Genomic DNA, 72,089 nt, shown 5'->3' on the forward strand with positions numbered 1-72,089 from the left:
TCTTCATATGACAAGCCATTCAATCCTGGAATCAGTTCGGTGTTTTCTGAACCGTCTCCAGTTTCAGCACATCCTTTCTGAGAGGCACAAAACTGCTCACAATACTCCAAGTGAGGACTCATCAGTGCTTTTTTATAAAGTCTCAAAATTACATCCTTTCTTTTATGTTCTAGTCCTCATGAAATGAATGCTAACATCACATTTGCTTCCTTCCTTAGGAAATTCTGCACAAGGACTCCCAAGTCCCTTAGCGCCTCAGATTTTTTGTATTTTCTCTCCATTTAGAAAATAGTCAGCCCTTTCATTTCTTCTACCAAAATGCATGACCATGTACTTCCTGACAATATTTTCCATCTGTCATTTCTTTGCCTATTCTCCTAATCTGTCTAAGCCCTTCTGTAGCCTCTCTACTTGTCACAACTACCTGCTGCTCCAACTCTCTTCATACCCTCTGCAAACTTTGCAACAAAGCCATCAATTCCATCATCCAAATCATTGACATGTAACATAAAAAGAATTGGTCCCAACACAGACCCCTGTCGAACATCACTGGTCACTGGTAGCCAACTAGAAAAGGCTCCCTTTGTTTCCATACTTTGCCTCCTGCCAATCAGCCACTGCCTATCTTATGTTAGAATCTTTCCAGTAATACCATGGGCTCATAGGTGTTAAGCAGCCTCATGTGCGCCACCTTGTTAAAGGCCTACTGAAAATCCAAGTACACAGCATCAACTGATTGTCCCTTGGCTATCAAGTTTGTTATTATATGGAATGTGATACAAGGTATCTTCCAAAGAGCACTTCATTGTCAGAGTGAAGCCTATATATATATTTTTGCAGCTGTGGAAATTTATATGCATGCAGTTATTTGCCATCATACTCTTCTGGCAATCATGTGCACTTGCCAATCAGTAAATAAAAGGAGAATTTGATACCAACAGAATTATGAAACAAGTGATTTTATTTCTCCCACAAACTGATTTGCTTTGTGTTTCTAAATTCAGTACTCTGAATCTCGTTCTGCAATGTTGAAATTGTTCCACCTTTGCAGCCTGGTAGGATTTTGCATTACTGACACAGAAAAATATGGTGAATTGCCTTCTTGCCCATAGTACTCAGAAGTAGTCCAATAAGGGACTAGAACCAAAGGATTCAATTATTTTCCTATATGATTGTGATCTAGTGTTGAAAATTAAAAACACAAGAGATTCTGCAGATGTTGGACGATCCCCTCTTACCCCATCTCTTCTTCTCACCAGTCTATCACCTCCACCTTGTGCTCTTCCTCCTTCCCTTTCTCAATGGTCCACTCTCCTCTCCTATCAGATACCTTCTTCTTCAGCTTTTTACCATTTCCACCTATCACCTTTCAGTTTTTCACTTCCTTCCCCTCCCCCACCCACTACCTTCCCTCTCACTTGTTTTCATCTATCACCTTCCTGCTTGTACTCCTCCATTACTCCCCCCCCCCCTTAATTTGTCTTCTTTCCCCTACCTCTTCTGTCCTGGTTGATGCACTATCAATTATTCCAAAAGACTGGAAGTAGAGTGAATACTGAAAGGCTTTTATTAACAGTAAACTGGATCCATGTCCATGCTGAATATCTGTCCTGGGCTGAGCTGAGGGAGGAGCAGTGGTACAATCGCCTTTATTCAGGGGTCTGTGGGAGGAGACACAGGAGCAGTCAGCAGAGGGGCGTGTCCAGACAGGTAACCCAGTTACAAACTATATACATGGTTTACCACACTGATGAAGGGGCTTGGCCCAAAACATTGGATATTTATCCCACTCTGTGAATGCTTCCTGATCTGCTGAGCTCCTCCAACATTTTGTGTGGATTACTGTTGAAAGACAAATTATGTTAATGAGTAGTTTTAGTTATGAATGATTTGCTGAAGTGTTTTGTGATTGATATACTGTATGTTCAATGATAGCAAAGCCGGGATTGATCACATAGCACAAAAATAAAATATTGCAGACATAGAAAATATGAAACTGAATTTAAAGACAGAGTGCTGGAACCTCATGGCAGGTATGAAACATCTGCAAAGAAAAAATACATAGGTCATATTTTAAGTTAATGTCCTTCAATGAGAGTGTAGGTAATGGGAGGCAAAATGATAATAATATTATCATCTATTTATGTGGCAACTCTCAATGCACTAATTCACAGAAGGATTCAGGGTGAAGTTAATTTGAGCCATGTGACAATATAATTATCTTGATTGTGTATAGCTGTGGGTGATTGTTCATCTACCACTTGGCTATGTACATTCAACTAGCACACACACACACACAATTGTTAGGGTGCAGCTGGTAGACTAAATTCAGTGTAAGGCTTACCATTAGGTAGGAGATCCAAAGAGTCTTAGAGATTTAAAGATAACTAGTTAGATATAAAATATTTGGAAGGGTTTCACAGATATTAGGACCTTGACAGTTGACTACAGTGCTGTCAGTGACAGAATGATTAAATCTGGGGTCCAAAATTAGAGGATGATTGATATTTCAGCAGTTCATTGGGTATTATGATGCCAAGGAGGAAGGAAAGGAGATTATCAGATAAATTAAAAATAAGATTGAGAGTTTTAATATTGAGTCATTTTGGTGCAATAGCAAAGTGAATACAATAGAGATTTTCCCATTTCCTAAATACCTCAATGACTACACTTAATAAGACATACTTCATCATCTCTGAAGGAGCCTGATGTGTCCTGAAACTGAGAAGGTGATATGGTAATACAAACGTTTCCAGTGTTGAGTTGGAGCATTGTTTAGCTGCTAATTACAAACTATTCAAAAGCTGTTCATTTGACCAACAGGAAAATGTTGAATTGATTAAAACCTGATTCATACCATATGAGATAATCACAATGCATTTGGAGGATCTTAACCTCAGAAATCAAGATACAAATCTAACAATAATGTAACAAACCTAGGTTAATTTGCTCTAAGTAGCTGAGAGATTTTGATTGACCTGAATTTATTTTACTTTTAACAGTCATTGAGATCACGAAATCCTGACTGAAAATGCTGGTGGGTTTGAGGCTTCCTCTTTTACCAACAGATCAGGTAATTATTGTCTGTTAACCTTAAAAATCCACGAAGGATATTCAGTCTCCTGCATTCACATTTTGAACTAATACTTCAGTTGTCATACAACTGACAGTCATTACTCAATTTTTTATAAGTGGTAAGAATTTAAAACTCGTTCCTCTCCTGCTGACTGAACAATAAATTTTACAATATAATTCATAAGAACATATGATGCTCCTAATGTAGAAGACTGAAAACAAGCAGTTATATGGTTTGGAGGTGATTTCCTTCGGGTTGACTGGTGGGGTAGTGGCATCAGCACTGGACTTCAAGATGGATAGTCCTAAATTCGATTCCGGCCAGCTTCCAACCTGGGTAGCAGGAGTATCTGCGCAGAAGAAAGGCCTGGCAATCTACTTCTGTATCTTGTCACAAAAACCCTATGGACACTATAGGGTCAGGGGTCACCATGAGTTGATGATGACTTCAATGGCACTCAACAACAGATTTCAACTAGGAAAAGGAGTTGGTTGCCATCTTCAATAGAACTCGCACCACACACACACATCCCTCCTTACATCGGCAGCACAGCAGTTTCAAATTCCTGGGAGTACACAACCTTTAATTGTCCCAGAGCACGTCCTACACAATCAGGAAAGCTCACTTTCTGGAGAGTTGGAATATACTCATGTCATTCTACAGATGGAGAGCATCCTAGCATGCTGCATCACTGCATAATGCGGAAACTGCACTAGAGCAGAGAGGAAGGCACCACAATAGGTGGTCAAAACTACCCAATGCATCAACAGCACCAGCCTGCCTGTCATCAAGGACATATATACAGGAAAGTGTTGGAAAAAGGCAAATGACATCATGCTTTGTCCTGCTTGAAGAGGCTAGGTAGCATCCATACCAGGACCACCAGACTCAAAAACAGTTACTTTCTCCAAGCAGTAAGGTCGATCAACACCTCCACCCACTAACACTCCCTCCACAACCCAACCAGCACTACTTTATCATTTCCTGTCAGTCACCTTATGTACAGACACTCCTCTGCCCAGCATTACTTTATGAGCGTACAATCACCCTATGTATATAAGCTATCTAAAGTATTGTTTATTTCTTGTGTTTTTTTATGATTGTGTTCTTTATCTTATTGTGTATATTGGGCTGCATCAGATCTGGATTTACAATTATTTTGTTCTCTTTTAGAGTTGGGTACTGGAAATGACATTAAACAATCTTAAATCTTGAATCTTGACCTTCTTGAAAACCCAACACCCACCCCAGATCCAAACCCACCCACACCAATGCCCGTGGATTGAAAATCCTACAAAGACTGATGGATACAGCCCAGTCAATCACAGGCAAAGCCTTCCCTAACATTGAGCACATCTGCATGGAGTGTGGCCACAAGAAAGCATTATCAAAGTCCCCCACCATTTAGGCCATACTCTCTTCTTGCTGCTACCATCAGGCAGAAGGTTCAGGAGCCCTAGGTCTCACACCACCTAGTTCAGAAACAGTTATTACCCTTTAACCATCAGGGAGGAAGTACTGGAGCCTTAAGTCCCACACCACCAGGTTCAGAAACAGTTATTACCCTTTAACCATTGGGCTTCTGAATCAGCATGAATCACGTCACCGAATCACTTCACTCAACTCAACTCTGAACTGATTCTACAACCTGTGGTCTCACATTCAAGGACTCCACAACATAGTTTCTCAATAGTGAGCTTTCATTCAATTAATTAATTAATTAATTAATTAATTTACACAGGTTCTTCTTTTGCACATTGGTTGTCACTCTTTGTGTGTAGCTTTCCATTGATTCTATTGTATTTCTCTAATCTACTGAGAATGTCCGTAAGAAAATGAATCGCAAGGTAATATATGCTGATATATACACTTTGATAATCTTTGATAATAAGTTTACTTTGAACTTTGTAGAATCATATCTGGTTGTGTAGACAATAGTCTGTCCTCTCTAACATAACATCGGCTCTCATTGGTATGCCTGATAATTATATCCTTGTATCTGGTAAATGAGGGTGAGAATACAAAGGTAACTGATTCTGTTGTGAGGCCCTCCATTGTTCAGGGTCAACCACCGATTTTGCATCCTTGCTGTCTATATGATATGTAAGCCAGGGCAGAACGACACAGAGAGCAAGCTGTTCCCTATAAGGGCAGGCTTCCCCTTGCCGCACAACTGATGAATCCAAAGGAATGGCAGAAAGCGATACAGTTTGGCACCAGTGACATCACAAAAGTTATCAGTCAGTGTTAAACTCAACATAGAACTGTCTTAGGGACTCTGGCACTAAAATTTTCCTTGGGGTTTATTCCTAAAGCCTTCCCCAAGATTGGATATAGCCACAAGGCAGCAGAAGGTTGAGGTCAGAGTTTTAGTTGAGCTACCAACAATGGCCGATGAGATCCATCTGCCCGAAGCGACTGGTTTTAAGGTGCTAGTAACCTGCCTTTGTCCCTTCTCATGATAGTAGAAACGGTTCCGCTGGGCTTAGCATCTAAGCCACGTATGTGAAGCCAAGAGCTAGACTTGGTTGTCAGAGCCTATTTGAGACTCTTGCCATTGGGAACCTTTAATAGGTAGTGAGAATTAATCCCCACCTTCATCCCTGGCTGTGACAACCTTAAGGAATTGATTCTATTCACTTAGCATTCAATGAAGTTTGTTAGAGTCATGGACCTGATTTTAAATACTTGACTGAGATAAATGTCAGGAACTCACAATCAAATCAATTGTAATTTGCTGGGCTGTCAGAAGTAAAACCAACATTAGAATACATTTTTAACAAGGAACCAAAATTATTCTGAAAATTTAAATTGAAAAATCAAAGATTTTGGCACATCTACCAATCAGAGATTATGACCCTAGTTAAAAGAATCAGAGTTTAACATCCAACTTTAATATTTCTCAAATTGATTTAATTTTCATTGTCCATTTCATCTCATTGTGTTGACAGAAAAAATTCTAACTTCAGTAAAAATCTACAATTACTATTTGTCTCCGCCATACAAATCTCTCATTGAATATCAGCAGAATTAATGTGAGTCCAAAGATAAAATGCAGAATATACCACAGCTTGGGTATTGCCCAACACCAAAATTAAACACTGAGGGATACAAACAAAAGAAAAAAATAAAAGAGAATGAAGTTTGTGTAAGTTCAAACCAATATTTAAGTCACTGTTCAGAGGTATTCCCACTGCTGCCTGTAAGGAGTTTGTATGTTCTCCTTGTGACTGCATGGATTTCCCCTGGGTACTCCAGTTTTCTCACACGCTCCAAGTACTGTTTGGTTGGTTAATTGGTCATTGTAAATTGTCCCGTGATTACACTAGGATTAAATCAGGGGGTTGCTAGGCAACATGGCTCGAAGGGCTGAAGGGCCTACACCACACTGTATCTCAATAAATAAATAATCTCTGTGCATTAAGTTAAAATGTTGTTCATACTGTCCAATTCAGAGACACCTGCACTCAAATTACAGGCTGATTTTCTATTGCAGAATTGAGTGAGTACAAAATTAATGTGGAATCAAAGCTCCACAGGTAGATGTAAAATATTCATAAGACACAGGAGGAGGATTAATTCATTTGCCCCATCGAGTTTGCTTCACCATTCCATCATGGCTGATTTATTATCCCTTTCGACCCCATTCTCCTTTCTTTTCCCCGAAACCATTGACACCCTTACTAATCAAGAACCTATCAACCTCCACTTTAAATATGCCCAATAATTTGGCTTCCACATCTATCTGGACAATGAATTCCACAGATTCACTACTTTCTGGCTAAAAGCAAATCCTCCCCATCCCTATTCTAAATGGAAGTCCCTCCATTCTGAGTCTGTGCCCTCTGGTGATAGACCTCCACCCACTATAAGAAACATCCTACCACATCCACATTATCTGGGCATTTCAATATTCAGTAGGTTTCAATAAAATTCACACCTATTCCTGTAAACTTCAGTGAGTACAGGCCCAATGCAATCAAGTGCTCCTCGTGTTAGCCTTTTCTTTCTGGAATCATTCACATGAACCTTCTTTGGTCTCTCCAATGTCTTTTCTTTGATAAGGGGCCCAAAACCAGGGTGTGAGGGTGGATCATTCTAAGCGCTGAGCCAATCTAGAGAGGTTGAGAATGGCTTCTTTGGTAGCGAAATCCAGGTTCGAAGCGAATCACTTGATGGTATGTTCTAGACCCAGAGTGATTCACCATGGCGTGGCCCTGGTCCTAATGCAAAGCTACAATCTGTGTTTGAACAAACAAAATGCTGGACCAGATAGACTAGAAGGCAGGGTGCTGGGCAAGGCGCTCTGAGTGCCAAGCTGAATTGGAGAGGTCAAGAACAGCTTCTCCAGCAGTGAATCTGGGCCTGGAGCAATTCGCTGTGCAGGGCCCAGTTCCTAATGCAAGGTTTGGGCAATTTAAATGGTGGCTCAGATGGTCTTGGGGCTCCTCTCTCCACGATGCTAAGATTGTGACACAGCCCCCAGTTGCAGTGCTTCGAGTCTGTACACTTTGCGGCGATTTGCCCTGCTAATATGCTGTACTGAATACCGAGGCATTGGGCCTACCCCGGGGACTCAATTTGGTTCAGAATATTGTTGTTGATGCTCATTCTATTGTTTGCATGATCTGTTTAGTCTTTATTTTCTCTTTCTCTCTGGGTATTTGGGGCTGGTCTTATTTTTTTTTAATTGGTTTCTTTCAGGTTTTTTGCTTTGCTACTGCCTGTTAGGAAAATAAATCTGAAGGTTATATAATTTATACATTCGTTGATAATAAATCCACTTAAAATCTTTGAATCTTGAATCAAAACTGATCACAATACTCCAAATGTGGTCTGACAAATGCCTTATAAAGCCTCAGCGTTACTTCCTTGCTTTTACGATATATTCCAGTCCTCTGGAAATGAATGCTAACATTGCATTTGCCCTCCTTACTACTGACTGCAAGTCCACATTTAGATAATCTTGCGGTAGGACTCTCAAGCCCCTTTGCACCTCTGATTTCTGAATACGCTCCCCATTTTGAAAATAATCTGTACCTTTATTTCTTCTACCAGAATGCATGACTGTGCACTTCTCTACACTGTTTTCCACCTGCCACTTCTTTGCCCATTTTCCTACTCTGTCAAATCCTTCTGCAGACTCCCTACATGCCTCTTCTGCAATATGTGCTCTTGTTTAGCAGCCTCATTTGTGGCAGCTTGTCAAAAGCCTACTGACAATCCAAGCAGCAGTATCCTTTGTCTATTCTGCAAATTATTTCTTTGAGAATTCCTATAGATTTGCCAGGCAAAATTTCCACTTAATGAAACCATGTCTACTTTATCATGTGGCTACAAATACACCCAAACCTCATCCTAACTAAGGGATTCTAGCACCTTGCCAACCACTGAAGTCAGTCTAACTGTTCTATAATTTCCTTTTTCTTGCCTCTCTCCCTTCTTATAGAGTGGAGTGACATTTGCAATTTTTCAGTTCTCCAGAACTATTCCAGAACAAAGTGATTCTTGAAAGATCACTGCTACTGTCTCCACAATCTCTTCAGCTACCCCTTTCAGAATCCAGTGGTGTAATCCATCTGGTCCAGGTGACTTATTTACCTGCAGACCTTTCAACTTGCCAAGCACTTTCTTTTTAGTAATAGCAACTACATTCACTTCTACCACTGACAAATTTCTGGCAAGCAGCTGATTTCTTCCACAGTGAAGAATAATGCAATATACTTACTGAGTTCATCAGCCATTTTTGACCCTACATTGCTATCTCTCCAGCGTCATTTTCCGATGACGACTCTCACCTTTGTTTTACTCTTTATATAATCTTTAAATACTTTTGGTATCCTCTTTTATATTATTGGTTAGATTATCTTCATATTTCATCTTTTCTTTCCTTATTGCTTTTTTGGTTGCCTTCTGTTGGTTTTTAAAAGCTTCCAGTCCTCTCACTTCTGCTATATTATATGCACTCTTTTTATGCAGTCCTTGACTTCCCTTGTTAGCCACAGATGCCTGATCCTTCCTTTAGAATGCTTCTTAGGGATAATCTGACCATGTGTCTGCTGACTTACTCCCAGGAACTCCAGCCCTTACTGCTCTTCCATCACCCCCTTCAATCATTCTTGGCCAGCTCCCCTCTCATGTCTCTGCAATTCTCTTTACTCCACTCCGATTTTAGCTTCTCCCTCTCAAACTTCAGGGTGAATGCTATCATATTATGATCACTGCTTCCTCGGGGTTTCTTTACCCTAAGCTCCCTATTCAAATCCGGATCACCCAATCCAGAATTGTCTTTTCCGTAGTGGGCCCAACCACAAGCTGCTCTAAAAAGTCACCTTGTTGGCATTCTTCTAATTTCATCTCTTGGGATCCAGCACCAACCTACTTTTCCCAATCTACCTACATAATGAAATTCCCCATGATTATCATAACATTGAACTTTTTATTTGCCTTTTCAATCTCCCTTTGCAATTTGTATCCCTCATCCTGGCTACTTTGTGTAACTCCCATCAGGGAATTTTCCTCTTGAAATTTCTTTGCTCTACACTCAAGGATTCTACATCTGATTCCATGTCACTTCTTTCTTAGTATTTGATTTCATTTTTTATCAACAAAGCCACACCAAGCCCCTCTGCCCACCTGCCTGTCCCCTTGATACTGTGTATATTCTTGGATGTTAATATCCCTGCTGTGATTTTCATTCAGCTACAACTCAATGATGCCCACAATGTCATACCTGAGTGCAAGGGATGACCCAGAAGCAGCATAGCTGGTGAGTTGTTAATTGTGGAGTGAGCTGCATTGCGATATGCAAGAAGGAGATTGGCGACCTTCTGATTCAGTGTCAATGTAGTGTGTTCTGCTGACATTGCTCACAGTGTGTTCTTTAGAGTCTCGAGGAAGCTTTCCATCAAGCCATTTGTAGTTGGTAGTACGATGTAAGAGTGGTATGTCTTATTCCGTTCATCTTTAGGAATGACTGAAGCTGTTCTGCCACGAACTGGGGTCCATTGCTACTGACTATGTGTTCTGGAACATCAATCCTTGAGAAGACATGTCTCAACACATCAACAATATTCAAGGCTGTATTGGAGGCCACGGGGAACATTTCTGGCCCCTTGTAGCTGCACCTACTACCACCAAGAAATTTGTGCCCATGAATGCTCCAACAAAATGCGCATGAGTCCTCTGCCAGGGCAATGCAGGCCACTCCCATGGATGAAGAGCACGGATCTTGGCATTTTCTGGACTTACTAGCATCCCGAGCACTGCATGTGAAGCTCCTCAATCTGCTGATCTATCCCAGGCCAGCAGACAAATCTTTGAACCAAAGCTTTCATATTGACCACGCCTAGATGATCAGCATGTAGCTCCCCCAACACTTTAGCTCATGGCTTAAGTGATAAAGCATCTCTTAATCCTCACAGAATGCATCTCGCGTCAAGGGCAAATTCATCCCGTTGTTGGTAAAAATGGTGGAAATGGAATTTCTAACGCACATTCCAGTTATTTTGGGTGGCAATGTAGACCTGAGACAGCGTGGGGTCTTTTCTGGTTTCACTTGGGATCATCTCTGCTGTAACAGGGATAGTTCTGATCTGCCTGATAGAGAATATATCAAGAGGAGGGTCCTCTTTTGTAAATTTTTCAGTTATTTCCTTTGCCAAACTTAAACAGGTCAGTCCATCAGCATCTTCATGATTAGTTGTGCTCTTGAATTTGATCTTGTAATTATATCTTGCAAATAACAAAGCCCATCTCTGCATTTGTGCTGCTGCTGATAGTGGACAATCCTTCTGAGGATCAAAAATGGACACCAGTGGTTGATGATCAGTAATGAGGGTAAACTCTCTCCCGTACAAGTACCGATTGAAACATTTTACACTTCAAACCAGATTCAAGTCTTCTTCATCAATCTACGCATGAATTTTCTCTTTAACCGTAAGGGAATGCAAAGCAAAGGTTAAGGGGTGTTCACTTCCGTCACTCATAACAATTGACATGACTGCACCTATACTATAACATGAGGCATCACAGGCAAGTTTCCCTGGATGATACTGATCATATTTTCTGAGTACAGTTTCTGACATCACCATTTCCTTAGTCCTTTGGAAAGCCACCTCACACTGATTTATCCATTGTTATTTCACTAGTCCGCCCGAAACGTCGACTGTTTATTTATTTCCATAGATGCTGATTGACCTTCTGGGTTTCTCCAGTAGTTTGTATATGTTTGCAGGTGATGATTTCCAATATCTGCAGACTTTCTCATATTTATGATTTGCATTACTATTTCTTCCTTGTCTGTAGTAATTAGTTCAAGGGGTGGAGCTAGGTTTAACAGGAACCTATTGTAGTAATTGACGATCACTGGCCAACTGCTGAAAGGGGCCTGCTCATTTGTATTCACTCCCCATTCAGGCTGGGGATGACTACCTTCAGATACCGTGTGAGATCTTTCTCTGTGCTGTGTGATCAAAAATGTGGAACCTGATGTCTCTGCTGTAAATTAAATCCCTCCTCAGTGACTTTCCCCAATATCTTTCCTATTCTGTTATTCAAACAATCATCTACCTTCATCAACCGGTCTTCATTACAGAGTACCATTACCATTACATATTATTGTGCTATTGGTGGGCTTCTGTCATGCTCTCAGTGTCTTCTGCCTTCGCTTTTGCTGTGGGTCTGTTTCCATCAGGAGTGGAAGGCTGGTGTTGAACTCTTAGGTTCTCTGTAAATACACTGTCACGGGAAACACTTGATTCTTCCCTCTGTCTGTAGGGGCAACTTTTTAGTGATGACATATATACCATTCACATACATCTTACATAATGAATTATGTAAACAAAGAATGCTTCATCAAACAATATTTTTACAATATTACTCAGATATTGCTGAAATAGCACAACATCAATGTGTATGAATTCATACCCACTACTCCCACACCAATCTTTGAGATCTTATTAACCCCGTGACAATTTGCATGGGGCTTAGGTAACAATCCAGAGATAATAATCTTTTCGCTTTTGGTTTCTAATTCGGTTCCTTTCTTCTCAAAGTCCCTCAGCAGAACCTCTTTCCTTGTTCTTCCTACATTGTTGGTACCTATATGGATCATCACAACTGGATGCTTCCCCTCCCACTCCAAATTCTTCGGCAGGTCAGATGTGATGTCTCGAACCAGGGCACCTGGCAGGCAACACAGCCTTCAAGACTTCTGATCCTTGCAGCAGAAAATTGTATGTATTCCTCTCACTATACTAACCCCAATAACAACTCCATTTCTCTTCTGTCCCCAGTCTTGATTGACTCCCTGTCCCATGGTGCCACAATTCAGTGCTCATCCTTCCTACAGCCCCCCACCCTCATTTTCACAGAGATCAACAATCATAGACCTGTTGGGCAAGCCTTATCTGTTCTTATCTGCTACTCATCTAAGTCTCCTTGCCGAAGCCTATCAAGCTGAAGTCTCAGATCTCCTACACTGGCCCACTCACACAATGACTGTTCCAATATAGCCTCCAGGACCATTCCTCAGTACTATTCATACAAGATGAAAATTATTCCATCATTCAAACTAATATTTATCCCTGAAGTACACAACCGAAACATTATCACATCGGTTTTGTGGGAATAGGTCAGATGCAGTTTGGCTACTGCATGCCAACACTACAACAGCAACAACTCCTCAAAAATGCAAATCGACTCTAGAGTGCTTTGGGGCATCCTTGGTCTGTGAAATGCAAATCATACTCTCTTAGCAATTAAGTCAAACTACCTGGCTCCAAATCCTTCTTCAGCATTTAGTTACACAGTGCCTTGAGCATGGCAGTATTGATGGGAAGGTGAATGGTGAGCTAATCTACCTAGCCAATGGAAATGGCAAAAGGTATCCCTTTACACCCTATTCAAGTATGAGGCCACCATGGATAATAGAGTACAGGTAAAATTAATTTTTAATGTCTCAAAAAAGTAGAAGTTGTGGAGGATTAATTTGACCAGGGATCTATGTAATCAGGTCATTAGATAATCATGGATTGGTACAGAATATAATCAGAAGGCAAATGGGATCCTGTTTTTTTTATATTCAGATAAAAATTGGGTTTCAAATAATCTTTCAGTCCTACAAAGCTCTGATTAGAGCCCACTGAAATTGGGAAATAATACCTTCAGAAAGATATTTACTATCAAGAGAACTGTATTCAAAAAGATAAATTATGAGGGGAAATTAAATTAACCAGTTTTACATCTCTTGAGACTTAGATATTAAGATTGATTTAATCTAACACTGAGAAATAAATGAGCAGGTGGAAGGTGGAGAGAAAGTAACTCCTAAGTCTTGGACTGGGGGATATTCTCTATTTATTAGAGTTAGGCCTTTTAGGAACAAAAGAAATAAATTACTAAGCTTATTAATAACAATTTTCTGGAGAAAATTAAGGTAAGCTATCACCACAAACAATAAAAAGCAAGCTGAGGTGAAACTGACTGGAAGGATGGGTTGAGTGGGTGCATCATAAAACTGAAGTGCAATGTGTTCAGGACAGGATTGGAGACGGAGTTGGTATTGCTGTTGGAGAGGAGCTGATGCAGAAGAGTTTCAACACCTGTCCACCTAACCCGGGTGAGTGGTTGGATTGCTCCAACTGCTGAGCAGATTTGGTGAGATCAAAGAAGGCCTCAGGCTGAGTGGTCCAAGTGTGTTGCCATGATAGAGTCTGGGTCCTAGAGCAAGGAACTATCTGGTGCTTGGACAATTTAAGTGCTGGTCTAGAGAGACTGGAAAGCTCGAGTATCAGGACTGGAGGTGAAGGTCGGCTTCATTTTGCTTGCTCTCCCGCAATGTTCTTTCATCTCTTGGTGGTGAACTGCTCCAGATATTGTGCTACTACTGTGCTACTGGGAGCAGATCTAAGGACCCATTCTGGTTCGGAGAACCTTCGCTTGTTTCTAATGTTTGCATGATTGCAATTATTTCTTTCTCTTTCTCTGTGTAGTGGTTTTGGTCTTTCAATTTTTTTTTATTGGGTTCTTCAGGTTTCTTGCTTTGTGGCTGCCTGTAAGCAGACAATTGTCAAGGGGAAAATGTTCAATGATTGAAAGGTTCATTTATTATCACAGCATGTATCCATATACAACTCTGAAATTTGTCTTCTCCAGATAGCCACAAAACAATGAGAGACCATGAAAGGCATTCAGAGAGAAACATCTAACCCACCCCCCCTACACAAAAAAGAACAGCATTCAGCTACTGTGCTTCATACAATTTATACATTCTTTGATAATATATGTTCTTTGATTCTTTGAAATACTCCTATAAACAAGATGATCAGAAGAATGAAACTCTCTTTTCTTTGTGGAAATGATGTTGGATGACATGTTAATATTAAATCTGATATTGAAGGATCTTTGTGAAGCAATGGTGTCAAAAGGTAGAAGAAAAGGACATATGAAAGAAAGTAAGCTGGTGGATCAGTCATGACATCAATAAATAGTTCAACAGCCTTGAGGAGGTAAATGCTGTACTTCAATCTCTATTTTTAGCACCTGAGCAGTCAGTATCTTGGCCTAGAGCAACTCAAGAGATTACTGCACTACCATTTATTCTCAGTCAAAGATCTGCCAATGATATGCTTTAACACAAATGTTTTATCACAATAAATATATTCCAGTTTCTAAGATGAGTGTATGGATGGCAAAATCAACATGTTTTAAAGAATCATCATTAGCATAACACTTTTACACAATTAGTATTATTAGGCCTCAGTTTAAAAAAAACTAAATGGTAGATTCAATTAAAACCATAATATATAGGAGCAGAAGCAGGCTATTCGGCCTATTGATCCTGTTCCGCCATTCAATCATGGGCTGATCTAATTCTTCCAGTCATCCCCACTCCCCTGCCTTCTCCCATACCCTTTGATGCCCTAGCTAATCAAGAACCTATCTATCTCTGAATTAATTACACACAATACACCCACAGCCACTCGTGGCAAAAAATTCCACACACTTACCACCCTCTGACTAAAATAATTTCTCTGCATCTCTGTTCTAAATGGACGTCCTGCAATCTGAAGTTGTGCCCTCTGACCTAGACCCCTACCGTGGGAAATAACTTTGCCATATCTAATCTGTTCAGGCCTTTTAACATTCGGAATGTTTCTGTGAGATCCTCCATTGGTATTAAATTGGTATCCGTCAACAAGGTTGAGATACGTGTATTACTGAAGTGAATCCCACTCACTTCAACATATAATATTGCTTGCTGATTCTAGCTTAATTAGCATTGAGGAAGTACATGTGTACAAGAATATGGGCAGTGACAAAATCAAACCCACTTCAATTATCCTGACGTCCTGACGAAGGGTCTCGGCTTGAAACGTTGACTGCACCTCTTCCTACAGATGCTGCCTGGCCTGCTGCGTTCACCAGCAACTTTGATGTGTGTTGCTTGAATTTCCAGCATCTGCAGAATTCCTGTTGTTCCCACTTCAATTATGACAGGATGGTGATATTCTTCCGAGCATGCTGCAAAGACTCATTGAAGGTACATAGAGCTCAAATGATGAAACCTTTTCCTTGATCCCAGTGAAATCACATTGAAGAGATGAAACCACAATCATTACATTGTTCAGAACTTCGAGCTGCCTGATATAAAATTATGCCATGACTTCATTTTATTGACAGCCTATTAAAAGCAACTGCCGCATTGCAATCAGAGATAAATGCTTGGTTAGACACATTGTTCTTAAATCCAGATGATGAAAACATGTTTTGTTTTGTTTTGAAGAAATTGAGTAAAAAAAATCAATGCATTTATGGCATATTTCAGAATGACAATTCATAGGCCTACACTAATATTATAGAGACATTTAACTTCCACTTCAGCAACCGGAGAATTTAAATTCAATTAAACACCTTATAACGGGGTGGCCAACCTTTCACATTCCATGCGTCAATTTTTTCACACACGAGTTCAGATGCGCCATACAACTCCTGTACCCCCATTCAGTTCTTGTAAAGATATAGACATATTTAGCATTTTACATGATATATTGATTTAATATAAAAACAAGATAAAAATTACCTACCTTAATGAGACTTTTAACAAATATATTTTGTCTTCTTTTGATTTCTTCCTTTTTTCCTGTTCATTGAACTCACACTTACTATCACTTTCTGTTTTTCCTTTGCTCATTTTCTTTTGCACTGTGATGGGTAACTGAATGTAAAAACAAGGCTTAATTTTCGAAAAAGTACGAAACTGCAAATGTTCACAAAGGCCGAACAAAGCACAACTCCTTTACGCACCAGTGTCAATTGTAAATTGACTGGCAAAAACCCGCGAGGCACCACTGGTGCAGATGCCTGGCGCCTCAGGATCAAACAAGTATCAGACGTGTATTGAACAGTTATGGAGCGACTGCAGAACCAAAGTCCTTCTTTCTTAGTTTGACTCATTGAGCATTTTTTAAGAATTGAAAACAGATTAATGGGAAAAAAGGTAACATTCGCCAAAAGATGTGCATGAAATTATAAAATCACTAAAAATAATTGCTAAATTTTAGATTTATTCTCAGTAAAACCCATGTCTAGCTCTAAGCTACTTGAATTCCTGTTATAGATTTTTTTTCTACAAATCGGTTTTTGGTTAATACTTTTTGCATGAGTAGGCTTACTTTTTTATTATTATCACTGGGGTGCAATGCGCCACTTCTAATCATTCAATGCACCACTTTTGGCGCATGTGCCATAGGTTGGCCATCCCTGCCTTATAACAAGCAAGCTTGAGACTTTCTAGTACCTATGGAGGCACAATAAATTTGTAGTGTGCAGTAGAACCACAGATCTGTTTCTCATCCATTAGTGCCTGAATTTTATGGTGTTTAACATGCTGTAAGGGACTTTGTTCACTTACTTCCTAATTGTAGAGTGCTTGAAAGAGCAAGTGTCATTTACTGGATGATTTAATGGGTCACAGGGGAATGAGGTTTAGGAGTGAAGAGCATCACAGGGAGAGAGACTTTGCACACTGTGGTATCAGCTTATCAGAGGGATAGGGATGGAATTGTGACCAGCTGTGGGGTGTGGTACTCCCTTGCAGGGGCCGGGATTGCATTCGGGTTAGGGGAAGTGTTGATCACGATCGTAGTGTTTGGGCTGGAGTTATAGATCATAAACGTTAGGAGGGTGAATGAAGGGACTGCAACCATGCTGTGGGTCGTCCCCAGCCTGGCCGCGAAATGAGGAGGTTTGTGCGGCTAGCAACCTCATCCAAAAAAAAACCTAAAGTACAGAACCACTAAGAGAAACTCTGGAGACCTCATCCCTGGGAGAATAAGGATCCCTGAAGATGGGCTACTCCTGGGGGCAACTTGAAAGACTTGCCCAGGATAGAGGACTCTGGCGAGCTGCTGTTGTTGCCCTGTGCCCCAGCAGGGGCATTGGGCTTAAATAAGTAAGTAAGTGCAGGGCCCACAGAAGAGGTACTGTGAGGGATAAGCTTTTATCCTTTCAATGGAATCTCCTGAAGGGTGTCCCCAGTCAACCGTCTCCATAGTTTCACAAGGAAGCTTTCACTTACAAGGCTCCCGGTTGTGTCCGCTCCATTCACTTTTGCATTAAGCAATCTGTTGGAAGCCTTTGAGGAAATAACAGGCAGGATAGACAAAGGAGAATCAGTGGATGTTTTTTATTTCGATTTTCAGAAGGCCTTTAACAAGGTGCCGTAGATGAGGCTGCTTAACAAGATAAAAGCACATGGTATTACAGGAAAGATACTAGCATAGATTGGCTGACTAGCATGAAGCAAAGAGTGGGAATAAATGGGGCCTTTTCTGGTTGGCTTCTAGTGACTAATATTGTTCTGAAGGGGTCGGTGTTAGGACTGCTACTTTTTACGTTATATGTCAATGATTTGGATGGAGTTGATGGTTTTGTGGCCAAGTTTGCAGATGATATAAAGATAGTTGGAGGGGCAAGTAGTGTTGAGGAAGTGGGATATCTGCAGAAGGAGTTAGACAGATTGAGAGAATGGACAAAGAAGTGGCAGATGGAAAACAGTGTAGTGAAGTGTCTCATGAGACCATGGATTTGCACCCTGGAAGGTTTCCAGGACACAGGCCTGGGCAAAGTTGTATGGAAAACCAGCAGTTACCCATGCTGCAAGTCTCCCCTCTCCACACCACCAAGGGAAGTGCATTAAGACCCATTCAGCTTGGCACCGGTGTCGTTGCAGAACAATGTGTAGTTAGGTTCCTTGCTCAAGGACACACATGCTGCCTCAGCCAAGGCTCGAATTAACGACCTTCAAATCGCTAGACGAACGCCTTAACCACTTGGCCACGTGCCAACACAGTGTATGGTCATGCATATTGAGAGAAAGAGTAAAGACATTGACTATTTTCTAATTGGGGACAAAATTCAAAAATCAGAGGTGCAAAGGGACTTGGCAGTCCTCATGCAGGATTCGCTAAAGGTTAACTTGCAGGTTGAGTCGGTGGTAAGGAAGGCAAATGCAATGTTAGCATTCATTTCAAGAGGACTAGAATACAAAAACAAGGCTGTAATGCTAAGGCTTTATAAGGCATTGGTCAGCCTACACTTGGAGCATTGTAAACAGTTTTGGGACTCTTATTTTAGAAAAGATGTGCTGGCATTGGAGAAGTCCCAGAGGAGATTCATGAGAATGATCTCAGGAATGAAAGGGTTAATGTATGAGGAGCATTTGATAGCTCAGGGCCTGTACTCACTGGAGTTTAGTAGAATGAGGGAGAATCTCAGGGAGTGCATTTGAATTTAAAAGGCCTAGATAGAGTAGATGTGGAGAGGATGTTTCCTATAGTTGGGGTGTCTATTCCGAGGGTACAGCCTCAGAATGAGGAACATCCATTTAGAAAAGTGATGAGGAAAAATTTCTTTATCTGGAGGTTGGTGAATCTATGGAATTTATCGCCACAAATGGCTGTGCAGACCAAGGCACTGGGTAAATTTAAGGCCATAGTTGATAGGTTGTTTATTAATCAGGGCATCAAAGGTTATGGGGAGAACGCAGGAGAATGGGGCTAAGAGTGATAATAAATCAGCCATGATAGAATGGCAGAACAGATTCGATGGGCTGAATGGCTTAATTCTGCTCCTATATCTTATACTGTTATGGCCTTATTAAGATCACAGAAGAAACATCCAGGAATTCATGGAATACTATTGAATGTTGCTGTGTGTGACTGACACCACATTGCTTTGTGTGTCAGACGTGTGGTAGATGTGGAAGAAGCATGCAGATGTTGTGGAGCAGGAAACATAATTACATTCCACAAATAACTATTCAGTGGGAAGTTATTGAATTTTAGACATTATCATAATGGCTTCTGATAGAATTTGAAGACCTAAAAATCAGTAAGGGTGACCAAGAATCTGTGGATCATTGCAATTTTCCAGTTAGCTTATGCATTTTGGAGGAGGAAAATCAAACCTCCTCTCCGAGTGTAGAAGGTTGGTGTTTTAAAAGCAGCAGTGCTGTGGTTGATTATAAATTGTTCTCTGAAATTGCCCAAAAACAGAAAATTATAGAGCAGTTATGATTATGGTGGTTGCTGGCATTTTCACTAAGACTCACGCCTAGTGAAGAATTAAAGGGATTGTCATCCTTCCTTGATCTTGAACAGGGTGAAGCTGTAAAAAAAAACTGCATCACCATGGTGAAGTTTAAAGCACTAAACTGAAATAGGAGTATTTTTTATGTCTCTTTGACTAAGAATGCTCATTTAATCAAACCAATTATATCACCACTGAGGCATTGTAACATGTGTGCTGTTGTTCTGCAGAAATCATATGCTAATTTTATTACTTATCAGAACAGCATTTACACTTTAAAGGTACATCATTGGTTAAGAAATTAGAAAGGTCCTAAGACTGTGAAAGCCGATCTGAACATGCTCTGTTCGTTATCAATAATACTCAATTCTACATTGTGAATTCTGTAATGTAATGTAAAGGGGAAAAACCCAATGTACATTAAATGTTAATGATGTAACATATCAACTGCTGCCTGTGAAGTGACTTAGATCCATTCTAATTTGCCTGCCCGGAGTATCAAATCCACAGCAGAAGCAATCTCATTGGCTATTCACTCAACCCTTGAACACCTGGACAGCAAAGATGCGTACATCAGGATGCTTCTTATCGACTCCAGCTCAGCATTCAATACTGTCATCCCCTCAAATCTAATCAATAAGCTCCAAGGCCTTGGCCTCAATATCTCCTTGTGCAATTGGATTCTGGATTTCCCCACTTGTAGAGCCCAATCAGTTCAGATTGGCAACAATACCTTTGCCATGATCTCCACTGGCACAGGTGCACCAGAAGGCTCTGTGCTTAGCCCACCGCTCTAATCATTTTACACTGACTGTGTGGCTAATCACAGGTCCAATGTCAAATTCAATCTTGTTGATGACACCACTGTTGTGGGCCGAATCAAACGTGGTGATGAATTAGTGCATAGGTGGGAGATTAGAAATCTGGCTGAGTGGCGTCATAACAACAAACTCTCACTCAATGTCAGCAAGACAAAGAAATTGATCATAGACTTCAGGAAAAAGAAACTAGGAGACCATGAGCCAGTCCTCATCAGAGGTGGAATGAGTTAGCAACTTTAAATTCCTATTTCTTGCTATTTGAGAGGACATATCCTGGGCCCTGTAGGTAGGTGCAGTTCCGAAGAAAGCACGGCAACGCTTCTGTTTCCTTAGAAATTTGCAAGGAGTTGGCATGACATCTGAAACTTTGAGAAACTTCTATAGATGTATAGCGGAGAATATATTGATTGGCTGCATCACAGTCTGGCATGGAAACATCAATGCCCTTGAATGGAAGATCCTACAAAAAAATAATGGTTTCAGCCCAGTCTATCATGGGTAAAGTACTACCAATAGCTGACACTATCATAGGAAAACAGCATCCATCATCAGGGATCACCACTGCCCACGACGTGCTCTCTTCTCACTGCTGCCATCAAAAAGAAAGTCCAAGAGCATCAGGACTTGCACCATCAGGTTCAGAAATAGCTACTACCCTTCAACCAATCAAGCTCTTGAACAAAAGGGGATAACTTCATTCAACTTTATCTCTTCGGGTCAAGAAGATAGCAGTAAGAGGCTAAGGATTTCCAGCGAGAAGACATTTTAGTTCTTGGAGTAGGAGAGAGGCTAGACTGTGCAGGAGCGTGACGTCAGCCAGTTGAGCGCTAACAGTTTAAAAAGAAAACCGCCATATCCAGCGGGCAGCGTCAGAGCGGGCTGCGGAGTGAGAGGGTGCAGAGTGAAAGGGCTTTGGCTCAACGGGCTTCGGCGGAGACGGGAAGAGGCTTCTTCTGACCGTTGAGTCTCATAGTAACAGAGTAAGTTACAGTTTTTTGGTATTTAGTACAAACAGTAGCATTAGAGGTATGCATCTAGGATTAGTGTTGTGCTTGGAGTGCCAGATGTGGGGACCCTGGGAGACTCCCAGCCTCCCCAAGGATTACATCTGCACCAGGTGCACTGAGATGAGGCTCCTGAAGGACCGTGTTAAGGAGATGGAGATGGAAATTGATGACCTTTGGCTAATTAGGGAAAATGAGAAGGTGATAGATACTACCTATAGAGAGGTAGTGGATAGCACCCCTGTGACAGTCCCCCTCAGAAATCGATATATTGTTTTGGATTCTGTTGAAGAGGCAGACCTGACAGAGGAGGACCACAGTGAACGAGACTCTGGCATTCTGCCCAGTGCTGAAATCAAGAGAGCAAGAAGAAATGCGGTAGTTATAGGGGGTTCTATTGTAAGGGGGGTGGACAAGAGATTCTGCGAGCCAGACAAGGATACCTGGATGGTGTGTTGCCTCCCTAGTGCCCAGGTACAGGATGTCTCAGATCGAGTCCAGAGTATTCTGAGGAGAGAGGGCGAGCAGCCAGAAGTCTTGGTACATGTTGGTAGCAATGACATAGGCAGAAAAAGAGAGGAGGTCCTGAAGAAAGATTACTGGGACCTAGGAAGAAAATTGAAAAGCCAGACCTCCAGAGTAATAATATCAGGATTGCTGCCTGAGCTGCGCACTAATGATGGTAAGAATAGCAGAATTAAGCAGATGAATGTGTGGCTAAGTAACTGGTGCAGGGGGCAGAGCTTCAAATTCTTGAATCATTGGGATTTATTTTGGGGAAGGTATGACTTATGCAAAAAAGATGGATTACACCTGAACTCAAAAGTTACTAATATCCTGGCTAGATTGTTTAATATAGCTGTTAGGGAGGGTTTAAACTAAGTTGGCAAGGGGGAGGAAACCAAGGTGTTAGGGTCAAGGAAGAGAAAAATAGAAATAAGTCAAAAATACTGTGCAGCAAAGATGGCAAGAAGGACAGGCAGGTGAATATACAGGATAGTTTGCTGCAAAATAGAAATATAGCAAAATCAGCAACAGATACTGATCTAAATCTCAAACAACAGGAATTCTGCAGATGCTGGAAATTCAAGCAACACACATCAAAGTTGCTGGTGGCCTGCTGCGTTCACCAGCAACTTTGATGTGTGTTGACTGATCTAAATCTACTGTACTTAAATGCATGCAGCATTAAAAATAAAGTGGATGACCTTGCTGCACAGCTGCAGGTTAAAAGATATGACATTGTGGCCATCACCGAGTCATGGCTAAATGATGGATGTGATTGGGAGCTGAATATCCAAGGATACACAGTGTATAGGAAAGATAGGAAGGTAGGTAAAGGCGGTGGCGTGGCCCTGATGGTAAGTAACGATATCAAATCAATAGAAAGCAGGGACATAGGATCAGAAGAGGTAGAATCATTATGGGTAGAATTAAGAAATGGCAAGGGTAAAAAGACACTAATAGCAGTTATATACAGGCCTCCAAACAGCAGCCGGGATGTGGACTACAAGTTGCAGCTGGAAATAGAAAAAACGTGTTAGAAGGAAAATGTGGGGGATTTTAATATGAAAGTGGATTGGGAAAGTCAGGAAGGTAATGGATCTCAGGAGAGGAAGTTTGTAGAATGCCTACTGGATGGCATTTTGGAGCAGCTTGTCCAGAAGCCCACCAGGGGACCGGCTGTTTTGGATTGGGTGCTGTGTAACGAACCTGAGGCAATTAGGGAGCTGGAGGTAAAGGAACCCCTTGGAAGTAGTGATCATAATATGACTGAGTTCAGTTTCAAATTTGAAAAGGGGAAGCTGGTATCAGGTGTATCGATATTTCAGTGGAACAGGGGAAATTACAGCTGTGTGAGAGAGGAACTGGCCCAAGTCGATTGGAAAAGTAAGCTAAATGGAGGGACGGCAGAGCAGAATTGGATGAAATTCCTACAAGAAATAAGGAAAATGCAGGAAAAATATATTCCAAGAAAAAAGAAAATCATGAATGGAAAAATGGCACAAATGTGGCTAACGAGAAGAGGTTAAGGCAAAAATAAAAGCAAAAGAAATGGCGTACAAGGAAGCAAAAATTAGTGGGAAAAATGAGGACTGGAAGACTTTTAAAAACTTACAGAAGGAAACTAAGAAAGTCATCAGGAAAGAAAAGATGAATTATGAAAGGAAGTTGGCGATTAACATAAAAAAGGATACTAAGAGTTTTTTTAAATATATGAAGAGTAAAAGAGTGACAAGGGTAGATACGGGACCGATTGAAAATGATGCTGGAGAAATTATAATGGATAACAAAGAGATGGTGGAGGAACTGAATGAGTATTTTGCATCAGTTTTCACAGTGGAAGACATGAGCGATATACCTGATTGCCAGAGGTATCAGGGAATAGAATTAGGTACAGTCAAGATTACTAGAGAGAAAGTGCTTGGGAAGCTAAGTGGACTAAGAATAGATAAGTCTCCCGGTCCGGATGAGGTGCACCCAAGGGTTCTGAAGGAGGTGGCTTTGGAGATTGTGGAAGCTTTGAAAATGATCTTCCAGGAATCAATAGACTCTGGCATGGTTCCGGAGGACTGGAAGGTCGCAAATGTAGTTCCACAATTTAAGAAAGGAAGGAGGCAGCAAAAAGAAAATTACAGACCTATTAGTTTGACATCGGTAGTTGGAAAGATATTGGAGTCAATCCTTAAGGACGAGGTTATGAAATACCTCGAGGTGCATGACGAGATAGGCTGAAGCCAGCATGGTTTCATGAAGGGAGGATCCTGCCTCACCAACCTATTGGAATTTTTTGAGGTAATCTCGAATAAGATTGACAAGGGAGAGGCTGTGGATGTTGTGTATTTGGATTTTCAAAAGGCCTTCAATAAGGTGTCGCATATGAGGCTGCTTAATAAAATGAGAGCCCATGGGATTATAGGAAAGATATTGAAATGGGTGGATCATTGGCTGATAGGCAGAAAGCAAAGGGTGGGAATAAAGGGATCCTATTCTGATTTGTTGCCGGTCACTAGTGGTGTTCCGCAGGGGTCGGTGTTGGGGCCGCTTCTTTTTACGATGTATATCGATGATTTGGATTATAGATTATGGATTAAATGGTTTTGTGGCTAAGTTTGGGGATGACACCAAGATAGGTGGAGGAGCAGGAAATGTTGGAAAGGTTGCAGAGAGACTTAGTCAGTTCAGGAGAGTGGGCAAAGAAATGGCAGATGAGATACAACGTTGACAGATGTAAAGTGGTACGTTTTGGAAGAAGAAATAATCAGGCAGGTTATTATTTAGATGGGGAGAAAATTCAAAAATCGGAAGTGTTAAGGGACTTGGGGGTCCTCGTGCAGGATACCCTAAAGGTTAACCACCAAGCTGGATCGGCGGTAAGGAAAGCGAATGCTATTTTGACATTCATTTCAAGAGGAATAATGTATAAGAGTAAGGAGGTGTTGATGAGGCTCTATGGGGCATTAGTGAGACCTCATTTGGAATACTGTGTGCAGTTTTGGGCCCCCTATCTTAGGATGTACTGATGTTGGAGAGAGTTCAGAGAAGATTTACGAGGATGATTCCTGGAATGCAGGGGATAACATATGAGGAGCGTTAGTCGGCTCTTGGACTGTATTCATTAGAGTATAGAAGAATGAGAGGGGATCTCACAGAAACATTTCGAATGTTGAAAGGGTTGGACAGAGTAGATGTGGAAAGGTTGTTTCCCTTGGTGGGTGAGTCCAGGACAAGAGGCCATAGTCTTAGAATTAGAGGGTACCCAGTTAAAACAGAGATGAGGAGAAATTTTTTTAGCCAGAGGGTCGTGGATTTGTGGAATTTGTTGCCACATACAGCTGTGGAGGCCCGATCATTGAGGGTGTTTAAGGAGGAGATTGACAGATATCAGGGGATATGGGGAAAAAGCCAGAAATTGGAACTAGATGGGTGAATAGTTTAGCTCATGGGGGAGCTGCGGAGCAGACTCGATGGGCCGAATGGCCTACTTCTGCTCCTTTGTCTTGTGATCTTGTGAACTTCACTTGCCCCATCATTGAGATATTCCCACAATCAATGGACTCACTTTCAAGGACTCTTCCATCTCATGTTCTCGATATTTATTTCTTATTTATTTATATCTGCATTTGCACCGTTTATTGTCTTCTGCATTCTGGTTGAATGCCTTAGTTGGGCAGTTATACTTTGACCCTGTCATAGTTACTGTGCTACAGATGCCCAAAAGAAAATAAATCTCAGGGTTATATATAGTAACATATATATACACTTTGATATAAAGTTTACTTTGAACTTTGAACTTTGAAATGACATAAACAGATCTCATGAAAGGCTGTTGATTTGAAAACCCATTTCCTCCTTCACATATCTTGCCTGACTCTGGGTTTTTCAGCAGTTTCTATTTCTATTTCAGATTTCCAGCGACATAAAGATTTTGTTCTTTCTGCTCTAAAATGATTGGCTTTGATTTTTTTAAATGTGCTGTTGAAAGCACATACTGTCCCTTTTGTTATTGATAATTTGCTTCTGTTCTTTTGTGTAGGCTTTTATCATGGAAGGTTAAAATGTGGAGATTCAATTATCTTCTACTTCTGTTATTTAGGGAGATACTTAACAAAATTATATTTGAATAATGGAGGGTTCATTGTTAAACAATCATTTGAAGTTCACATTTGACAAGGATTATGAATCGTCTATATACACCTTCTACTGCAGTAAGTTAAATCTGTCACTAGAGTAAGTAGTTGGCCTATTGCAAGATAATCCTGTACATCATTTACATTTTCTGCATAGATCTTTAAGCATTGATCAAAGATTGTCTTTTGTGCTGAATGGGACTCAATTATTTAAAACAATACGTTTTTGAACTTGGAGGGATAATATCACCAGCCATGTAACAATCTAGGCACAATTTCAGGAAAATCTGCACTTTCTTTGTAAACAGGCACAAATTATATGATGTCATTCTTAAGAAATGACAATGCAATTAACTTGTACTGATTACATGTTAACAGTATAAATGCAGTACTCTGCATTTAGATCAACAAAACAAACTGTTATCTTGCTGTCAGTGAACAGAGCAAGAGGAAATCTTCAGTTTTGCCAATCAAAATTTGCATCAGTGGTAAGCCAAAGAGAAAAAAAAAATATGCTCTTTGGTTCACATTAGCTATAACAATCAACTCCCTCAAGCTCAATTGGTTTAGCCGATTTCAATAACAGCATTATTACTGAACCTGGAAGTTATGCGAATGATAAACCAAACAGTGATTCTCATTGATTGTCACCAATTTCCAGGAAGTCCATATATGTGGATTGCAGATAAAAACAGGATTGTGCATGGTTATGACACTGCTTGTGGACAAATACTCACAGTTCTGCTGGAAATTCAGAATCTGATTAAAAGGAATTAGCATGGATCTGTGTCTGGAAAGCCATGTTTGATGAACCCTTTAGAATCTTTTGAAGAGTTAACCAAAAAAGGTAGGTGAAGTTAGGGCTGTAGATGGTGTTTATTTGGACTTCAGGAATGTTTGGAAGGTTACGCCCATGGAATCCAGGGACAACTAGTAATGAGGATTCAAAATTGCCTTGGAGGTAGGAAGCAGTGGATGGTGGTTGAAGGTTGTTACTCAGATTAGAAGTTGCTCTGGTCTGTGTTGGAATCCATATTATTTGTTATTTATATAAATGCAAATGCACAAGACTTGAAGTTTATAGATGACGCAAAATTAGAAGGTGTTGCTGATCATGAAGAAGGTTATTGTAGATTACTGAGGATTCTTGAGCAGCTAGGGAAGTGGATTGAGGAATGTTAAATTCAATTGGAAACAGAAAAGTCAAACCAACATAGGACTTATACTATGATTGATAGGTCATAGGGTGTGTATTAGAACAGATGGATATAAGATTACAAATGCATAGCTCATTAACAGTGGGATCACAAGTGGACAGTGTGATGAAGAAAGAGTTTAACATAGTGACCTTCCTCAGTTAGGACTTTAAACATATTACAGCTGGGACATTATTTTACAGTTGTATAAGTCTCAGTGAGGCAGCACTTGGAGTATTGTGTATAGCTTTGGTCACCTTGTTATTAGAAAGAGATGGTTAAACTGGAATGAGTGCAAAAAATATTTACAAGCATGTTACCAAGAGTAGAAGGCTTGAGTTATAGGGAGAGTTTGGCTGGGATAAATCTTTATTCCTTGGAACATGGGAGAATGAGAAGTGACCTATTGATATTTATACAATCATGAGGGGCATAGAAAAGTGGATGGTAGCAGCCTTTTCCACAGGGTAGGAGAGGCCCAAGAATATCATTTAAGAAGCTCTTGGAAAGGTACACACAGGGGTGGTCTTGGAGGAATATGGATCAAACAAAGGAAATTGGGACTGGTTGTGTTTACACCATGCACCATGGACTTCTGGTGAAGGGCCTGTTTCTATGCTGGTTTGACCTTTGACTCTAATCTGTTAAGATTTTCCATGTGATCTCACAATGACAACTGATTGCTTGTGTAGTAACAAATATTCGTTGAACCAGGTTACAGAAAGTAAGTAATATCTTCAGAAGAAAAGGGTCTGGGGCAATTATATAAAAAAGCACCAATGTATACTTATTAAAATAGCAGATAACCCAAGGTGTTCTTTACGGTTGATGAGGATATCTTTGGATAATAAGAAAAGAAAATTTATCACCTCATATGTAACATGACTAATATGCATTTCTGGAACAAAAGCAAGGCAAGAGATTTGCATAAAGCTTGATGTTGTGGCCCTGTTATGATCTGAAGCTGTGTCTGATCATAACAAAAGCATGGGCAATCAAAGAAAAAAAGACGCCCAAATAAAAACAAAGGTAGAAAAAATTTTAAAAAATTGAACAGAAGTCAAGAAGGACTGTCACTAAAAGGAAAATATTTGTCTCCAAACAAATAATCCAAGAATGGGAACAAAAGAACAAAAGCAAAAAATGACAAAATAATCAAACAGATAATTAAATATTGGATGCTTGTTAGAACTTGACATGAAAAGTAAAGAAATTTTAAATGAAATTTAGAACCCTTGGAATTAAGGCTAGAATACAGCCGTTAATGAGATTGCATAAATTATTTGAATTAGTATGTACTGCATATTTAAATATTAGCTGTGGTTAAACTGAGCTGATCACGATAACCATATACATTCATTATTTCAATGAAGTTTATGATTGTTGTTTGTTAGCAATTAGTTCTTTGGGGTGTGGCAGTAAGGGTGCGGTGGGGGGGGGAATAATAATTGTGTATACTGTCTGTAATTGATCAGAGTAGACTGGTGAATGGATATGACTTTCATAACATCATTAAGCAAATGGAATACCTGAGCCAATCAACAAAGTTAAATCTACAAATATAGATTTGTTGAACTAATGAGAATCCACTGGTCTACAAGCATATTTAAAATTGCAAAATTTGCATCAAAATTAAGCCAAAGAGAAAACAAGTAATGAATTATCCTCTTTATGTAAATTAGCTATAACTCAGCTCCTGCATGTTCAACAAGAACAGAGCCGGTTTTGAGGAAGTGTCACCAGCACAAAACATTATCCAGTTTCTCTTTCCACAGATATTGTTTGACTGTTTCCACCAGCATTTCTGCTTATATTTCAAATTCCAACTTTTGCAGTTTTATTTGTTTTCCATATTTCAGATTATATTTTGTGATATAATTCCAACCGAGATGTGAAACCCAGTAAACCTCAGCCAGCTATAACACATTGCTGAAATAGTCTATTGAAATTCAGCTGTGGAAATTAAACATCCCATATATCAAACATATCACCTCCTTCGTCCCCCAGAGTTATGAAGGCACTTTCTACCAAATGCACTTCTCAATTTTGTACATTTTCTTCTGCCATAATTAAATTCAATCATGGATAAACCACAGTCTACCAGCAAGCACACAGATATCAGAGACGGAAACAGTGGGAATGATGACAGTGAATGATAGTGATCGTGGTTTTGGAATTTGAAGTGTAGTATAGAAAGACATTACTGCACTATATTTTAATGATTATGAACACTATTGCAAATGAAGAAAATCATAAATTGAAGAAAACAATTGATCAGGAGGATCTATCTACCCTAAAAAAAAAGTCAATTTTGAGTAAACTATAGTGCTGAATAGCCTCTTTGGCATCTTATGTGATTTACAAATCCAGTTGAAAGCCCTGGGAATAGAACTCTCATAATATTTTGACATTTTGATTTATTATACTGTTTAAGCTTCCTGATCACCATAATCTGCTTTTGTTCATAATATGATAACTGGTAATTAACAAGAAAAGAAAGCTTTTGACAATGTTAAACATACAATCTTCCCTTTTCCCACTTTAAGTCAAAAGGTTACTTATGTTTTTTTTAAGGGACAATATAAGAGGGAAGAATATTTGCAAAATGAGAATGAATACATCATGAAATATTTGAAAAATAAACTCATTGGCAATTTGATTAAACATTATCAATTATCCGTATATTTTTGCAATATTTGTCAAATCTCAGAACACTATAAACTGGAGTCTGAGGAGTGGCTACAGGGTTGCTTCGAGTTGGTAGACTGGGCAGTGTTCAAGGACTCATCAAAAGATCTGAACGAATACGCTATGGGTGTCACAAACTCTTTTAAAACGGTCAAAACAGTTGTAGATGAGTGTGTCCCCAAAAAATCATTCAGTCTTCCCTAAACAGAAGCCCTGCATGAACCATGAGATCCACAATCTGGCGACATAAGGTCCAGGCACGATTTCTGAAAAGTCATTTCACTTGTTTAGTTGCAATTCCAGACCTAACTTGAATCACTGAATGATGCCTGACAGCAGTGGGAGGGCTTAAATGCTATCACCCTCTACAAAGTGAATCCTAGCAACATAGGAAGCAAAGTGCTTAGCTCCCAGATAAGCTCAATGCCCTTTGTGCTTGCTTTGACCATCTAAACATAGAGGCACCTTCACAAACTTTCACAGCCCCGGATGACCCTGTGATTTCAGTCTCCGAGGGTGGCGTCCTTCAGGAGAGTGAACCTAAGGAAAGCATCTGTTCCAAATGGGCTACCTGCCCAAGTACCAAAGACCCATACTGGTCAACTGGCCAAAATGTTCACCGACAAACTTAACTTCTCGCTTCAACAGTTTGGGACACCCACCTGCTTGAAGCAGGTTTCAATTATATCAGTGCCTACGAAGAACATGGTAACCTGCCTCAATGATTATCATCCAGTTGTACTTACATCCACTGTGATGAAGTACTTTGAGAGATTGGTGATGAAACATTTTGACTCCTGCCTGAGAAGAGTCTTTGATCCACTCTAATTTGCCTACTGGCACAACAGGTCAACAGCAGATACCATTTTACTAGTTTTTCACTAAATCCTGGAACACCTGAACAGTGAAGATACACACATCGGTATGCTCTTCTTTAACTGTAGCTTGGCATTCAGTACTACCAACTCCTCAAAACTAATCAATAAGCTTCAAGTCCTAGGCCTCAATACCACCTTGTGTAACTGGATCCTCGCTTTCCTCACTTGCAGATCCCATTCAATTCAGATTGGCAACCACATTTCTTCCACAATCTCCCTCAGCACAGGTGCACCATAAGGCTGTGTGCGTAGCCCACTGCTCTACTCTTTTTATTTTTCTGACTGTGAGGCTAAGCACAGCTCTAATGCCATATTTAAGTTTGCCAACAACACCACCACCTTTAGCTGAATCAAAGCTGGTGATGAATCAGCATATAGGGAGGTTTGAAAATCTGGCTGAGTGGTGGACACAGCCAGAACATCTCACTCGATGTCAGCAAGATCAAGAAGATGATTATTGACTTCAGGAGGAGGAATCTGGATGTCTATGAGCCAATCCTCGTCATGGCTCAGAGATAGACAGGATCAGCAACTTCAAATTCCTCGGTGTTATCATATCAGAGTACCTGTTCTAAGTGCCGCACAGAGTGCCATTATGAAGAAAGCATGGCAACACCTCAACTTTCTTAGGGATTTGTGAAGATTTGGCATGTCATCTAAGACTTTGACAAACTTATATAGATGTGTGATGGGGAGTATATTGACTGGTTGCATCATGGCGTGGAATGAAAACACCAGTGCCTTTGTACGGAAAAGCTTATAAAAAAATAGTGGATATGGCCTTGTCCATCACAGATAAAGCCCTCCCAACTACTTAGCATATCTATTCAGAGTGTTGTTGCAGGAAAGCAGCATGGATCATCAAGGACACCCAGCATGCTGGCTATGCTCTCTTCTCACTGCTGCCATCAGGAAGAAGGTACAGGAGCCTCAGGACCTGCACCACCATGTTCAGTAACAGATATTACCCATCAACCCATCAGGTTCATGAAACTATGGGGAGAACTTCACTCAACTTCACTTGTCCCTTCACTGAACTGTTCCCACAACTGATAGAGACACTTTCGAGGTCTCATCATCTCATGTTCTTGAATTATTGCTTACTGATTTATTATTATTACTATTTCTTTTTTTACTCTTTCATTTTATATTTGTACAGTCTGTTGTTGTTTTTGCACATTGGTTGTACATGCTTTTAGGTGCAGTCTTCCATTGAATCTATTGTATTTCTTGTATTTACTGTGATTGCCCGCTAGAAAATGAATCTCAAGGTTGTGTATGGTGACCTATATGTATTTTGAACTTTGAACACCAACAAATACAAGCTGGTTTCTTTAAGTTCAGTAATGACATCAATTGATCAATCACATTCTCCTGTTTCTTCACCATTCCTAAGAAAATGAATGCTTTGCTACCACTTTTATATTGGCAAACTTAATTGGAAATTCTTGGTGTCTCTGAATGGTCCTTAACTGAAGAATGTGGCAATATTTCTTAACCAATCTCTACTAGTCATAACTGGGCTTGATTTAGAAATGTTTGCAAACATTTCTGTGAGCAGATGTTCGTAAAGCAAGGGTGAAAACAAAAAAAAATTCAAAAAAATATAAATGCTATAAGTACTGTCAAACTAAAATCTCCATAATTTTAAAATGTTATTACATAGAGCATAGAAACATAGAGGAGTGTAACACAGGAACAGGCCCTTCAGCCCATGACGTCTGTGTCAAATACAATGCTGAATTAAACTAAATCTCTTCAACTTGCACATGACCCATATCCTTCAGTTCCCTGAACTTCCTGGGTCTATCTAACAGCCTCTTAGATGTCATTATTATATCAGCTTCTCACCTGTCAGCCTTTCCCAGGCTGCTTTCATTTTCTGCGTAAAATAAAACCTGCTCCACACATCTCCTTTAGACTTTCCCCCTCTCACCAAGTCAACTATACGGCAGTTGTACAGTTTAGATTTGCTAGGCAGAAGCAATCAGCTCACCATGTCAAATGGAACAGAGTTTACTCTTTTTCTTTCACACGTGCATGTTTGAATCTGTGAAGAAGCATTCCTAATGTCAAGTGATCATGCTGACACATTGAAATCTAATCCTTTTATATAATAAGATGTGACTATAAAGAGATTTCAAAATGAGACTAGTGTTTCATAACTGCTGTATTTGAAGATCATCAGGACTATAACTCAATTGCCGAATCATACATATCAGAAACAATTTTTCTTATTGATTAAAATGAAACCATTTTAAACCTACACTTAAAGGATCAAATTCAACTGATATGATTGCACCAATTTAAGTTGAAAGGAAAATTGGATGTTGACTTCCAATCTGAGCGTTGTTGTCTAGGTATTGGATCCTATTGTTCTGTTTGCTTCAGCAGAATAGGATCTAAAGTAAAGCAGAAGGTAACAAATCGCAATTGTACTATTAGTTTCTCTGATTGAATTTAATGCTACGCTGGATGTTCAAGCAAGGACTTCCAGCCATCTTCCAACTTTGGGCAGATGTTGTGATCTTCATGCTTCACTGACATCAGTTTGCGTGCAAAATTCTATTTGGATGCTGTTCAGGAAATTAAATCACATTGCTCCATGAGCAACCATTCATCAATGGTTTTATTAATGCCATGCTGGAAGGGGCTCCAAATTAGTTTTGCTTCTGGGTTCAGCTGGACTTGGAACAAACATTAATCACATCCTCCTCTTGCCTTCTGACGTCCCTTACCCCCAAGTCATATCGTGACTCCTGATTATTTGAGTACTGCCTCATGTAGGCCTTTATAGCAGATAGGATGATTCTTGTACAGGAACCAGTGACCTCTTTATTGTTAATAACACTACTGCTGAGGCGAAGGTCATGACAGATCAAAGACTTTGCCTGGCTAGTGTGTGCAGATTTAAGAACCTCCAGTCTTTTTCAAGTCACTTATAGTAGAAAGCCCATCAGGACGCAGAGCAAACAGCATATTGAAAATATGTCTCAAGAAGGCAGACTATAACCCAACAAATGGGAAGAGCAATGCAACCGACACAAGTGGTATTTTTAATAAAGTCTTCATTTAGAAGACAGAGGAGGATAGGAATGGAAGGAAAGGACACAACTTTCCAGCCAACAATTGTGAGCTCCATAAGGAATCAGCTATCACATAAAATACTAAATCTTGTCAAGCATAAATCGCATCATACAGTGAGACATCGTCTTTATGGATGTCAATGATGATGATCTTGAGGGCCATTATGATTAAATTCAATATCATATTTAATTCATTTTCTTCATTTCCTTTGAGTTTTACCTGGTGAAGTAATAATGACACCATTTAAATGATAAGACCAGATTTTTACTTAGCTGGTGGAAGGAACATCCTAAATTAACCATGGTACTTGCGGGAATGAATTCAGCATTTTGGCTACACATTCATCTCCCCATCATCCTTAAACTCCATGCAAATAATCATTCACTGTGCTACCTTACCCAGCCTTCCTGTTCAATGTTCTCTGTTTCCCTCTTTTTTCTTCCACATTCTCCCTTTCCTTCAATCTGTTCCTTATTACCATCTTTCCAAGTTTTCAATTTGTACTCCCTACAATGGTATGAGATTGCAGAGGAAAGTATTTCGGGTGAGGTTGTCCATGTAAGGCATGCATTTCTTATGCGTTTGGCTTATATGTTGTGGATATCAGAGGCCTTGGAATCCTGTGCCACTGTTGTGTCCACTCCCAAACACTACCTCTTCAATTCATGAAAACACACAGTAGAAACAATCTGTATTCACAGGGTTGCTTTCATTTTTTCACATCTACTTTCAAGGTCATCAAGTATTGTTTATTTCCTTCTCGGGATTTTACTTGAGCTGTGAATTGAAATGATGTTCATAAACATCGTTACAATCTTGCTAATATTGTGGCTTTTTTTGCAACTTACTGGTTCAAAAACCTGGAGATTGAAAGAACGTAGTTTAAAAGTCTGGTAGAGTATTGAGGTTGACCTTTTTTATTGCACCTTTGACAAGCCCAAAACTTTTCACTGAAATTATTATTCAACTAACTTCAAATCCAAGCTGCAGATGGTGACAATGGGACAAACTAGTTTTTTAAAATAATAGCTTGCAGGAGGAAAAGGAATTAAAAGAATATGAAGTCTGAAGGAGGGAGTCTCAGAGATTTAGAACTTTGGTGTCTCAGACAACCACAATGGAACAATTAAAGTCAGCATGGTTTCTGAAGAGAGAAATGTGCATATATTGCAGTGAACTGCAGGGCTTGAAGAGGTTGGAGAGACAGAGATGAGCAAACCCATGGAGAGATTTGAAAGGAAGATGAGAATTTTAACATGGAAGTATTCGGGTTATTGTCTTTCAGAAAAAGGCATCATACTAAGATGTTGTTTGCTCTATCAATTCACTTGGACATTAAAGAAATCATGGGATGAATCATGAAGGATCAGCCATATTCTATGTAACATTTATACCTCAAGTAATAATAGTAGGTAATACATCACTGCATTGCTACTTGTGGGGCTGTGTGGTATAAAAATTGGCTAGCATTTTCCTACATTACACTACTGACTACACTTCAATAGATATTTAATTGTCCATAAAATAGTTCTGAGGTCAAAAAAAAGGACTGCATAAATTGTCTTTTAAATAGAAAAACATAGAATTTCTTAACACAAGCACTGGACTGATAATGTTGCACACTATATTGCAGGCTATAAGATTAAATGTAATTTCCTCAGAAAAATCATAATTCATACTGTATGACTATGACTCCATGATAAATTTATATGCCATTCTCTGTAACTCAAAGAAGGGGGGAGGGTGAAAGGGAGGATGAATACCTGTCTAACAGACAGGAGCTTTATCACACTGTCAAATGGACTATCTCTCATCTCCCACACACCAATCTTTTGATCTAAACAAATGCTCCATTTCAAAGGCTAGGAGATTCATCGTCTCCGCTCCGGTTAAACCTCCCGACAAACTTCTTTCGCAACCAGTCCAACCTTCCCTATGTTCCAGGTATATGTCTCCAGCAAAATCATTACAGCCATAGTATAAAAATAAAACACTTATTCTCTCAATATTTAGACCAGAATGTCACAATATTTTAATAATTGCCCTCTTCAAATAATTTTTCTTTCATCGGCTTGGATCTTCCAAATTGCTAGTACTACCACTGGCTTAACCCATTTCTCCATTTCTCCAAGGAAGTACTGCTTTATTTTAATTTCAAAAATAAACTTGTTAGTGGGTGGAGGCTGATCAACATCACAATACCCCTCACCACCACTACTTTATCATTTCCTGGCAGAGTCACCACATGGGCAGACACTCCTGTACCCAGTGCAATTTTATGTACATATAATCAATCCACGTAGATCAGGGGTCCCCAACCTTTTTTGCACTGTGGACCGGCCAACCAGGAGGGGGTGTGGGGTGGTAGGGTTGCCAACAGACAAGAGTAGCAGTCAAATACGTTGTGTTTACCCCGAGAAAGACTACAATGACCATGAAGCCTTGCGCGGGCACCAGTGCTCATGCGTGTATGTGCCGATTTTTTTCCACAAATCGTTTTTGGCGATTCTGTACGGGGGGTGGGGTGGGTGTTAATCACGACCGGAATATAGGTGATAAGTGGCTAATACATTCAATTTCATTTCTAAAAGGGTTTATCTAACGAAGTTAATATTGAACACACAGCGCATATTTTCCTCGCATGAATATAATGATAAGTCAATTATCAGGGTAGGACAGGAGAGCTTGAAGTAAGTGTGGAACGAGCTTCCAGTAGAAGTGGTAGAGGCAGGTTTGGTATTACCATTTAAAGAAAAATTGGATAGGTATAAGGACAGGAAAGGAATGGAGGGTTGTGGGCTGAGTGCAAGTTGGTGGGACGAGATGAGAGTAGCGTTCGGCACGGACTAGAAGGGCAGAGGTGGCTGTTTCTGTGCTGTAATTGTTATATGGTTATATAAGTCACTTATAAGTCAATAGCATCATAAAATTTTAAGTAACGTTTGGATATTAAACACACAGCACATATTTTCCCCGTGTGAACATATAAAATCATTGCAACACACCAATATCGCTGAATCAGTGGGAGCCCTGGGCTTGTTTTCCTATCGAGGGGTGACGGTAGACAGCGATACTCGAAGGGGGTTCCTTATGTCCAGTCTATTCCGCAATTTAGTTTTCGTTGCATTCATTGCAGAGATATGTTGGAAATGGAAGCAATGTTTTCAGTGCTTCCGTGGCTATCTCAGGATATTTAGCCTTGACTTTGATACAGAATGCCGGCAGAGATGTTATGTCAAACATAATTTTCAGCCCGCTGTCATTTGCAAGCTCGAGGAGTTGATCTCCTTCCCGCACTGACATGGATGACACGCCGGTAATGATCTCACATGCATTCAAGCTCAACAGCGCGTGACAGGGAATAAGGAAAGGTGCAGCTGACTCATATCGCCAAATCATTTCTTCGCGGCCCGGTAGCGCATACTTTGCGGCCTGGTACCAGTCCACGGCCCGGTGGTTGGGGACCGCTGATGTAGATAAACTATCTTATGTATTTATATTTATTGTATTGTTTTATTAATGTGTTCTTTACATTATTGTGTTTTTAATAATGCAGCATCAGATCCAGAGTAAGAACTATTTTGTTCCCCTTTACACTTGCGGACTGGAAATGACAATAAACAATCTTGAATCTTAAATCTTATTCATAAATATAGATACAAGAAATGCTAAACAGTACTTAGCTTTCTTTAAATTCACAGTGTTATGCAATTCTTACATACATTTTGTTGTCAAGTCTTTATATTTGTAGTGTCATCAAGTTATTTTATTGTAGCCTCTGGAGGTGGGGGAGGGGAGGGAGAGGCATGGTTGACAGGCCCTCCCGCAACCCTAGTGGCCAGTGCTATTTATTGTTTTTGTTTTAAAATATTTTTGAGGGTTTATGGTGGGATATTCAAGTTCATTTATTGCTAAGTTCTGGCTTGTGTTATACAGTTTTTCGCAGATGTGTTTGTGGGTCACCCTGACTATAACCGGGGTGTGTAATAGTCACCTCTCCCGTCTGTATGAGACTGAGTGGGTTCTTGCCCCGGGTCATAGCACTCGGTCTGTTCTTGTGTTTATCGCAATAAAAATGGTTGTTGAGTTAAACGAGCTTCCTCGTCTGTCATAGTGGACCAAATGCTTGCCACATTGGTGTCAGGTGTGGGATTAATATTTGACGGCGAAATTGAAAAGCTACAACATCTCAAGATCCGGGAAATATGTTGAGGGACCAAGCAGTATGCATCCCCTGCATCCGAGGACTGGGCTCCTGAAAATGGGATGCCAACCCAGAGGAAGGACCGGGGAACTGAGCATTGTGCCTTCCCAGGGAACCCTGATGGGGTGAGCATACTCAGGCTCCCCACCCTGGGGGACATGGCGGAGCGCATCACCAGCCTCCCCTGTGGCCTGCGCCGGGGAACCCAAGATACCGCAGCCATGGGAGGATGCGTAACAGGGCAGGCACCACTGATGCTGCCGGAACTGGAGGAAGACCACTGGACTTTATCATGCTACGTCCACCCTGAAGCAGCCCAGACACAGTGGTGCCAGCCACCTGGAGACTTACCTGGCGCAAGTCAAACTTGCTGCTTGGCACAATGGGTGGAACCCCCACCGAGAAGCTGGGGCCCCTTGCCCTCGCACTGGTGGGGGATGTCTTGCAGGCTTTTCTCATCCCAACACCAGCTAAGCCATTTGACAACAGTTCCTCATAGTGGCACTCAAGTGGTGTTTTGGGCCAAGGCCATTGGAGGAATCAAGGAGGGAAGAACTGGGCAGCAGGCAGCCCCGTGTGGGAGAAAACCTGGGGGGTGTTCGCAGCAGATTTCTTCCACTGTGCTCAGCATGGCTACCCCCAGTTCCCTCCTATGGCCCAGGAAGAGCTTTCTCTCCATGCCTTTGTAAAAGTGCTGTCACTGGAGTGCCTTTGGCAGCATGTTCACCTGACATCACCTTCATCCCTGGCAGAGGCAGGGAGGGCAGAAGCAATTTTAGCTCACTAAGGTGTTCCAGCATTGCCCTGCATGTAGCAAACCTGGGCAAGGCAGACCATGTGGGTTGGGACTGCCCTGCAGCAGCACCATACCACAGCCCACTGCAGGCATCAGGAAACAACGAGCTGGTGGCGCCACATAAGGTCTCCAAAAGAACCTCTTCATTGTTGTCTCTCTGGGTGGGCCATTTGGGCGAAGAGCAAGGCTTATACATAGACTACACAGTGGAGGGCATCAGATGCTGTGCGTTGGTGGATACAGGGCCAACCATCCTCGCCTGGTGGACGAAGATGGCAGTCCATCTGGCTGAGGTCACTGGCGACTGTGCAGCGATGAGAGGAGAGAGGGGACTGCGCATTGCAGTGGAGAGAAAAGCAGTGGAGCATGAGGTGTGGCTAGAAGACACCTGGGACTCCTGCATCACTGGCCTGCCACTAAGTGTATACCATACACATTTTAATTTTTTAAAAACGTTAACAATAGAATCTGATTTTTATCTCTTGGAATGGAAAATTTGGGGGGAGATTTAATACAGGCATTCAAATCATGAAGAGTTTATATGGGGGCAATAAGGATAAACTGCTTCTGGGCAGATGGCTTAGAAACTAAAGAACACAGAATAATGTGTTTTGGAAAAGGAGACCAGATTTTCTTTCACAAGAGAAAAGGAGGATGAAGGGTAATTGATGGGGTCCTATAAAATTAATACAGTAGATGCAGAGATAATGTTTCCAGTCATGGTTAATATCAAATTGGAAATGTAAAAATCAAAAGTTTCATTGGTCCAAAGAGTGATGAAAATAAATTGGTGAATTTTGGTTTCGTGAATTGACCTTGTATACCAAGATACAATGAAAAACTTTATTTTGCATGAGATCCATTCAGATCATTTTATAACATTAGTGCACTGAGGTAATCTAAGAGAAAACCTGTAACAGAATGCAGAATTTAGTATTACAGTTATAAGGAAAGGATTGGGTAGGCTGCCAATATACTGCAGAGCAATGAAAAGCTAGATTCTAACATCAAGAGCAAATCTTATAGTGAAAGAGGTAGATTCAATGGTATTACAACCGTGGGATAGAAGCTGCTTTTGAACCTGGTTGTACGTACTTCCAGGCTTTTGTATTTTTTCCTGATAGCAGGAGGGAGAGGAGAAAATGTGCAGGATGGGAGAGGTACTTTGATTATATTGGATGCTTGACTAAGGCAGCGAGAAGTGTAGTCCAAGCCAATGTTATTTGAGATTTGGTCCATTACAGTGGTCCCATCGGCAAACTTGTAGGTGGCGCTAGAACAGAATCTGGAGATAATTGTGAGTGCATAGGAGTAAACAAGGGAAATGAGGATGCAATCTTGTGGGTACTGGTTGTAATGTATGGATCTATTTCTTTTAGAGCAATGACCCCCTCCCCCGCCACTTTAGCACTACATATTGACCTGTTATCTGTGCAAGCGCTGTTGTCAATGCATGTCCATTGCTTTCTCTCTCTCTCTATCTCTGCAACGTGAATATATCAGTTGGAGCCATCTCCCACATTCATGCTTTTATTTAATTGATATGTAGTTGTGCAGACACAACAAATTGGCAAAGAGTACGAACTTGAATGCCAGAAAATATCAAGAACTGCACCACCAGTTATGGGACAAAACAGTGAGAGTTAAATAGCATGCGAAAGCCGAAGGACCCGTGAGTAATAGTGAAAGACGCGCTGAATTTAAAGTTAAAATAATGTGGCAATGGCTTCAGTTGGGAAAGTTGACGAATCTGGTAGCGCTAATGAAGGCTGAGAGTTGTATATCAAGAGGGTGTTGTAATGCGAATAACATGGAAGAGCAAAGGAAAACCCCTTCACTTCTTAGCATAATGGGTGCAAGAACGTACAGTCTCTTACGCAACCCAGTAACCCCGAAAAGCCAACAAGCAAGGTGATCGACAAAATTGTTACAATTTTACAAAATTACTTGAGCCCTAAACTGCTGGCAATAGCTGCGAGATTTAGGTTTTACAAAAAGAACCAGTCAAAAACCAAAATCATTTCTGAATACATTGCAGAACTGCACAAACTTTCCCAATACTGTGACTTTAGAGCAGGACTTTCTGATGCATTAAGGGACAGGCTTGCATAGTCAAAGCACTCAAAAGTGGCCACTGTCTGAAAGAGACCTAACCTTAGAGATCTGACCTTTGCAATATCATTAGAGACTGCAGCAAAGGATACAGCAGAACTACAGAAAAGGAGATTAGAATGTGATATCCACAAAGTGTCCCTAAAAGGTGCAAAAAGCCAAATATGTTGTCGATATGGCAAATCCTTCCATGAGGTAAATGATTATTGGTTCAAAGAAAAAGTCTGCAGAAGGTGTCACTGACAAGATCACATAGAGAGAATGTGTAAGGTAGACAAAAAGCACAACTGAGTGAAAAGTCTCAAACACAATACTAAGCAAATGCATTAAGTTACTGAATATAAAATAGAATCAGACAACATAGAGTTTGACAAAGGTAAACTGTCATGCCTAGAACTGCATGGTGTAACTGAAGCAGATCACAAAACCATCTGGATCACAATAGATGTGCCTGGTGTAAAATGGAAAATGGAGTTGGATCCAGGGTTAGCTTTGTCCATTATTCCAGAAGCTGACTACTACAGACTGCTTTCTAAGTTACCATTAAAGAAGACCTCAGTGGTGCTAAAGACTTACACAGACAAAAAAGTATCTCACAAAGGAAATTGAAATTAAATCCGATGTATGGAGGCCAAACACAGCAGTTAGAGTTTTATATATTGAAAAGTGGAGGGCCAGCACTTTTCGGATGTGAATGGTTGAGAAAACTCCAACTAGACCTGCATTCAATAAAAGCTCTCAGTGTGACAACAGGCAACAGCTGGCCAAATAGTAGCACTAACCAATACTGTCACAGCTGCTTAATTCTAATCCGATAGTGTTTGAGAAGGGAATAGATAAACAGATTGAAGACTTGGCCAAAAGCTGTTCAGATGCCATAAGGTTCAAAATGCACACCAACAGGCAGTGTTACACCCCCAGGAGTAGCTGTCTTCACCATGGCACATTCATGGATTCCATGTTCCTGATTGACGTGACAGCTCACTTGAAATGGCTTGAAGTTATACCAATGAAATCAACCACATCAGCAAAAACTGTCTCCACTCTGAGGACTATCTTCACCAGGAAAAGCTCACCCAAACAAATCGTGAGTGACAACGGATCACAATACACGTCAGAAGAATTCCGAAATCAGACATCTCAAGTCATCTCCTCACCACCAGAAATGAATGGGCTAACTGAAAGGTTTATCCAAACCTTCAAGAAGCCCATTAAAGCGATGAACAAGGGGGATATTTATCTACAACACAAAATGAACATCTTCGTTTTTGTGTATCGGAACTCTGTCATGCCCCAACAAATCAAACTCCTGCAATGTTGTTCATGAACAGGAATCTGAAATCTCCTGAAACCAGATCTACCGAGGGTTGTGCAGAATAAACAGTTCAGCCAGTTGCCAAGAGTAGAAGCAAAGAGCTTTGATATTGGACAGGAGGTCCCCGCGTGTGATTACCGAGAAGACAAGTGGATACCCAGTAGGATAGCTACAAGAAATGGACAACTGATGCACACAGTGGATGTTGGAGATCAGACATCGAGTCATCATATGGACCAAGTACTGGATGCTCAACTGAAGAACATGCCTGAGCTGACTGCATTCGACAAGACAGACACATTACAGCTACTGGACTTACCTCTCAGTGATGAATTGTCACTGACAGTAAAGTTTTCCAAGAAACCAAAAACATTGACTTCAACAAGACACCTACCGAACCCAATGCCACTCCACAGGTCTAGAGGTGCTCTCCTGAAAACAACAGAGCACCACCCAAAAGACTGAACCTTTAGAACTGTGAAGTTAGTTATGGACTGTTATTGTGAAAACATACTTAATTGGAATACAGGTTTATGAAAGGGAAATTGAATGTTTTGTACATATACAGTTTTATGTTGCGTTAATCTAAAGGGGGAGGAAGTATAATATATGGATCGATTCCATTTAGAGCAGTGACCCCCCCCCCGCCCCCTCCTTAGCATTATGTATTGACTTGTTGTCTTAGCATGGACATTGCTCGCTCTCTCTTGCTGCAATGTGAATACACCAGTTAAAGGCATCTCCTACATGTTTACTTTATTTAATTGAAATGTCGTTGTGCACAAACACAACGCTGGTGTCAAGGAAAATCATGGAGGAGGTGTAGCTGCCTATCATGACTGATTGCTCTTTGTTTGTCAGGAACTCAAGAATCCAGTTACAACAGAAGATATTGAGTCCTAGGACTAAGAGTTTGGAGATGAGTTTGTTAGAAATGTGGCACTGAGGGTGGAGCTGTAGTCAATAAATTGTAGCCTGACATGGGTATCTTTATAATGCAGATGCGTCAGAGATGACTGTAGCGCCAGGGAGTTGTCATCTGCCATGACTTGCAGTGGGTCAAGGCTGCCTGGGAAGGTGCAGTTGTTGCATGCCATGACTACCCTCTTGAAGCATTTTATGATGGTTGATGTCAGAGCCATCAGACAGTAATAATTAAAGCACATTATCTTATTTTTCTTTGGTACCTGCATGATAGTGGTTTTCTTGAAGCAGATGTGAACCTCAAATTGAAGTAGGAAGAGGTTAAAAATGTCTGTAAAATCCCCTGCCAGCTGATCTGCCCAGAATCTAAGGGCATGACCAGTGATTCCGTCTAGGCCAGGTACTTTCCACAGCTTCACTCTCTGGAAGATCTGTAATTGCAACTGTGGATCCAAGCATTTTGGAAGATGCCAGGATAGTCGGGGACTTTTCAATGATCTTCTGTTCAAAATATTCATGGAATGTGATAAGCTCAATGGGGAGGGATTCATTGATGTTGGCAATACTGCCCAACTTTGTTTTGTAGCCCATTGCAGGTAAGCATTGTTACAAATAATGGCTGTTCTGGGATCCCTGACGTCTTTAGTAAGATTGTACCTCAAAATCTTGTATAGTACCAGGGTCACCTTACTTAAACAATGACCTGAACGTTAGTAGGGAGTTAGTCTCCGTTCATCTGTGGGTTTTGGTTTGAGAACACCTGGATTGATTTCTTTGGTATAAAGTGGAATGCACTGTCACAGGAAGTGGATACAAATAGTACTGATATATTTAAGGGAGGCCGGACAAGGACGTGAAAGGTAAGAGAACAGAAAATTACACTGATAGATTCAGATGAGGTAAGGCTTGAATGGAGTATGGATACTGTAAAGACAAATTGAGCTAAATGACTTGAGCTGGTGCTTCTTTTTCTATGCAACTCTCTGTAACAACAGAAGCATATGAGCAGATTTTTTGAAAGTGGAATGAATTGTTATGAACTGAAAAGTTTAAAAAATTAGTGCAAATAACTTCATTAATAACATTCAAGAAATGGAACAGAGACAGAGAATGAATCATCTTCAACAATACTGTGTATCACTTCATATTTCTATATCCTTCTCCAATGATTGTTGCTCAGTTTTTCTGAGTGGGATGCTACAGTAGCACTTTGGAAAATTCCATAACATGTACTAATTTGCATTTACAATTCACTTTGGTAGACTTTAACCTTTTAATTTTTAATTAATTATCTACTTTATGCACCGAACAGTTCAGATGCACAGCGGATAGAAGTGATCTTTTATTTCCACTTACGGTTCAGGGCACAACATACTAACCACTTCATTGTTCACAAATTAATTGGATTAGTTGGCCTAGCTCATGGCTTTGCTTCCATCACCAGCCCTGTCAGCATTGTATCAGCACTGAATAAAACATATCAATAAGAAAATCAACATCTCTTTGTTTTATGTTGAGTCATCACAGGTCATTATCTGTCACAATGTGCTGTGTATATTTGCTTGTCTCTATGAAGGAACAAGACAGAAGTAATCACAGTTACAGCTGAAATTGTGCACATAACCGGAAGAAAAACTTGTCTCAAGCTGATATGATATTAATTGTTCTTCACTCATTGTAAAAGCTGCATATACATACATATACAAACAAGACATAAATTTCATGAGATATCAGCATGGATATATAAAACATTTATAACACAAATTTACCCTCTGCACTTTTCAAATTTGTGGGTTGAAATAGGACATTGTCAAAAAAGACATTATTTGCAAGCTGTGACTCAAAGTATTGTTGAAATGTTGGAGGAAAGGACAACCTTAGGGGAGGAGATGGAGATGCAATTAGATGGAGAAATTCTGAATATGGCGATTAGAGAGGTGAATTTATAGGAATTTACAATTTTTGCAGAGTATTGTTAAATACAGATGCACATACGTTTGTATTTGCATGTAAGTATAAATTTAGTTTGCTAAATGAGTATTGGGTGTCTAGTACTCTACACCTGTGCAAACCTCCACACTTATCAAGTAAAATCCATAAGTGCTCCTGGAAGGATGATGGGAAGACAAATATGCCCATTATGTTAGTGAGGGGAATAAAGGTCTCCTTGTTGAGGGTGGGTGTTTGAGGTTGGAGGGGACTGAGATATATTGAAAGAGTTAGAGATAATGAGAGCTGAGCCTTGCTGGTTCCTTTTGGCGAAGGTTGCCAGAGAAATGAGTTTGTGAAAATCTCAGAAGTAAAATCACTGGTCATGACTCAACATAAAACAAAGAGATGTTGATTTTCTTATTGATATGTTTTATTCAGGGCTGATACAATGCTGACAGGGCTGGAGATGGAAGCAAAGCTATGAGCTGGGCCAACTAATCCAATTAATTTGTGAACAATGAAGTGGTTATTGTGTTCTGGCAGTTTACTGAATTTTGAATGGTATTAATGTGAAGAAATATTCTGGATTTCTCCATTTAATTGCATCCCCATGATCATTTCCTCCCCTAAGGAACCTTCTAGCTTTTGGGGAATCTCACCCAGAGTATTGTATCTTTCCTCAACCTCTGATTTCATTGCCTGAACTGCTCCTGCTCTGCTTTCCCCCGTCCAGCTCTTGGCTCCATCCCTCCCTCTCCTGTCTTCTCCTATCATTTTGGATCTCCCCCTCCCCCTCCAGCTTTCAAATCCCTTACTCACTCTTCCTTCAGTTAGTCCTGACGAAGGGTCTCGGCCTGAAACGTCGACTGCACCTCTTCCTAGAGATGCTACCTGGCCTGCTGCGTTCACCAGCAACTTTTATGTGTGTTGCTTGGATTTCCAGCATCTGCAGAATTCCTGTTGTCTGCTTTCCCTTATGTTAGCTCTCATCTCCTGTTTCCCGTTTCACCTCACCTCTGTCTGAATTGCCATCTTGGATTACCCTTGGCTCTAGACCTCTAGTTGGCAACTACTTTGTGCCACCATTTTGATTACTGTTCGAAGCATCCCAATGCTTTGAGGACGATCACTTCTACCTTCCACTCCCAATGTCCTGATCCTCTGACTGACCCAACATCCACTCTCAGGAAGCTATCATTTACAAAAACCCACAGATGACGTCAATCCTGGGTGGTGTATTTTCCTTCACATGCCGTGCTACCCGAGAGAGAAGTGTGACATCATTTTAGTAATTGACAATTTAGCTGTGGGCCTCAAAACTACATGATGAATAGTGTGAAAATAATGACTTTATTAAACAACTATGCTCAGACGTTAGAACTTCCAGGCCTCTGTTTCATTGAACGGAAAAGGTCTAGACAGAATTTCCAAGATTTGGTCAGAATAGGTTTATTAAGTAAATTTAATTTGACAACTGTCAAAACCTACAATATTCTATTAGCATTCTCTGATAAATAATCAAAATAAAACAATAAATTCTACAACCCTTAAAAGAACATTTGCCAAATATATTAAACCTGATTCTAATTCTGAATCTACTGTACTATTTTCAATGAAAACTTTAGACTATAAGACCATAAGACACAGGAGCAGAATTAGTCTATCTGGCCCATTGAGTCTGCTCTGCCATTCAATCATGGCTGTTCCTTTTTACTTCTCCTCCTCAACCCTATTTCCCATCCTCTCCCCGTATTCTTTGATGCCATGTCCAATCAAAAACCTATCAATCTCTGCCTTATATACACCCAACGACCTGGACACCACAGCTGCATGTGGCAACGAATTCCACAAATTCACCATCCTTTGGCTGAAGAAATTTCTCCGCATCTCTGTTTTGAAAGGACATCCTTCTATCCTGAGGTTGTACCCTCTTGTCCTAGACTCTCCCACCATGAGAAACATCCTTTCCACATCTACTCTGTCTGGGCCATTTGACATTTGAAAGGTTTCAATGAGATCCCCCCCCACCCGCTTCTGAATTCCAGCGAGTACAGACCCAGCGCCATCAAATGTTCCTTGTATAATAACCCTTTTTATATGTGGTAAATGATCATTAGTTTTTCCTAAGTGTAAATTGGGGGGAAGAGATTTGTTAGAACAACCTGCTGGAGCTTCTGTATAGTTTGAATATGACAAAGTTAGCATAGAAATGTAGCAGTATTGTAAAAATGTATCCCATGCAATACAAGGTAATGGGGTCAACCAGAGATAGTTGAAATACTATCTTTGAAGCAGATTAACAAAGGCACTGCCCTGCAGAACTGAGACAAGGGAAAATTAAAATGTAAATCTATTTGCCACCAGTTACATTAAGGCTGTCTATATGCAAATTAAGCATTGTGTTCTTTTTCCTTTACTTTTAACATTTCACTTAAGAGGTGCAATACTAAGAAGCTATTTAGAAGTATATTGAATAATTCAATAGGAGAATTTTCAATGCATCACACCTAGTGATATGAGTGAGTATTAGGAAATACAATGGTTTTGTCACCGTCAGAAAAGGGAAGAGTTGCATACAGAGCATTTTGTGCACCCTGTTCAAAACGTCCCATAAAAGCTTTCCATCAGTTAAAGACCTTATAATGTCAGAAACGCAAGTATCAAATTTCACATGGCAAGATCCCACTTATTACCAGTTCTGATGAAGGGTCTCAACCCGAAAAATTGACTCTTCATTCCTTTCCATAGATGCTGAGTTCCTTCAGCACTTTGTGTGGGTTCCCACACATTGACTGGTTTTGTTGCTGTTGATTGTTAAGTATTGGCTTGGACAATCTGATTTCTTATTTTTTAAAAAGTGCCTTGACCTTTTTTTTTGTTCATCCCAAGCGAGGATAGAGCCTTCGTCCTTCTGTTCTCTATTTTAATCTGAATGTCAGCATTCTTTTAATGCTGCCAGTGTGTCTGGGCTCATTCTTGGAGTGGGACTTGTCTAGGAATCATCTGAATCAAATGTAAGGATGACACCCACTGAGGCACAGCTAATACATTAAATCAGTTGTTCTAATAAAGAACAAAAATTGCTGGGAACAAGTAGCAGGACAAACAACATCTGTGAAGAGAAAAAAAAAATCGAAGTTCATATTTAGGGGCAATGATCTTTCACTTAAACTCTTTGCTTTTCAAGTTGAAGTGCTATTATAGTGGGTAAGAACTGATGGATATGAACTGCTTCATAATATAGCATAACGAACAGTACAGTACAGGAACAGGCCCTCCAGCCCACAAAGTCATGCCAAACTAATTAAACTGGTAATTAAATGCCTAACTAGTCCCTTCACAATGTCCATATCATTTTATTCTCTGCACATCTTTCTGCCTATTTAAGAGCCTCTTAAACAGCTGAATGTATTTGCCTCTACCACTAACCCTGGCAGCCGAATCTAGGTACCCACCACTCTCTGTGTACAAATAAACTTGCCCTGCAGGTCTCCTCTGACCCTACCCCCAGTCTCCAAGCAGAGAGTAGCCAATGAGACCAGAAAGAGCAGGCACAATTGGCAATTAGATTGAGCAAAACTAGGAGATCCAAAAAGTGGGTTTTAGTGGCAATTAATAATGCAGTACCGGTATTGTTAAGGTAATTTATTGCTACCTGTGCTTTTATTGTTTAATTTTTTCATTCTCATGAAATAGCAAGTTGAATCATTGACCTGTGTGTACTTCAGCACATAGACACAAGCAAATTACTTAGCTGAATATACAATAATGTTCAGAATATCCAGATCTTGAAAGCCACATTGCAAGTGCAACAGGCAGTAATGACATCACAAAATATATTGCTATCATTTCAGAGGATCTGTCCTGTGTCCAGCATGTACATGCCATTATGAAGAAAGCACGGCAACATGTCTACTTTCTTGGAAGTCTGCAAAGATTTGGCATGTCATCTAAAACTTTAATAATTGTCTACAGATGTGTGGTGGAGAGTATATTCACTGGTTCCATTACGGCCCAGTATGGAAACACCAATGCCCTTGAAGGGAAAATCCTACTAAAGTTGTGAATATAGACCAATCCATCAAGGATAAAGCCCTCCCCACCACTGAACACATCTACATAGAGTGCTGTCACGGGAAAGCAGCATCCATCATAAAGGACCCCCCCCCCCCCCCCCCATCCAGGCCATGCTCTCTTCTCACTGTTGCCATCAGGAAAAAAGGTACAGGAGCCTCAGGACCCACACCGCCAGGTTCAGGAACAGTTCAAACTTCAGGCTCTTGGACCAGAGAGATAACCTCACTCAACCTCACTCACCCTATCACTGAACTGTTCCCACAACCTGTGCACTCATTTTCAAGGATTCTTCATTTTATGTTCTCGATATGTATTGCTTATTTATTATTATTTTAGTTTGTTGTCTTTTGCACATTGATTGCTCATCCATCCTGTTGGAGGTGGTATTTCTTTGATTCTATTGTGTTTCTTGTACTTAATGGGAATGTCTGCAAGAAAATGAACCTCAGGATTGTATATGGTACATTTACGTACATTGATAATAAATTGATTTTGACTTTGATTCGACTTTGATTAACTTAAATGTGACTCAACTATTTGAGAATAATATGAGAAGTAACTATTTTCTTTTGGGTGAAGCTATGATGGCACTGGGCAAGGTCTTCTTTGAGCTCATCTACGGAAGCAGCTTAATTTCTGCCTTTATTGTCTCTCTTTTCCCTTTTCAAGGTGGATGGGGTTCTGTTGAAGACCCTAACCAGAGCGGCACTCAAACTTTGGTTCTTTGTGACGATGGGACCCACTCCCAGGGCTCACCAACCTGTCATTTTTTGATATCACAAGGATGGGGCCAAGAAGATGAGCGTGCCTTTGGGGTTCTGAAAGGGGTCATCAGTTCTATGTCGGTACTGCTGACTGAAGCACTGCAGGAGCAAATGGATTATCGGGAACAGCAGTTCAGCTATCAGAGAGCTCTGGACTCAGCAAACTGCGCTCTCTCTCTCTCTCTCTCTCTCTCTCGCTTTCTCTAGTTGGTGGGGAAGAGTTTGTTGCTGATTCTCGAATCAGAGAATTGGGGAAGAAAAAGCGATGTGGCAGACTTAAGCACCATAACTCAGCAAGTGTTTTTCTTGTCTTGTTAGTCTCCCCTCTCACTGTGTGCCACCTCTCTGTCCCTTTATTAGGGAGAGGGAGAGAGAAGGGGAAGGGGGGGAGAGAGGGGGAGTGAAGGGGAGGGGGGAGAGGGAGAGAGGGAGAGAGGGAGAGAGGGCCTGTGACATATCAAATTGTCAGGTGAACAATCGATTTTTGTCGTACTAAAGATCATGGTCTTTCTTGAGGGGCTTTGCTATTGCTTGCTTGGTGGGTGGAGGGAGCAGATGCTTTTTCACTGAAATGTGGGGAGGAGGGGGAGTGTCATTGCTGTGCTGCAGCTTATGCATGGGAGGGGGTGTAGAGGGATTTGGTGCTCTAACATTTTTACTGTCACTCATTCTTTGGGGCACTCTTCTGTTTCTGTCGATGTCTGCAAAGAACAAGAATTTCACGTTGTATATTATATACATTCTCTGATATTAAATGGAACTATTGAAAGAGAAAATGGGGAATTACTGACTTGTGAGCCTAATGCCGGGGATAGCAAAACAACTGGAATTTATATGGAAAGATGTAATTATAGAACACTTTGAAATGAATAATAGGATTTAGCAAAGTCAACATAGATTTATGAAAGGTAAATTGAGTTTAACTAATCTACTGGAGGTCTTTGAGAATGGGACTAGTAGAATAGATAAGGGGAAAGTGGAAACTTATAAAGCATTCTGATTCTCAGAAGAATGTTGATAAAGTTCCACATGAGAGGTTATTCAATAAGATCAGAGCACATGAAGAGACATGGATAGAGAATTGTTTACTGAACAGAAAATGAAGAAGACAAATTAAAAGATCCTTCTCCGGTTGGGTGGCTGTGACTTGTAGGTACCGTAGGGATCCGTACTTAAGCCTCATATGTCTCTATTACAATCTACATCACTGAATTACCCAAGCAGCCCAAATATATTTCCAGTTTGTTGATCCTGAGCTAAGCAGGACTGTGATGACCATAATGGAGATTTAAAAAAATGGAATACGTTTGCTTAGGGTGTGAGAGGAAGAGACTAGATAAGATATGAAGAGGAGGACTTTCACCCAGAGTATGATAAACGCCTGGAGTGCATTGCTTGAAAGAGTACCTGATTCTGCTTCAACTCACCTTTGTCCCGATCCTTGCTCCTTGGTCAGTCTGCATTTAAGTTGTATAAGTGCTCTCACACTCTTTTTTCCATTCATCAATGATGGGGCATGTGATGCAGTTGGTGACCTTATTGCCTAATAAGTTTAACCAAGTTTTCATCTTTGTTTTCATTTGCTTCCATAGTCCCGTCACTCCTCACCCTTCTAATCTTCTCTTACAAGAAATCTGAGCTCTAATAATTCTATCATTTCACCTTAAATTATTCTTCAGAAGTCACAGGCCTATAGTCTGTAATTTCCTCCTCAAGCTTTTCTGCCTGTGTAACTTTATCGCTTCCTATTTTTTCAGGTTTTACTCAAGTTGAATCCAGTACCTCCCTGGTAGATGTACTGTTGGAGGATGTGCCTGTGAATTGCCTGAAGCTGTCTTGAGATGGTAACAACACTACACAAATGGAAGTTGTTACTGTTGTTGTGTAAGGAGTAGAAACAAAGACATGAGCAAACATCATAAGATCAACGAGAAAGTGCTTTCGGTCAGAGAGCAGCTCTGGATGCCAATATGTCAGAAGATGATTGACTGAATGCTGCACTTGTGATTAAGAGTGATGATGGAACTTTCTGTACTATGATGATAAAGAGAATTAAATCTTCAAATTATTAAAATATTTTCAAAGCTATCTAAAGTTACCTTTTGTAGTTAGAGTAATATAGCACTGAAACAGGCCCTTCTGCCCAAGTGATCTATGCCGACCATAGTATCCGTCCTGCTAGTCCCAGTTGCCTACATTTGTTGCGTAACACGCAAGCCCCTTGCCTCCAAGTACCTATCCAAATGCCTTTTCAAATGTTGCCATTATATTTACCTCGGCCACTTCCTCAGGCAGCTCATTCCAGGTCATCAAAGATTGCAAAGGAAGCTGGAAAGGCATGTAATAAGGATAATGTCACAATTGTTATGGGAGAATTCAATATGCAAAGGGATTGGGAAAATCAGGTTGGTGTCAGATAACAAGAGAGGGAATTTGTTGAATGTCTATGAGAAGGCTTTTTAGAGCAGCCTGTGTTCGAACCTACTAGGAGAAAGGCTATTTTAGATTGGGTGTTGTGTAATAACCCAGATCTTATTAGTCAGCTTAACGTAAAGGAATCCTTAGGAGGCAGTGATCATAATATGATTGAATTTATACTGCAATATGAGAAGGAAGCACCATAATTCACATGTATCAGCATCATAATGGAATAAAGGGGATTACAGAGGCATGAGAGAGTAGTTTGCTCAGTTGGATTGGAGGGGGATACTGGCGGGGGTAACAGCAGAACGGAGGTGGTTGAAGTTTCTGGGAATAGGCGCAGGATTGATATGTCCCACAGAAGAAGTTGTTCTCAAATGGTAAGGCTAGGCAACTGTGACTGACAAGGAAAGTTAAGGACTGCATAAAACACAAGGAAAGGGCATATAAGGTAGCAAAAGTGAGTGGATCGTTGGATGATTGGGAAGCTTTTAAAGTCCAACAAAAGGCAAGTAAGAAAAGCTATAAGGGAAAAGATGAAATATGAGGGCAAACTGGCCGATAATATAAAGCAGGATAATAAAAGTTTTTTCTGTTGTATAAAGAATAAAAAGGAGGAGAGAGTTGATACTGGACCACTGGAAAATGATGCTGGTGAGGTAGTATTGGGGGAAAAATAACTGGCAGATGACTTTAATAAGTACTTTGCTTCAGTCTTTACTGTGAAAGATACCAACCATATGCCAGAGGTCTGTGAATGTCAGAGAGCAGGAGTGAGTGCCATTGCTATTACAAAGGAAAAAGTGCTAGGCAAACTCAAAGGTCTTAAGGTGGATAAGTCACCTAGACTAGATGGACTACATCCCAGAGTCCTGAAAAAGGTGATTGAAGAGATAACTGATGCATTGGTCATGATCTTTCAAGAATCACTTGATTCTGGCATGGTCCTGGAGGACTGGAAAATTGCAAATGCAACTCCACTCTTTAAGAAGGGAGGAAGACAAAAGTGAGGAAATTATAGGCCAGTTAGCCTAACATCAGTGGTTGGGAAAGTGTTGGAGTCCATTATTAAGGATGAGGTTTCAGGGTACTTAGAGACTTTGATAAAATAAGTCAAAATCAGCATGGTTTCTGTAAAGGGAAATCTTGCTTGACAAATCTGTTAGACTTCTTTGAGAAAGTAACAAGCATGGTGAACAAAAGAGAGGCAGTGGATGGCATTTACTTATATTTTCCGAAGGTATTTGATAAGGTGGCACACTTGAGACTGCTCAACAGATAAAATCCTATGGCGTTACAGGAAAGATGCTGGCTTGGTTAGAGGAATGGCTGACAGGTAGGAGACAGTGGGTGGAAATAAAGGGGACCTTTTCTGGTTGGCTGACAGTGACTAGTGGTGTTCCTCAGCGGTCAATATTGGGACTGCTACTTTTCACATTGTTTGTCAATGATTTAGATAATAGAATTGATGGGTTTGTGGCAAAGTTTGCAGATGATACAAAGATAGATGGAGGAAGTAGTGCTGAGGAAGCAATACAATTGTAGCAGGACTTAGGCAAATTGGAAGAGTGGGCAAAAAAGTGGTAGATGGAATACAGTGTTGGGAAATGTATGATAGTGCATTTTGGTAAAAGGAACAATAGTGCGGACTATTATCTAAATGGGGAGAAGGTTGAAACATCAGAGGTGCAGATGGACTGAGGAGTCCTAGTGTAAGAGTCCCAGAAGGTTAATTCACTGGTTGAGTGTGTGGTAAAGAAGGTAAATGCAATGTTAGCATTTATTGTAAGGGTTAAGGTTAGATTACAAAAACAAGAAGTTAATTTGAAGCTTTATAAGACAATAGTCAGGCTGCATTTGGAATGCACGGATTCGGCAGTGCAGTAGACACGGCAATTGTGCTTGTGAATATGCATGTGTCAACTAATTACTATTTCATTGCGATAGTATTGAACTCCATTCATTCCATCATAGTATTTGTCGAGACTTGGACACAGCAACGCCTCGCTGCCTGCTTGCATTCCTCCTTGCCTGAGAAATTGGACTAGCGAGTCAAATGACTCTGAAGACTAATGGTTTTCGTTTTATGTTTAGTGTTCTTTTCAGCCGTAGTGTAGGCTTTGTTTTCCATTTGAGAGTTTTAGTTAACGGCCCTGTTTGGCCTAGCGTTTATTGTTTTCTTTTCCCTCTAACTCTGTTTGCATTAAAGTCTGTGAACTATCGACCGGCTTCAGTGTCTCTCACTCCACCCTTGGGCCATATCCGGGTGACATATTGTCATTGGAGAGAGTTCAGAGGAGATTCACGAGGATGATTCCAGGAATGAAGGAGTCAATATGTGAGGAGTGTTTGGCAGCTTTGTGCCTGTACTCACTGGAAATTAGAAAAATACATGAGGATCTCATTGAAACATACCGAATGTTAAAAGGACTAGATAAGGTGGATGTGGAGAGGATGTTTCCTCTGGTAGGGTATTCAGAATTAAAGGGCACAGCCTCAGAATTGAGGGGCAACCCTTTAGAGCAGAAGTAAGGAAGATTTTTTTTTGAGAGTGGTGAATCTGTGGAATGTTCTGCCAGAGACTGCAGTGGAGGCCAAGTTCATATATGTATATTTAAAGCGGAAGTTGATAGATTCCTGATCAGTCAGAGCATCAAGGGGACAGATGTATGGGGTTGAATGGGATCTGGCATCAGCCATAATGAAATGGGAGAATGGATTCGATGAGCTGAATGGCCTAATTCTGCTCCCATGTCTTAATATCTTATGATCTAATCACTATTCTACTGTATGTGTAATTAAATTGCCTCTCAGATCTCTTTTAAAGCTTTCCCTCTTATTTTTTATCTGTGCCTTCTAGTTACAGACTCTTCAACCATGAAGAAAAGACCAGGACCATCCATCCACCTTATTTTATGAACTTCTATCAGGTCACCCCTCATTATTCTGTGCTCCAAGGAATAAAGATACAGTGCGGCCACCTTCTCCCTATAGTTCTATTCCTCTAGCTCAGGCAGCGTCCTCATAAACCTGCTCAGCACTCTCTCCACCTTGACACACAAAACAGGGTGATCAAAACTATACACAATATTCCAAGCACAGTCTTACCAACGATTTATATAACTGCAACATAACATTCCTACTCTTAAAGCCCTGACTGATGAAGGCCCGTATGATAAATGCTTTCTTCAGCACCTTTCCTACTTGTATGGCCACTTTCAGTGAACCGTGCACTTCTACCCGCTGGTCTCTCTGTCCCAGCAATACTAGTCCGTGCCCTGGCACTTATTGTATAACTCCTGCTGGTTTGACTGTTCAAAATGCATCAACTTATACTCAGCTAAAGTGAAATCCATTTGCCACTTCTTAGCCAATCTTCCAAACTAATGAAGATGTCCATGGTATTCTCAATGGTGAGTGTGAGCAGCCAGAACCCTTGGTACGCATTGGCACTAATGACATAGGTAGACAAGGTGAGGAGGTCCTGAAGAGAGATTTTAGGGAGCTGGGTAGGAAGCAGGAAAACAGGGTTTAAACTCTGGGATATAAACTCTGGATTGCCACCTGTGCCATGTGCCAGTGAGGGTAAGAATAGGATAATATGGCAGGTGAATGCATGGCTGAGGAACTGGGGTAGGGGGCAGGGGTTCAGATTTATGGATCATTGGGATCTGTTCTGGGGAAGGTATGATCTGTGCAAAGGGGATGCATTGCACCTGAACCTGAGGGGGTACAATATCCTTGTGGGCAGGTTGGTTAGAGTTGTCTGGGAAGGTTTAAATTAATTTGACAGGGGGATGGGAACCAGGGTGATAGTGCTGAGGCTGAGGTTGATGTTTCACAAACAGTGGCTCTGTGTTGTGAGACCCTGAGCAAGAACAAGCTGCTGATAGGGAAAAATTGCAGTCAACAGGATGAGTTGTAATGTAAAATGCAGAGAAAATCGAAAAGGGTGAATATAGGACTGCAGGTGCAAGATTTGAATGCAGGCAGTGTTTGGAACAAGGTAGGTGAGCTTGTAACACAGTTATAAATTGGCATGTATGATCGTGTAGGCATCATTGATTCAAGGCTGAAAGAACATTACAGCTGGGAGCTTAATGCCGAAGGATACACATTGTCTTGAAAGGACAGATAGAAAGGTAGAGGAAGTGGCATTGCTGAGTTGGTAAAAATGAAATCAAATCATTGGAAAGTAGTGACATAGGGTCAGAAGGTGTTGAATGATTGTGGATAGAGCAAAAGAACTGCAAGGATACGAAGAACCTGATGGGAGTGATATACCGACTCCCCGAGTAGTAGTAAGGATGTGGTCTACATAGTAGAATGGGAGATAGAAAATGCATGCCAGAGGGGCAATGTGATGATAGTCATGGGGGATTTCAAAATGCAGGTAGATTGGAAAATCAATGGGATGAGTGCTTAATTCTGCTCCTTTATCTCACGGATATGGTCTAAGATCTCTCTACAATTCATTATAACCTGCTTAATAAGCAAACTTATTAATCATTATGAACAATCACATCAAAATCAGTTACATAAATAATAAATAACACAGACTTCTGGGCACACCAGTAGTCACAGGCCTTCAGAGGGGAATCAGCTATCAACTATCACCCTCTATTTCCAGTTCTGAAACCACTTCTCTAGCTCCAACTTAGTCCCATATGTGATCTAACCTTCCATATCAACCTGCCATATTGGATCTTGTCAAAGGCCTTAGTAACATCCATTCATTGCCCTACCTTCATCCATCCCCTTCAGTTACCTTTTTTGAAAAACTCCAAAAGATTCATCAGACATTATTTCCCATGCACCAAACCTATTGACTATTCCAGATCAGGTCCTGACTATCCAAGTGATTGTCTTTCTGAATTCCCTCTTGTAATGACCCTTCTGAAGTCAGGCCTCACTGGCCCATAGTTCCCTCCACTGTCCTTGCTGCCTTCTTAAACATTGGAGCAGCATTAGCCAACCTCCGGTCTTCTAGAACCCTGCCAGTGGCTAATGATGAAATCAACATCACTACAAAGGCATCTGACATTTCTTCTCTAGCTTCCTATAAGGTCCTGTGATGCACTTGTTCAGGCCCTGAGGATTTGCCCAACTTAATGCTCTTCAAGGCTGCAAATGTTCCCCTTCCTCACAAAAGTATATGATCCAAGTCATCACTACTTGTAAACCTACCTGTAAAAATACATAGACTCATTTTAAAAAGAAATTATTTACAAAGATACAGTGTGCAATAGACCCTTCCAGCCCTTTGAGCCATGCCACCCTGCAAGCCCTCGTTTTAATCTTAGCCTAATCATGGGACGATTTACAATGACCAATTAACCTACCAACTGGTATATCTTTGGAATGTGGGAGGAAACCAGAGAACAAGGAGAACATACAAGCTCCTTACAGACAGAGGCGGGATTTGAACCCAGATTGACTGTACATTCTCCCTGTTGTGTTAACCACTACACTACCTTGCCACCCCAATTTTGCCCTCTCAATTTCTCTTTTAAACCTGAGTTTAAACTTCTTATATTTATTGAGGGATTCGTTCATACTCAGCTCCTTGAACACAATATAAGCTTTCTTCTTTTTCTTGACTAGAGCTTCAAATCCTCTTGTTAGTCAGGGTGCCCTGAAATTGATATGTCTACCCTTCACCATAATAGGAACATGCCACCCTGGACTCCCACTTGCCAACTGTTCCTTTGTCTTCAGTCACCCAGTTGACCCCAGCTAGATCCTGCTCTGCTCCATTTTAGGTTATTCAAGATAAAATATGTTCTATTTTCTTTTCCATCACTATTTAAAAATTAATAGTATTGTGTTCACTGAACCCAAAGTAGTCCCTAACTATGACTTAATTTACTTAGCCCTTAAGAGGACGTCCGGTAGATTTCCTCTTAAGCCTGGCCTTACCGAGTAGGTTCCACTGCATATTGCGCAAGGAAACTGTTTTGGACAGACCTCACAAATTCTGCCCCATATTGGCCTTTCTCACTCTGCCCAGAAAAATTGAAATTTACTATTAGCACTACCTGATTATCGTCACAACTACATTCACACATCTGCTCTTCAAGTACCTGCTACTATTAAGGAGCCTATAATATAGCGCTACCAATGCGACCATTTCCATCCTATTTCTAAATTCTGTACAAATGGTCTTGTTAGATGAGCCCTTAAGAATATCCACCCTAAGCACTGCAGTAATGCCCTCTCTTTTCAAAGAGAAAATACCCCTTCACTCTTACCTTTCCCTCAGTCATACCTGAAGAATCAGTATCCTGAAACGCTGAGCTGCTGCCAGTCTCGCCCTCCTCTCAGCCATGTTTCTTTTATGGCCACAATATCCCAGTCCCTAAAAGCAATCCACACCTTCAGTTTATCTACCTATTTCATCCATGTTAAGCTACATGCATTGAAAGAGACGGAACTTAAAGCAATGGTTCTATCTCTACTTGGCAATCTTGATTTTAAGTTTTACATACTTTAGTTGCTGAAGGTACCCCTGCCTTCTCACTGACTTTGCTCTCTTAAATTCAGACACCTGCCAATCTCGCTTAAACCCGTCTTCATGAAAAAAAATCCCCACTACGATATTGGTCCCTCTCTGTTTCAAGTGCAACCTGTCCTCCTTGTACAGGCTATCTCTATCCCAGAAGTGATCCCAATAATCCAAAAGCCTGAATTCCTGCCTCCTGCATCTACACATCTTCAGCCACACATTCATCTGGTCTATCTTTCTATTCCTGGATTCACTATCACTTGGCACCGGGAGTAATCCAGAGGTCACTAGCCTCGGGGTGCTGCATTTTAATTTCTCACCTAACTCCCTATACTCATCCCTCATCCTGCTTGTGTCATTTGTACCAACACTTACGGTACAACAACCTTTGGCTTTCGCCCTTGCCCTTGAGAATTTTCTGTAACAGCTTAGAAATCCTTGATGCTGGCATCTGGGAGGCAGCTCACTATTCTAGCATCTGTTCTGTGGCCAGATGTCTCCTGTCTGTCCCCCTCACTATGAAACACTGATAAATTAAGAAATTTTGATTCCTTGATAGATGAAAGATCATCTGATTTATTACATCCATAACAGAATAATGTTCATAGCTTTATGTGAGATAATTGCATTTGTTTTGATTTTAAATGTCTTTTGATCCTTAATTATGGCTGGCTTCACAACATTAGATTAGATTAGATTACCACATCCACCAGATCTATAGCTATCTCAGTTACTAGCTCGAACATTCATTGGCTTATATATTAATAATTCATTTAATAGTTCTACTTAAATTAGATAGTAAATCAATATAGAATATAGAATAGAATATAGAATGTAGAATAGTACATCACATTACAGGCCCTTCGGCCCACAACGTTGTGCCGACCCTCAAACCCTGCCTCCCATATAACCCCCCACCTTAAATTCCTCCATATACCAGTCTAGTAGGCTCTTAAACTTCACTAGTGTATCTGCCTCCACCACTGACTCAGGCAATGCATTCCACGCAGTAACCACTCCCTGAATGAAAAACCTTCCTCTAATATCCCCCTTGAACTTCCCACCCCTTACTTTAAAGCCATGTCCTCTTGTCTTGAGCCGTGGTGCCCTGGGGAAGAGGCGCTGGCTATCGACTCTATCTATTCCTCTTATTATTTTGTACACCTCCATCATGTCTCCTCTCATCCTCCTTCTCTCCAAAGAGTAAGGCCCTAGCTCCCTTAATCTCTGATCATAATGCATACTCTCTAAACCAGGCAGCATCCTGGTACATCTCCTCTGTACCCTTTCCAATGCTTCCACATCCTTCCTATAGTGAGGCGACCAGAACTGGACACAGTACTCCAAGTGTGGCCTAACCAGAGTTTTATAGAGCTGCATCATTACATCGCAACTCTTAAACTCTATCCCTTGACTTATGAAAGCTAACACCCCATTATCTTTCTTAACTACCCTATCTACCTGTAAGGCAACTTTCAGGGATCTGTGGCCATGTACCCCCAGATCTCTCTGCTCCTCCACACTACCAAGTATCCTGCCATTTACTTTGTACTCTGCCTTGGAGTTTGTCCTTCCAAAGTGTACCACCTCACAGTTCTCCGGGTTGAACTCCATCTGCCACTACTCAGCCCACTTCTGCATCCTATCAATGTCTCTCTGCAATCTTTGACAATCCTCTACACTATCTACAACACCACCAACTTTTGTGTCATCTGCAAACTTGCCAACCCACCATTCTACTCCCACATCCAGGTCGTTAATAAAAATCATGAAAAGTAGAGGTCCCAGAACAGATCCTTGTGGGACACCACTAGTCACAATCCTCCAATCTGAATGTACTCCCTCCACCATGACCCTCTGCTTTCTGCAGGCAAACCAATTCTGAATCCACCTGGCCAAATTTCCCTGGATCCCATGCCTTCTGACTTTCTGAATAAGCCTACCGTGTGGAACCTTGTCAAATGCCTTACTAAAATCCATATAGATCACATCCACTACACTACCCTCATCTATATGCCTGGTCACCTCCTCAAAGAACTCTATCAGGCTTGTTAGACACAATCTGCCCTTCACAAAGCCATGCTGACTGTCCCTGATCAGACCATGATTCTCTAAATGCCCAGAGATCCTATCTCTGAGAATCTTTTCCAACAGCTTTCCCACCACAGACGTAAGGCTCACTGGTCTATAATTACCTGGACTATCCCTACTACCTTTTTTGAACAAGGAGACAACATTCACCTCCCTCCAATCCTCCGGTACCATTCCCGTGGACAACGAGGACATAAAGATCCTAGCCAGAAGCTCAGCAATCTCTTCCCTCGCCTCGTGGAGCAGCCTGGGGAATATTCTGTCGGGCCCTGGGGGCTTATCCGTCCTAATGTATTTTAACAACTCCAAAACCTTCTCTCCCTTAATATCAACATGCTCCAGAACATCAACCTCACTCATTTTGTCCTCACCATCATCAAGTTCCCTCTCATTGGTGAATACCGAAAAGAAGTATTCATTGAGGACCTCGCTCACTTCCACAGCCTCCAGGCACATCTTCCCACCTTTATCTCTAATCGGTCCTACCTTCACTCCTGTCATTCTTTTTTTCTTCACATAATTGAAGAATGCCTTGATGTTTTCCTTTACTATACTTGCCAAGGCCTTCTCATGCCCCCTTCTTGTTCTTCTCAGCCCCTTCCTAAGCTCCTTTCTTGCTTCCCTATATTCCTCAATAGACCCATCTGATCCTTGCTTGCTAAACCTCATGTATTCTGCCTTCTTCCACCTGATTAGATCTTCCACTTCACTTGTCACCCACGGTTCCTTCACCCTACCATTCTTTATCTTCCTCACAAGGACAAATTTATCCCTAACATCCTGCAAGAGATCTCTAAACATCGACCACATGTCCATAGTACATTTCCCTGCAAAAAACATCATCCCAATTCACACCCGCAAGTTCCAGCCTTATAGCCTCATAACTTGCCCTTCCCCAGTTAAAAATTTTCCTGTCCTCTCTGATTCTATCTTTTTCCATGATAATACTAAAGGCCAGGGAGCGGTGGTCACTGTCCCCCAGATGCTCACCCACTGAGAGATCTGTGACCTGACCCGGTTTATTACCTAATACTAGATCTAGTATGGCATTCCCCCTAGTCGGCCTGTCCATATGCTGTGACAGGAATCCGTCCTGGACACACTTGACAAACTCTGCCCTGTCTAAACCCTTGGAACTAATCAGGTGCCAATCAATATTAGGGAAGTTAAAGTTACCAATGATAACAACCCTGTTATTTTCACACCTTTCCAAAATCTGCCTCCCAATCTGCTCCTCTGTACCTCTGCTGCTACCAAGAGGCCTACAGAATACCCCAAATAGAGTAACTGCTCCCTTCCTGTTCCTGACTTCCACCCATACTGACTCAAAAGAGGATCCTGCTACATTACCCACCCTTTCTGTAGCTGTAATAGTATCCCTGACCAGTAATGCCACCACTCCTCCACTTTCCCCCCCTCTCTATCCCTTTTAAAGCACTGAAATCCTGGAATATTGAGAATCTATTCCTGCCCTGGTGCCTGCCAAGTCTCTGTAATGGCCACTACATCATAATTCCATGTATGTATCCAAGCTCTCAGTTCATCACCTTTGTTCCTGATGCTTCTTGCATTGAGGTACACACACTTCAGCCCTTCTACCTTACTACCTTTACACCTTTTATTCTGCTTCTCTTTCCTCAAAGCCTCTCTGTATGTTAGATCTGGCTTTACTCCACGCACTTCTTTCACTGCTGTATCGCTCCGGGTCCCATCCCCCTTGCAAATCAGTTTAAACCCCCCCGAACCATGCTAGCAAACCTACCCGCAAGGTTATTGCTCCTCCTCGAGTTCAGGTGTAACCCATCCAATCTGTACAGGTCCCACCAAGAAATCAAGGAAATCAAGAAATCATCCATCAAGATATAATCTATATTGATGTTTCCACTACCTTATTTGCACCCTATCCAGGCTCTATATTCAAGCAAGGAAAAAAAAAGAGTCCATCCCTATCCTTGCTAGGGCCAATGAATTCCTAACTGAAGTACATAGGAGACTGCAGATGCTGGAATCTGGAGCCAGACAAAAACAAGCTGCTGGAGGAATTCAATGGGTTCCTCCGCTGAGTTCCCACACAGCGTCTGTGGATGGAAATGAGCGGTCAATGGTTCAGATCGAGACTGAAAGATACAGCAGTTATAACTAGTATAAAAAGATGAGGTGAAGCAACAGCTGGATCCAGGTGAGGAGTAGTGATAGGCACATGGGGAAGGGAAGAGTGAAATTAACGACTGAGGCTGGGTTTGATAGGCGGAAGCAACAAAGGGCTGCAGATGATGGAATCTGATAGGAAAGGGAGGGCGGAGAATGAAACCAAACAAGGGAGGCGTGTAGGCAAATGGTAACAGTGGGAGGAGGGGAGCCAATGGGAAGAGTGTGTAGATGAAAGGAGATAAGGTAGCTGGAGGAAGGGAAAGAAACAGATTGATGGGAGCTAGGGTGCATGAGGGAGGGAAGATGCGTAGACAAAACTGGATAGACTGGGAGAAGAGAGAAAGGGAGAACATTACTGTAACCAGGAGAACTCATTTTCAAGCTGTCAGGTTGTAGGCTACCCAAGTGTAACATGATGTGCTTTTCCTCATGTTTGTAGGACAGATAGGACAGTGTGGGTATGTCAAGGGGTGGGGTATAGAAGGATGTGGAAACGGATGTCATTGAAATAGCTAGCAACAGGAGCACCAGATGGCCATGGCAGATGGATTCATAACTTTATGTACAGGAAGAAGATAACGGCTGGACAGAATATTGAAGTTCAGTCAAGGACCCTACCAGACTTCATTGATGGCCAATATGAAAAGGAAGGATGCCATTCAATTAAATAGTAATGTTGTCAGATCACAGTATCAGCATAGAATAGGTCAATGCCCATAATTTGGCAGCACCAATGATATCCTCACCATGCTGTAGTCTATCCCTGCATTGTTTAAAGGCTCCCATAGAATAGATGGATGATTGATGATCTTAATGGAAACTCATGAGACCCTGAAGAACAATTTTGCCCCTCCCAATGATTTAATTAATTCCATTGATTGATTCACTTAACCTATTTTTTACATTAGAATCAGGTTTATTATCACTGACAGACTGTGAAATTTATTGTTCTGTCCATAGAATTGTACAGAACATACGCTATAGTTACAGGCCATTTAGCCCAACAAACCTATGCCTGTGTTTATGTCTCTCCATCACTAATTCCAGCAGTGCTTCTATAATTCTTGTTTCCTTTTGCAAATAGCACAAGGTTGAATATTCTCACTACTTGACATAAATAAATCCAACCCAAGCCTTTGTTTGATTATTATGATGACCTCATATCAATGCTTTTTGTTCTGAGTGCTCCAAATTGAAAATAAATTATTCTTCAGTCTTGTCTTTTTCAGAGTAAAAGAACACAGACCTAATTAATCTTAGCTCTGTTTCACCTAATTTCTGTTTTTATCTTTGTAATTTTTTTCTTGAGCTTTTGAGTATCTTTTGTATCGAATGGAGACCACAGCAACTCATCACACATAAAAGTTGCTGGTGAACGCAGCAGGCAAGGCAGCAACCTTTATGTGTGTTGCTTGAAATTCCAGCATCTGCAGATTTCCTCGTGTTTGAGTTTTTAAAAAAACAGCAATGCATAGTTCTTTCTTCAGTTCTATAATGCTGTAAAATAATAATATCTTAAATTTCTCCTGAAGTCTATCCCTGCTTACTCTATACCAAAAAGTAGGCTTTAGAAATTGGTAACATCAAAATGAAGTGGTAAATGCCGTCATTCCTCGTATTAATACAAAGGCTCCTTGCATCAATTTTGCTGAAAAATTTGGCCTTTGATAATGCTGTTTAGATATCACCTGACTCAGGCCATTTGTGTTCAGGTATGGAATTAACCAACCATAACATTTCCCCCTCATGATAAAGGGATTCATTCACTTGGTAAAATTAGTAGCTTCAGTTGTTATCTGCTTTTGCTCTGCCCTTGTATTTCCTCTTCAAGTCTTCTCTTCAACTCATTTGGCACACTACATGAAAAATGTGACATTCTAAATCCTAAACTTATGCAGCTGCAATCAAAACAGTCTTTGTGTATGTCTGCAAAGGTTTTGTTTCATGTTGGAGGATACTTTTGGAGTAAGATACTGCTTTCAATTCACCGTGTTTTCTCAATCACATTGTTGCTTATTTACAGTATTTATGTTCTTATCCTTTGAGTCTCCCCCCTTTCTGGATCTTTCTAAATTGCAGTATTCTTCCATATGTTGTCCAGATGGACATTGTTTTATTATCAAGAACTTTCTTTTAATTCTTCCCCTTCCCTCAAATTTTCAGAGATCTTTTGCTGTGACGGAATGACATATTACTTTGTGCTTCCATAACTTGTTTTGCCTTGATGTTGATGATTGATTTGTTACCCATTTTCTGCACTAGGTGAATTTCATTTATCTGGCTATTGCTGTATAAACCATTCCACACACATATACCCAAATATTAGACAACTTCAACAGAATGGATGCTCTAACTTTGTTTCCTTTCCATTATTTTCATTTTTGATTTGGACCTTCTCCATTGGTTGAGCTTGGCACATAATCTACAGTCTTGCAAAGTACTCTACTATTGGTCCACAGCTGCCAATGTCCTCTTGCAGCCTGGCTTGCATTTGATACTTGTCAAACTGTGTCAAGTCTGCTTCTATTCCCAGGACTGATCTGAAGACAACCCGCTTATTCATCCTGTATACTGTCTGTATTTATGATCTATATGATCTTAATCTCCCGCTGCCCAGACAGAACGTTCTACATGTCTGGGTATGCTAAGGTGAGTTGGTTTGTCAGCTTTGTATCCATTTCCTTGAAATTTCATTTACTGGCTTACCTAGTTCCTGATTCAGGTTCTGTAACTCAAACCTATGCGACAGAGGTTCCTTGCCTCTCTTCCACTCACTTAGCATTTCTCAGCTGTTGAAAAATTCTTCATCTCACTTCCACTAGAGTATGCAGAGGACTGCTATCCCTTGTGCCTTCCATCAATTGTCAATTTACCTACTAACTTACTTTTTCTAGGAACCTGTGCAGTCTTCTGTTACTTCATGAGGTTGAACTATAGCAGACAGCAGCCATCTGCTGTCCACTCAGTGCACACAATTCCCACAGATTAGTTTTGTTTTTCTTAATTCAACAATCCCACTTTTATTTGGTATAGAACTTGCCGTCAAGTTACACCTTATTCTTCCTAGAAATTGTTTTGTGTATAAAAAGGGCCAGAAGGATCACTGGGGACCCGAATCACCCCAACCATAAGCTGTTCCAGCTGTTACCGTCTGGGAAACAGTACCGCAGCATTAAAGCCAGGACCAACAGGCTCCAAGACAGCTTCTTTAACCAGGCCATCAGACTGATTAATTCACACTGATACAATTGTATTACTAAGCTATATTATTCTGTTGTGCATATTATTTATTACAAATGACTATAAATTGCACATTGCTCACTCAGACGGAGACAGTACGTGAAGATTTTTACTCCTCATCTATGTAAAGGAAGTAAGAAATAAAGAAAATTCAATTCAATTCAATTAATTATATTTTAAGACTCATTTCAAAGTAAAAGCTGAGTTTATTGTAAAATACATAAACTGATGGTGCAATAAAAAATCTTACAGTTGCGTCACAGGCACATAGCAATAGAGAGACGGCATCCACAAGCAAAACGTAAATTAACAAAAATAGATACTATTTGATACTTTCAGAAAGCCTTTGATAAAGTCCCACATAGGAGATTAGTGGGCAAAATTAGGGCACGTGGTATTGGGGACAGAGTACTGACATGGATTGAAAATTGGCTGGCTGACAGAAAACAAAGAGTAGCGATTAACGGGTCCCTTTCGGAATGGCAGGCGGTGACCAGTGGGGTACCGCAGCGTTCAGTGCTGGGACCGCAGCTGTTTATAATATATATTAATGATTTAGATGAGGGAATTAAAAGTAATATTAGCAAATTTGCCGATGACACAAAGCTGGATGGTAGTGTGAGATGTGAGGAAGATGATATGAGAATGCAGGGTGACTTGGACAGGCTGGATGAGTGGCCAGATGCATGGCAGATGCAGTTTAATGTGGATAAATGTGAGGTTATCCACTTTGGTGATAAGAACGGGAAGGCAGATTATTATCTAAATGGAGTCAAGTTAGGAAAAGGGGAAGTACAACGAGATCTAGATGTTCTTGTACATCAGTCACTGAAAACAAGCATGCAAGTACGGCAGTGAAGAAAGCTAATGGCATGCTGGCCTTCATAACAAGGGGAATTGAGTATAAGAGCAAAGAGGTCCTTCTGCAGCTGTACAGGGCCCTGGTGAGACCACACCTGGAGTACTGTGTGCAGTTTTGGTCTCCAAATTTGAGGAAGGACATTCTTGCTATTGAGAGAGTGCAGCGTAGGTTCACAAGGTAAATTCCTGGGATGGCGGGACTGTCATATGTCGAAAGACTGGAGCGACTGGGCTTGCATACACTGGAATTTAGAAGGCTGAGAGGGGATCTTATTGAAACATATGTTTATTAAGGGATTGGACACGCTGCAGGCAGGAAGCATGTTCCCGCTGATGAGTGAGTCCAGAACCAGAGGCCACAGATTAAGAATTAGGGGTAGGCCATTTAGAATGGAGTTGAGGAAAAACTTTTTCACCCAGAGAGTGGTGGATATATGGAATGCTCTGCCCCAGAAGGCTGAGGAGGCCAAGTCTCTGGACGCTTTCAAAAAAGAGATGGATAGAGCTCTTAAAGATAGCGGAATCAAAGGTTACGGGGATAGGGCAGGAAATGGATACTGATAGTGGATGATCAGCCATGATCACAGTGAATGGCGGTGCTGGCTCGAAGGGCCGAATGGCCTACTCCTGCACCTATTGTCTATTGTCTATTGTCTAGAAAGAACACTGCTAGAACAATAAGAAAACAAAGTCCATTGTAGTGTAAAGTGGTCAAAGTAGTTATAGTGTTGCTATTCTGAAGTTGAAATTAGGATCGTGCAGGTTGGTTCAAGAACTGAATAGTTGAGGAGAAGTAGCTGATCTTGAACTTGATAGTGTGGAACTCCAGGCTTCTGCACCTTCTACCCAATGGTAGCTGTGAGAGGATGGCATAGCCTAGACAGTAGGGATCTGTGATGAAACGAGTTGCATTTTGAGGTGCCGCCTTAGGTAGATAGTACCATCCGTGGGGAGGGATGTGCACATGATACATTTTCAGTCAGTGCCTCATGAAAGTAAACAGCCTGCTCCAGGTTTATGAGGCTGGTAGCTGAGCCGTGTTATTAGCACTTACGTAGTACTTTGATTACACAGGCATGAATAACTGTGTGGTACTTGAGACGCAGGATGAAGTATGCAATTCATCTTTGCACTTCCCAAACCTTGTACAACAATTGATTACACGCTTAGTCTAACTCATTGCCAACACACCAGTTCGATCTGCAGCTTGGCCACAACAGTTTATCTCTTTCACTAGAAACCAAAATGCGGTCTGCAGCTGACACCTGTGAGAAATGATGCAGAATCTGAAGTGACCCTTATGCACTTGATGTCACTTTCAAGATCAATTTACTGGAAGTGAACAGACATGAAAGCAAGACCCACAGCAGTAATGAGCAACACTGTGTTTTGTCCAGTTTATCTAACGTGGGAATGCAACGAGTGTACCCATCAAGGAAATTCTGTCTGCTTCCTTGTGTGTTAAATTACATTGTATCTCTACCTCATCAATGATTTGGGATGCCATATAATTATATCCAAGGTGTGCTTACTAGAAGGTATGACAAGTTTCAGGGTGGCCTCCCCTAATTTTTTTATTGTGTGTTAATTTCTCCTCAAACATGTTTAAACCAATCAGAATGAGACCAGCAGTTAAAGCCTGCAGGTGGAGAATTCGGAAATTTGGAAATAAACAGAAATGAAATATGAGAGTTTAACTCCTTTAAAACAGAAGAAGGCAATGCAGGGCAATATATGTATGAAATAGATAAGAAAGAGAGAGAGAGAGAAAGAAAGAGAGAATATCAGGGTTACTGCTTCCTTAATTAACTAAGATGTATTCTGAATGGTGGCATTGGAGGGGTTGAATGTGCTTCCAATCACTATCACCATGTGCTTCTGGTATTCACCATCTCACCATCACCTTCTGGTATTCTATCACTGACATGCAGAACTTATACTCATTCTACAATGTTTGCAGATCAGACCCTATGAAAAATGTGATGCTTTCTCTGTTTCTGTGCTGCGGACAGTCACCTTCACTGATGGCTGCATCTGTAAGCTTCCCCTGTGTTAAGTCATTCTCACAGGTTGGCATAAAAAGCATCATAAGATGTCCACTCAAGACTGCTGACACAAAACTCACTGAACTAAGCACTGTTCCATTCTGTTGCTTATTCTGCCAGCTAATGAAATCGTCTGCTACATTGGCTTTTTCAAGGCTGCTGTCTAAATTTACATCAGTTTAGTACCAACCACATCAAAGGATATGCAAATAAACTGATCCAATAAATATATATATATTTTTTGCCAAGCCCAGGATGTAACCCACCGTAATGTATAAAATTAGTGCAATTCGTCATTTGTTATTTCCAATCTATATAGTACTTTACTACAACTCTTAACATCTACACGTGCTTCCTCTCCATATTTACTCAAAATAATTTCCTCTCCTCACTTTAAGTCTGAAAATTGCCTTTTTATACTTGTTACACTTCAATTACAGGCTTCTTTCAGAGATAGTGCAAAACTGCCTTGATGTTGTAGCTTTCAGCTCTTTATCCGAAACCCCAAGGAAATACTGTAACACCTTATGTGATAGTCTTGAATTGTGAACTTAATCCTTTCAATGTAAGTGCTATTGTACCTAACATAAATGCAAATGGATTGGAATATGTGAATTGATTCATTCTTTTTGCATTGGTAATGTAGCCATAAGAATAAATATAAAAAAGTAAAAAAAATCTCTGATTAGCTACAGATTGAAATTGCTGAGAAACTCTAAGTTACTGCAAATTCACTTAAGTAGTCAACATCCCAGAATTTTTAACTTATTCCTAAACTTTTTTCTTTCTTTCTAACATTACATTCATGAATGAAAGATATTGCTGATCTGTTTTAAATGTGTGCAAAACTTAGTCATTTTTCATTCAAATAATGTCATCTGTGAATCTACTAACAGCAATGAGAGCAATTTGCAAGATGAATTGGTGGGCAATGTGCCACTTTTAAACGATGAAACAGCTGTGCCCCTGCATTTATTTGATATTCCACATAACCCTGGCAACAAATCAAATAAAACATGCTCACTTCATGCATCATCTGCTATCTTTTTAACATTTATTCATGTGTATCTCCTTCCAACTTTGTACTCTTGACTTAGATGAGATTATTTCTCAGAGTCGCAGTAAACTTATTTATCAACTTAATTTATTCAAATAGGATCATATGCATTCACTCTCATTATCTTGTTGTGTGGAGTCTTCCACAAAAGACAATTTAGATGTTCAGCTTATATCTAAATGATCGATTAAAAACTGAGAGAATTAATGATTACTTTATTCCACCCTTTGATTAACAATTCTTTTTATTCTCTTATTTTCCAAGTCTGCTCTAATGCCTAATGAGGATACTCTCCTGCATTGCACCATTCATATATTATTATACGTTTCCTTTGGGTTGTTCTGTTCTGGCTTTAATCTTTTTATACCCAAACCTTCTTCTTTAATGCATCATGTCTTTTTCCATTTGTCTCACTGCTCACAACTTTTAATCTGTGTGGCAGAGTGACAGCTCTTACATCAGACCTAGCTCTCTCTATAGCCCATTGGAATTGCAAGGACAACGTTTCAGGTTCCACTGATTACAACCCAAATGACCCAGGAATGAAATGTCATACAGTGATACAGTCAGAGAAATGTGTCAGTGCTTGCACAAATGAACATTCTGGCAATTAGCATTTTGCTTGAGAATGTCACTGATGAATAAAAATAAACTAATTAAAACATTACCATTTACAAGCATTAAATATCTGAAGGTACATTTCCTCTATTGATTGTATTTCCTTAACTACTCGACATTAGCAGGAGAAAGATATTCAGCCCTTCATACCTGCACCATCATTCAACAGTTGATCTTATATCTCAGAGCTATTTTCTTGCACTGATGCCATGTATCTTGATGCACTTTATGTTTAAAAATCTACGCAGCTCTGTAATTAATATTTCAATGACAGCATTGACACAGCTCTTAAAGAGAGAATTCCAAAAGATTCACCATCCTCTGAGAAAAGACATTATTTTCATCTCCATCCTTCTGAATACTCCCTTATTTTAATAATTTGATCCATAGAAACATCAAAAACATCTTCTCATCTCTCCAGTTTAGCTCTGTAAGAACTTAGTATGTTTCAATGAGCTCAACTATATTCTTATGAACATATGCAAGTATAGTCTAGTCCACACAGAGTCTCCTCATACAATAAGTTTGCTATTCCAGAAATCAACCTTTGAACCTTCTGTGAACTCTAGACTTCCTTCATGTGAGAGATCAGACATACACATAATAATGCATGTGCATTCTCATCCAGATATTAGATAAATGAAATGAGATATCCTCGCTCTGGTGCTCAAACCTTGCAATAAAAACTAGCCTATTTTTGTCTTCTTAATTGGCACATTAACATAAGAACAAACATATCTACTCATGTGGAATATGATTGAGCAACATCTCAACATTTTCTCTGCTTTTTATTCATGTACTTTGATGCTCCAACCTAATTTAATCTATTGATCCTGGTCTTAAAAATTCCAATTGACTCAGCATCCATAAAGTTCTGTAAATTATGGAATAAAAATACTCTTCACACAAACCATGTGCATTCTCACAGAAGCATTTCATTTTCATCATAACCAGTGCTCCAAGATTGAATGGGACACATACTGGAAATGGTAGGTTGTTGGT

Source organism: Mobula birostris, chromosome 19 (genome assembly GCF_030028105.1).
Source record: "Mobula birostris isolate sMobBir1 chromosome 19, sMobBir1.hap1, whole genome shotgun sequence".
Classification (NCBI taxonomy): domain Eukaryota; kingdom Metazoa; phylum Chordata; class Chondrichthyes; order Myliobatiformes; family Myliobatidae; genus Mobula; species Mobula birostris.